This window comes from Lipophrys pholis (assembly GCF_963383615.2).
Source record: "Lipophrys pholis genome assembly, chromosome: 10".
In the NCBI taxonomy this organism is placed as follows: Eukaryota; Metazoa; Chordata; class Actinopteri; order Blenniiformes; family Blenniidae; genus Lipophrys; species Lipophrys pholis.
In genome coordinates this window covers 10,893,703-10,964,960 of record NC_137640.1, presented here as the reverse complement: position 1 = coordinate 10,964,960, position 71,258 = coordinate 10,893,703, and the positions used below count along the sequence as shown (strand labels likewise).

The window sequence follows — 71,258 nt, the reverse complement described above, 5'->3', positions numbered from 1 at the left end:
GTCTAGTCTTTATAGCCACCGTGAAATGTGTCAGCTCAATAAGAGCAGGACACGGATAGGTTAACTGGGGGTTGACTGTTGGGAGACCAGGCACAAAGATGAACCTCAAGTCTGTCCTCGACTCTCTTTTCACAAAATCCTAGGCCCTCACCTGTAAAGAGGATCACATAAACCCAGATGGCAGACCCTTGGGGTAATTCTGTTTTCTTGTCCCATACAACATCCCTCCCCGGAGAATTGGCTCTTGTGCCCTCACATGCCATTGCATGTGAGCAGGCAATCTGCTGACAGGTAAAGAGGCAGGGCCCGATGTGTCTCACAGCTGCATTTTTGGCTCAGGATGTCGCCCACAAAAGCCTAAAAACAAGCCTACAAGCAAACCTGGTGTATCAGGCAGACACTGATTCAGTGTAGTGCGGAAAACACATGACACTGTTGGATGCTAACAAGCAAACACGAGGAAGTGGTTGTGCTCTTCAACACGTGCATTTTTGGCTATTTTGTTTAGGAGTTAACAGTGTATGTGTAAGTTTTTTGCTTTTTTTTTGAATGCCCCCCACCTAGTCATAGTTCTCTGCTTTTCCTTGAATCACAGATTTGGAAAGTAACATGTCTGTGTCCTAGGACCAATGAAAGGGAGAATTGTGGGAGGGTTTGCATAACGTTTCTGTCAGTTATGTGTCTTGTTACTCCCTGGGAAAGCTCAAATTCACCACTAATGCCCATTTTAATTTGTTGCCTCATTGCTCTGGAATCCAGGATAAATTGCTGCTGTTGTTCATCCTCCTCACACAATGGGTATTATTGCTTTATTTGGTGAGAATTTACCATGTTTATTCCAGTTTGTCGTTCTGGCTTACATAAGGAATTCTGTCTATGCTGACAAAAAAAAAAAAGAGGACGCCAAATTAAACTTTCAGTGTAATTGCATTTACTATATACTTTGTGTGTATTGTGCACATCATCTGGAAGAATTTCTCTTTCTAGCAAGATTTCTATAAACTTTTTACTGTTTTCATCGTAAAATGTGAAAAGTCAGTGAAATTCCGTATATGTGGGTTTTTACCATTGATCAAGACAGAAATTGTGGGAAATAAAGACATGTCACCAGCGAAGACAGTCGTAACCCAGAAATCAAGTCGGTTCCAGACAGTAAAACTGTAAAGTTGTGGGTTTTCCCTCCTCGGGGTGTGTGTCTAGCGTTACAGCTGAAAGATGGACTGCAGCATTGGAGTTTCCTCACAGGAATCTGTGTGGGTGTGAGAATGACTGCACGTGAACATACACCCTTGTACACTTTTCTGTTAAGAGAGGTGATTTATTTTTCTCCCATTCCTTTATCAAGTCTGTAAATGTACGTGTGAGTGTCTTTGTACAAAGTCAGCAGCCATTAATGAAGTTTATGTCTGCTGTATGCGTATGTTACTCATGTTTATGCTGTTGTGTCATAAGCAAATTATTTCTGTCTTACTTTTTTGGGTGGGCTATGAGTGACAAGCAGACTTTGTGCCAGCATGTATTTAAACCAGATGTGGGAGAAATATTCAAAATGATGGCCGTCTGTAAAGTGTTTGTGTTCCACGTTTATAATTTGTCTTTACAGCAGATTATGCTTATGCAGGGAGTACAGTATTTGTGTGACTGCTCATGTACGCCTCTGTCCATGTGTGCATGTATACCTCATATGCACAATCATGTTCCTTTATCGAATAATTGAATTCCAGTATGTGAGTGCACGCTGCTGCCTTGCACTTACATGTGGTTCTATCTGCCTGTCTTCCTTTGTCAATTATGTTGGCATGCACTTCACAGACTCACAGTTTGGCGGCATGTGTGTGTGACAGACTCCGTTCAGGGAATGTGCATTAGTGAAGGCTTTGTGTTTGTGTATACAGAGCCATAGCAGCTGCTGGACACCACCTGTGGTTGAGCCTTCCCTCAGGCCTGTTGTGGCTCCAAAATAGTCCCTCTGGGCTCACAGGGACTCAGGGCTGTGGATGTCAGAGATGGTGAGGCAAAGGCAGACTAGATGGATCCATGTGTTATGTCTGTCTCATAAACCATTCCTCCGATGTCCTCTAATGCAAAGAGATTCATTACCAGCTTATCAGAGCGGTGTTTATATCTTTTTTTTTTTAATTCACATACTCCCCTGTTTTCATACCATTTTAACGGGTTTGTTCCTTCCTTGGCAGGCTGGCTGACAGATGTCCATCAGCTCCCTCATTTGCTCCACCCATCAAAACAGCTCCAGGCCCCACAGTGAGGCAAGGAACTGGCAATAACTGCCCCTTGAAACAGCTTTATAAAAGAGTACACAATTGTCTGACTTTAAAATGCTTAAATCCCCCTTTTTAAAAACGCACACCTGTTAGGAAAATTACAAGGCTCCTGAATTCTCAACAATCAGAAAATGTTTCTATCACAGTTTGTTTTACATGATTTATGATTGCTTTGCTCTTTCGTACTCTTTGATAAACGCCTCGACCACCCACTGCATCATGTATATTGAAAAGTGATCCCAACGTAATACAATAAATCTAGGAAACAACAGCAGATGTAAAAAAAAAAAAAAGACACACAAAACACACAGATACACAAAATAAAGCATATTAGAATCATACACGTTCTACAAACTGGCCAAAAAGTGCTAAAGTAAATACAGATTACAAAGTGAGAATATTGTGAGTGTTGAAAGAGATCACAGTACTGAATGTGAGCAGAACAACTTTCATTGATAAAAAACTATACATTTCAGGATAAGCGCTGCATATAGTTATTTTGAAATAAATATGAATTCAACTAAGAATGACTCTCAGGGATTTGATTTCCTGCCCCTATTTAAAAAAGCTGCAGCTTAAATTTTGTTCCTTATTTTCCATAGCTTCATTTGAAGATGGTGGCAAGTTGTTGACGCTTGGAGCTTTGCATGCCTTATTATGTCTTTCTGCCGCAATAGCCTTTATAGTGGCTTCTACTGTTTGTATTTTGCAAACAGATGAGAATGAGAGCGCTGTGATAAATAGGTTACTTAGATAATTCACCCATTAATGCCTATCTTCTTATGTGGGACGGAAAGAAATGTCTCATTTCTCCTCTGCTAATCACATAGATTGAACATTTTAACAAAAAAGTGAATAAATAAGCAACAATACATAAGAAATAAACTATAAATTAGGGGTAATAATTAAACGTGCTCTATAAAAAGTCTTTCGTGCAAAACAAGTTTTATTACCCACGTCAGTATTTCTAGCTTGTAACGTATCAGTACACGTTCTCATTTCACATCAGTATTTGTCTTTTTTTTTTCCGATGCTGAAATGGCAGACAGGTTTGAAAGTGTATGTGTTAGTAATTTGGAAACTTAGTTGCGGGGGTTACTGGTGTCATATCCCACAATGCACCAGTGAATTCCTTTAGCATGTGGTGAGTCAGGAAAGGGGTGGTTGACCTCTGCCTTCCCATGAGCCCCTTGGGAACAGCTTTGCGAGGTTGCTCAAGAAATCTAGGATCACTGCACAAACTGCCGAGCTCGTTGTGACTGGAATTGTAATCACCTTATTCTCCTTCCTCAGCTTTGCGCCGCACACTCGTCAGTCCTGCTTCTTCTTTTCTCAGTCCACCATCTTTCAACGCCATTCAATCTCTTGTTTGTGTCTTTTCTTTTCTTTTCTTTTCCGTTCCATGTCTGTTTTAGTCTTTTTCGTGCTCGGCGCAGCACCAGCACCGCACATGCAATCCATTACACCAGGTAGGACAGGGAGAAAGTACAGGAAGCCCAGGGTGAAATGTGCTGCTTTACTTTCCTGTATGAACACATTTTGCCTTTCTGTGGCTTTCCAAATAGTAATTGTACAGTTTTGTGATCCCGTATATTGTTTTTCAAATTCACACCCACATTAAACTTTCAAAAAAAAACATACAGGTCTAACACCAAGCAGTTTCTGGATCATTTAAAGAAAGGATATAAAGTAATGAACTCACTATATAATCATGGGGGCTTTTTTTTTTTTTTTTGTATTTTAAGGAGCCTTAGATGAAAGAACATCTCATTTATTTTATTGTCTGACTTTACATAAAAGAGTACGTTCATCTAATATAATCTTAATATAATAAGGGTTATTTTGATGATACAGATGCTCGTGTGAATTTGCTGACACGTCATCCATTAGTCATCCATTTTGTCAAACTCAAGTGACCCACCCAACTGGGTTAGAAATCCCCCTCAAATTTAACCCCGACCCTCACCTCAGTCATGTCATAGAACATTACTCAAAACAGAATGTATTAAAAAATAATTACAACAAATTGTCTTTGAAATAATAGATCATGAAAATACGAACCCAGCACGGTGTCTAATGTGAGCGATTGGCTCTAATAACTGCAGGCTGGGTGTGATTTGTGATCAAGGTAGAGGGGGATGTATTTGATGAAAGGTGTGATGTATTTTATATCTGTCAACTCAAAATCTACTGCTGTCCAACCAGTGTTGGCAAGTCCTCATGGTTATTTATATTTTCAAGAAAAAAACGCTTTTAAACATGTTAAAAAAGAACAAAAAAGAAAATATTAAAAGTTACAGCACAAAAGCTTTGATTGAACGTTCGTAGAAACAGCAAACATTTATCCACCAGATGGTCCCATATTAGTTGAAAGCATTAAGATGGTTCCTCTTCTCTTCAGATCAAAATATATCACTTGTGGTTTCCAAATATTGGTTTTCTGAGCACAGAAAAAGTTTTTAATTTTGATTCAAGTTCATTCAAATGGACTTTAGCCTTGAGAGGATTGAAACGATTGTCTGAAACACTTAATGCAACTACATTCTCTATATGGCAGGATCTTCAAGTTTTTGCAATATTACATTGCATTCTTTTCTTTCAAGCAATTGATAACAATTGTAAATGACAAATGTGATTTAGCAGCCAGTTTCAACAAAATACCAATATATACTAACATGTCCTTACACATATACACATGCATACTTAGAGAAATTCAATCATGAGTAAGATGTCATTCGAACCATTGTAAAAGCATAAAAATAACGACGTTCTTATGAAGGAGTTAAAACATAGCACTACAACGACAAGTCTCTTTATTTTATTGTTTTGAAGAGTCTGTGCCAGTGACAAAAATTTCCCCCAAGCATCCTCATGGTCAGGCATCACAAACAGCTGGTTATCATCTGTATAGCAATAAAAATGAATTCCACAGTTAATCTTTTTTTTCCCAAACAGGATCAATTAAAGTGAAAATGTTGCATTTTTAAATGACAAACGAAGGACTTAGTGTTATCAACAGTGATGCTAAGGAACTGTTTGTTTGCCAACATGAGCAAGCAGCAGATATAAGCTGGTGTCTATGACATAACCATAGCATACTGGACTGATTGTCTTGGTTGACATCCATGAAATATTGTAATGTTATAGGCCTGAATATTGATGGGTTTTTCTGGTTGGATCCACAAACAACCCCTTTCAAATGTGCTGCAATCTCTGTGCACCCAAATACCACGAGTTAATGGCCTTCAAAATATAATACAACATTATAGTCACAATAGCATTTAGAAAAATGTTGGTTTTTATTAAAAGATCTAAGCTGATTTTGTCAAATGGCATTTATGTTTAGATTACTTTTACTTTTATACTTTTAGTAGATTTGAAGCCAGTAGCCTACTTTTATACTTGAGTAAAAAGTTCAGAGTTAATACTTTAACTTCTATAAAAGTATTCATAAAACCAAGTGTTTATAATTCTACTGGAGCAATGAATGTGAACCCTTTTGACACCTCTGGTAGGATTACCCAAATTTTTAAAACTGATGATAAAAATAGAGTTCATCCTGATAATGTAACTCGGGGTTACACTTTTATGATTTCATAAAAAACTTACTTTAATAACAACAAAGTCCAAATAATATAGTAGGTGTGAAGGCTTAATGATCTCTAATTGGTGGTCAGATTTGTTTGTTGTTTTTAGTCAAATAAAAGGGCTAACAGATTCAACCGTTTGAGAGATGTCACTTAGCCCTTGGGGCAGAAGACGTCTAGAAAAGGAGCTATGGGTCAGGGTCACTGGAGGCATGGGTCCCAATGGCTTTTTTGTATCTGTGAAAGGAGCTGTGTTTCCAGGACGAGCAGGAGGGGGGGGGGCTCAGCTCTCTCCTGATGGTGGTGGTCATGGTGAGTGAATCGTTGGTGGGTGGGGGAATGCAACTGGGGGTAATGAAGATGGGAGAATGGAAAGTAGACAGCTGTGCAAGGGTGAATAGGAGGTCCCTTTGTGACCTGCCAACAAAAATCTGTGACCAATTATCTGTGTCTGTCTCCAAGGGGGAAATCTTGAACACTTTTCGGTGGGTGCATGGAGAAGATGCATGAGGGCCAGTTGTTGGACAGACATAGGATTGAGGTGCTTATTGTTGTTGAGCGCAAAGCCGTGTATTTGATATTTTCAGACCATGCCTGGACCATTTCAGAAGAATTTCAACAAAATTGTTGCCTTCAATAGGTGCCTTAGCACTTTAAATTACGTAAAACTACATGTAGTCAAGCAGAATCCGAGTAAAATGTTATTTTGCATCATCTGTGCGCCTATTTTAAGTACAGGAAAATAACAATTTGTCCTGCAATTGCTGAAATATGGCTGCGTGTGCCTCGCCCCCACCCCACGGAGTGAGCTTCCTTTTTGTGTGGTTAGATTTCCAGCTATGTGAAAAGTGCGTCCGACAGAGTGAAGGGGAAAGTGGTTGAGAGGAAGGGAAGTTGGGCCCATAGATGGCTTGTAAGCCATGTGTTAGACATTAAAGAGCTAATTACAGTTTTAAAAGCCCTGTGTTTACCGCTGAGAAAGGCCTTGTTAGGTATATTTTACTGTCTCCCCTGAAATTATTCATCCTTGACAGGCTCAATTGACATTATCATAATTGCAAATGTGATTGCTGCTTAATCGCTGCAACTGCTGTTTTGCCATTTCAAGTGTGTGCAGCAGAAGTCAGTAATGTTCAACTGCTCCTCTCAGACCATTCATCAGAAAACAGGATGCAGGATACAGGATAGTTGTTGTGATAATTGCATGTAAGTTAACTCTTGTATTGATGCCATTCATCATTTGTTGTTGATAGGGGAGGAAATCAACGCAGGTAGCTGGCTCTCTTGTTGTGTTTGGGGTTACAAGTGAAAAAACTGCAGGAGCATGTTTGAAAGAAGAGGATAAAGGCATGCTGTGAACTCTGCCCCGGCCGGGTGTGTTATTACATAGGGATAGGGTTAGGAATAACTGCTGCTGACCCTACGGCCACAACCCCACACCGGCACAATCCCACGTGGTCGCCAATAACAACACCTCCTGTTGATCTTCACCTGTCAAATCAAAGCCCTGCAGGTTGAAAAGAAGAAAGCAAAACAAGAGAAGGACAAACAAACCAACAAGTGGCTGTGTGTGCAATGCGCACCTATTCCGGATGAGCTAAATTGCCATTTGATTTAAAGTTTAATACCTGTGCTGGTAAACGATCATTTTATGTTCATATTCTGTTTTTAAACAAATGCAGAATTGTGAAATACAGAACATCAAAAACAAGCAATTGATTGTCTCCCACACATGCGCATTTTTTGTTTGCCTCATGATGAAAAGTGACCTTTCAGGGTTAAAGTAGCAGCAGACACAAATACTTGGTTTGCATTTGCAATTTAAGAATCCATCGTGTTTGTGAAAACCTTTTTTGTAGAAAAAGACACGAGCACTAAGAAGTCTAGAATAGTAGTATAGGAGAAAGTAGCATAATACTACACATAGGAGTTATACTGAGAAAAAAACACCATGAGTGGAATACAAAATGTGTTTACGTCCACTACAATCTTTGCCGAATTAACTTGCGCAGAGGTCTGAACTGCTTTCAGTGATTTGAAAGGAAGCGAGATGTGACAAGTCCTAATCAATCAATCAGCAGTCAACAGGGGATTGGCTTTGTTTTGCATTTTTTTTCAGCTTGTTTCTTCCTGGGATTTTTCTTTTCTTGACAGGAGGTGCCCCGAGCATACCAGCAGTTGAAAGAGGAGCCACATTCTTTCAGCAGCGATTCCTCCATCCTTCTTTTGTTCAGAGTTTGTGTTTATTTGAAGAGTTTCCTCACCTTGAACTCTTTCTCATAGAAAAGTAGACTCAAACAAGTTCCGCCTGGGCAACGTGGAAGTTGGCGGTGCATTCGCCTCTGTGGCCAGAAACTATGAGATTTGATTGAAATGATCAGACTCAGCGTTACAGACTTGCAGATGAGTGCAGGATTCACTTGATTCAATTCGTTTACGGCATGTGGTCACATTCTGTTGTCTTAATGTCAGACTAGTATTAGCATGCGGGCTATTTTATTGGCTTTTCACAATTGCCCATGTCATGTGGTTTCAGTCAGAGTGAAAGTACAATGAAAACTTTCTGTGTTTATAGGAGGAGCAATTCTCAGGAACCTTGATTGAAGTTGTCTGACTTGAAGAAGGAAGCCTCCCAGTAAAAAGCCACTAAATCCTCGGTTCTGCTTGACTAACATCAGACCCCCTCAAATGCTTGGAAAGATGGGAGTCAAACATTCCGGGCACCGAATCCTCCGTTGCAATCTTTCAAGAATTAAAACACAAATTTCCCTTTCCCTGGGAGTTCAATATGTCATGTATTAGGGTTAAGAAGATAATCTCGTGTTTTTACCTCACCGTGGGTCAGGGTCAGCAGAGGCAGTGGACTGGGGGCTGGGGCAGGTGGTAGTGCATTTATCCACAGGGAAATAATGTATGCAGTAAAACAAACAAACAAACAAACAAAATTAATTAAATAAATAAATAAATAAATAAATAAATAAATAAATAAATAAATAAATAAATAAATAAATAAATAAATAAATAAATAAATAAATAAATAAATAAACCGTGCAGGAATAGTCTCATAGTCTCATTCGAGCTGGTTAATTGGCCCACAACCCCTCTGTTTTATTTTTACAGTGAGAAATGCGCAGAGTTCCATTTTGTCCACAAAGATGTTGAGGTGAATGTGGATATTGAAGCTGCTTGTTGCATGAAACAGCTCAGGCCTTATGCATGCTGCTGGGCTGCCGCCCCCGGGGAAGCAGAGTGCAGGCTGCTGACGGAGAATTGGCTGTGGAGCCTAAAAGCACATCTGGTACATGTTGTGTAGACTTTTACTCTTTTTTTTTTTTCTTTTTTTTTTTTTTCACTTTAAATTGCAGATGGTCTTGAATTCCTTAAAAAAGTCTCCCCGTTCTAATAAAATAATACTGGAAAAAAATAAATAAATAGAACCTGGGGTAATTTTGACCTTTCGTCTTGGGAATTTGTATTCCAAGTTAGAGCTCCACATTGTTTCTAGGCACTTTAAACCTGCAAGGAAGTGAGCTCAGACATAGCTCCTGAACTCCCACAGTAGAATAAAAACTCACAGAAGTAACAGAATCACTTTGTCCAGTTGTGTTTAAAGAGGTTATGTAACAAGAACCAAACAGGTGATGTATGAGTGGGCAGGAGCTGAGAGCTGTGGCCTGGCTTTTGTTGACATTGGCCATGTTCTTGTGGGACCAGTCTGTAGGAACTTCGCTGAGTTGAGTTCTTCTCTGTTTGTGCTCTACCTCGTACGCTTCCTACTCACATTCCTAATATGACAGAACTACTGTATACCTCTAATGACACATGACAAACTAGCAACAGCTCTAAATGTAATATTTGAACCCAGAAATGAGAAGAAGCAGACCAGGCAGTCTTTAACAGATTTTCTTGATTCTCTATTAACTCCACATCACATGGACATTTTTCTAGCAGTGGCTAGTGTCTGTTGACTCACTGAAATGCACATTGCCAGCTATTCATACCTTCCTCCCACTCTCTTTTTATTTCAATTGCAAATCTGACTGCTTGCCAACGAAACAGTCCATCACCCAGTAGACTTACCAGATGAGAAGTTCAAGATTTAAACAGAGTTTACCGCCCATCCCAAAATTATAGGCTCCCTAGGACTTCTTAATTAAAAACATTGTAAATTGAAGTGATTTATTTTTTCTTCAAATAAACAAATAATGAATAAAGTTGGCTGTTGGTTGAACGTTCCTATTGACCAGACATATAATATAGGAAACTATGAGGCCCCTTAGCTGTCCTTGATGGCCTCAACTTTACAGCGTCATTGTTTTGTTGTATATTTCAATGTACATTGTTAATGATAGTGGGCTCATTTTCTGTGTATCGTAAAATGCTTAAGTAACATAATGCTTTGGACATTATTATTCAGAAGACTTGAGTAGAACCTATCCAAGTGACCTCCTCAGGATAATTAATTGCCCACCCCTTCTATAGACTGTGGCAATTGGACTGTTGAAGCTGATATTGACTGAGGCTATTCAGATCAGTTCAAGAAGTACCTGTAGTTAGAAAAGCTTTCTATATTAAAGCCACAGAGCAAATCCAGTATTATGACTCATTAGGATGAGTTGATAACTTATTGGGGACGAGATGTCCTCCAATGTAGATTAACACTTCTTGAGACGTATATATTTGTGAAGGGGTTTCAGTGAAATGAGACTCAACCAAACAACAGATAAAATAGTAACACGAGGACAGTAGCATCATTTATAAAGGTTATTTACAATGTGTTTGATGCTGTGTGGTTTCATGATTACGTGGTTATAATGCTACAAAGCATGCACAAACCTTAAAGATGCTACAGTATGGGAAGATGCTTAGAAGTTTATACATGTTAACTTGAGACACACTTGGGACAGACGTGCTTATGCTGGTTTAGGCCCTATTTACCAGTAACCAGTAAGGTCACCCCTAACAAATCAACACACAAGAACTTTTGGAAAACGTGTTGACTGAATTTGATCAGAACTAGAATTTGAAATATCTGATGGCAGCATTAATTAGCACAAGATAATTAAGTGGTAGCTAAATCAGGGGCTTACTCTGTAAATCAGTAATAGAAGGCATATTACTAATTTAGCATATATACGCAACACAAACCTATATAATAAATGGGTAAAATAGTGGTCTTTGGGTCACAGGCAGGTTATTTACCCATGTGGCCTCCATGGCTTATTTCTAAAGATCACTATTTGATTCAGTGGTCAATTAAATCATATTTCGGCTTGATACTGGGGCGTCAGTAGTTTGTACACTTGCCTCACAGCAGGAAGCTCCCTATCTGTGTGGAATATGTCCTGCCTTTGTCAATAGTCAGCTGGGATCAGGATCTTGACACCCCAGAGTGACTTAAGCTATATTGGAGACGGATGGAAGTAGATATTAATTGCAGCCATTCTGTAATTATTGGTTTAATGTTTGCATCGTAAGGTGAAAATTATATGTGGAATAGCAGGAAACATTGTTGGATCCAATATGTGAGGACTTTGCCCGACTCTCCACATTAAAGTGCATCATCTCTTTCTGCACCATTGCATGTATTCCAGCTTCCAACTCTCACTTCCACCAAAGCGGATCATGTGATTGACATGTTTGATTCGGCACAGGTTTTACGTCAGTTGCCCTTGCTGACGCAACCTGAGCTGTTAAAGGTTAAGGGGCCTTGCTCAAGGGCGTACTGTGGTGACCTGTCAGTAGTGGGATGCAAATCGGCAAATTTGCAGCAACGGGCTGACTTTGCCAACCTTTAGGCCATTGCTGCTCCCTCTTAAAGTCCACCTAATAGTGCATCGGTTAACTCTTGACCTTTGATGTGGGGGACCCGGGTTAGAATCCAGTGTGAAAAGCCAGACAGGTTTGAAGTACAAGGTGATGGCTTGATTTGGCGACCCTTTAAAAACACACAAAATTTAAAACCTCTTCATTTCTCCTCTTTAAAAAGAACAACTGAATTTCAAACTTGTAGTCATATAAATAAGCTCCAACCTCTAATCTTAATAGAAAGTATTTGACTTTGGCCAAACACTGATCCCATTGAACAAACTATCTAAGTTTGCTCGGCTCCAGCGGGAAAGGTCATGATGAAGACGATGATAATGATAGTCATGCAGACGAGAGGTTTGTAAATTCATTCCCTTGGAGAACCACCGAAGAGCAGAGATGGGCTCTACCTCGCCGCTCTGGGCCAAGACTGAAGGCCCTGTCTGGAATGCAATCTGCCCACCATCTGCAGGCCTCCGTGGCTCTGTTTGATATTCAAACAAACACCTGTCAAAAGTCCATGTCTCATCTCACACAGCTCTTGGAAATTGGCAAAAGGCTCAACATCTTCCTCGCACCAAAAAGAGGGGGGAAGAGGGGCAAATATGGGTTTTTATTCCAACCATCTGTGCAGGAGTTAAATATAGATTTTTATGAAGGGCTCAAAGGGCCAGTTCTACTTTCCACCAAAATGTCAAAGAATAATAAGCCATTCAAGGTGCTGCATTCAGGGAGGTGTTTGCCCAATAAATTATTTCAAATTCAATTTGTTTTTTTTTCTCCTAAACATCAACTTGGCCTGTTGATTGAACTGTGGGTGTGCAGTCATTGTGTAATGATGCCGGGAACTTTGTCGGATGTTCTCCGATGGTGAAATTGCCTTTGTATAAAATCCATCCATGTCTCCCTTCTACTCCTCCTACTCCCCGCTGTTTTCCACATCACTCCTTCTTTCCCTCTCTGGTTCTCCCTCACTCATATTGAGATGAAGGGTCTGCTGTAGGATGACGGGTGCTGCTTGGCAGCGATCCAGGCCACACATCTGCCTGACTGCTGTTCCTCTTTCTCTCTCTCTCTCCCAACAGCCCCCCACAGTATTGGTTCAGTTGTCAGCCCATTTCAGGGTCTGTCTCAAGGTCTGCAGATGTGTTTCTCAGAGCAGCAATGATGGACTCTTGCAGAGATCTCTAGTGTGAGTGACTAATGGCGCGGAGACATTTCTGAAGGCATTGAAGAATGGTTTTATCCAGTGTCGTTTATCACACTGCCTGTCAGTGCCAATATAAATGCCTGATAGAAAGCACACATTCACCTTTGCGTGGAATCGACTCACTTGCTCCACAAGAACTTGCGGGCAAATTCATGCCGAATTACGAGATAAAGTGTGTACACTAAACAATCAAAGATTACCATTATTTTCTTATGTTGGAACATTCTGGGACCAGCAGACTAAATGTAGGTTACTGATGAAGTTTTGGGGAAAAATACAAAGTTCAAGATGAGTATGTCGAGTGTGTATTTTGGAGAAACAGTGTCAACAAATATGGAAACACAGTTTGAGAGCCACCTGGTTTTCTCATGTCAGTGGCTCCGGCCTTCTGTGGAGGCCGCGTAGCTCCATGTATAGGCTTTTTGCACCTGGCCTCAGTGTGGTTTGGAAATCACCACTCTCCACCGAAGATAGCCCCAAAGCAGTTACTGGCACTGTTTAGATTGTCACACAAATAATGTGCCAGCACACATCATCTGTTATTCAGCCACACAGAATAAAGGAAAACAAAGAGGGTTTCACCTGTGTGTTTTTGTTTCCTGTGTTCTGTCAGTGAGTTGACAAATGTGACCATGACTTGGCAGAACGGTGCTGCATGTCCTTCACTCTCCATAGCAGAAGACTGGGATCAGAGTTAATGTACATATGAGTCTTCAAGTGGTAAATTTAAGTCCTCACACAAGAGAGAATATTTCTTTTTTTTTTATTTCTCTGGGAGATGATTAATATAACGTTATGAGACTAATCCGAATAATACTGATGTAGAAAGAAGCGCAGCAGAGTGCAATTTTGGAACAACACAACCAAGTGCCAAGTTTTATATAAAGATATTTTAACTGGTAAGAGGGAGAGAGACAGGCAGAGGGGGGAGAGGAAGGTGAAGAGGAACAAGGAACTGACAATTAGGGACAACTAATCACCAAGTGTGTAGCCAAGCGCATCCCCCCACGCTGGTGCCAGCGCTTGCACTGTGCTTGAACCTGTGCTGAATGCCAACGGCAGATAATTATAAACCCGCAGGGCAGGCCTCCTCTGTGCAGAGGGAGGAATGGAGCCTCAGCCAAGCCTGAACTCCTGACCTTCTTCACACACCAAGCGTCTGTTGTGGGCCTCGGGAGGTGCAAGATGGGTCACAGCAAGCCGTGAGGCAACTGGGAGAGAATAAGAGAGGGAGGCAGAGAGGTGGATGAGGGTTAGGGGGGGAGTGAGCGAGGGACACAGAGCAGGGTAGTAAGGTGGGGGGATGGAGGGATTTGAGGTGCTCAGTGGAGGGTCAGTTTTTGTTGGCATTCTTTGGAGAGAGCCTCTGACCAATCGCAGAGGAGAAGGAGCCACTTGACAAATCAGAGTGAAACCTGCAGTAAGGAAAATCCCTTTTGTTATGCCTGTTTGGTTATCTTCTCTCTCTTTATCAGCTGTCATTAGGTGGGGGAAATGAAGTCTATTCATCTCATTTGTATACAAAGAAAAGCCTTTGTTTGAGCTCGATCATCAAATAAATGCTTTACTAACGTATCACAAGATTGTGACCCTCCATCAGCAGTTAATTATTTAAATGACAGTGTCTTAATATATTTAAAGCCCAAATCTTGCTAAAGAGTCTACTCAACAAAGAATAACATCCTCTAATTGTTTACAGTACATTCAAACTGTTGGAGGAAAAATAAATCTACATGGAGAATTTGATCATTTAGTCGTAATTTATTACGTTGTGGCGCAGTGGTTAGTGCTTCTGCCTCCCAGGGAAAATGTCTAGGTTCAAAAATTGGCCGGGGCCTTTTGATATGGAGTTTGTATGTTCTCCTCGTGTGCATGTGGGTGTCGTCCAGGTACCCCGGTTTCTTCCCATAGTCTAAAAACATGCATATTAGGTTAATTGGCAACCCTAAATTAACCCTCGGTGTGAAAACCAGTGTGTGGTTTCCTGTCTCTGTGTTTGCCCCGTTATGGCCTGGCAACCTGTCCAGGGTGCATCCTGCCCTCACCCAGAGTAAATTGGAATTATCTTCGGTGCCCCAATGAAGCATTTAGTGAGAAAATGGGACAAACCAAGTTTGGTCGTGTCTGTAGGAGAGATGTTGGCTAAGTAGGGACATGGATGCTGAGATTAGAGCTGCCAGGCAAAGAGAGAGAAGGGGAGGTTCGTGGACTTAGTAAGGGAGGACATGCTGGTGTGATTTTCACATACAATCAATGTATAAAAAGTCAGATAGTGCCGAATCAAACTACCACATAAATAAATGATTTGACCTTTGTAGTTGCCACTAATCAAGCAGACTGTTAATGTAGAAAACATCATGTTTTAAAAGAGAGAGGAGAAGAGAAGAGAAGAGAAGAGAAGAGAAGAGAAGAGAAGAGAAGAGAAGAGAAGAGAAGAGAAGAGAAGAGAAGAAAATGAAAGAAATAGAAAAAAGAGAGAGAAAAAAACAGAAAACATCAAGTCTAATCGGCCTCATGTTCATAATCTGCAATGTAAGTTCGAACATGTAATTTTCTCACACTGGTTCAGAAGATTGCTTTTAATCATAATGTTTTTATTGGGGTATCTATTGTCACTTTAAAATGGTCTAATTTTGAAAATCACCAGATGGGTCTTTACTTGGAGTGTCACAGAAAAGTAACATAAGATGTCCAGAAAAGTAGGTGGCACATGCATCTACCAACTGGTCCCAAAAAAAACAAAAACAGCTGGGGAGACTTGCACAGAGCAGGAAACAGTGTCGCATTACGGAAGTACAATTGGGCGAAGTGATGTAACTAGCCAAAATCAGATTGATGACAGAAAACATCAAAATGTGATTATGTTACATTTTTTTCAGTGCATGTACTTTTTGTGTCACTTGTATTTACCTTTGTGGTTACCTATTTTAGTCTTTTTCACAAGAGCATCTCATTTTAACCATCCTCATTCTCCTACTTCAATCTATCTTCTATACCACGTTATCATGTTCAGAGTCGCACAGTATCCAAGTCAATCCCAGCTAAATGTGGCTGAAGACATGGTACACCGTAGACATAGAGCCAGTCCATCACAGGCCAAAGACAGAGAGGCAGTCACACATACTTACTGTATATTGACAGATTCAGCAACTATTGTCATGGGCAGGCTTTTGGACTATGGAAGGAAGCTGTAGTGCCAAGAGAGCGTGTCACTTGGGCACAGTAAGGCCTGGCCCAGGTTTGAACCCACACACTTAGAGCCCACCACTAAACCACCGTTTAGCAACATGTCCTACTTTCATACCCTGAGTCTTTCTGGATGAAAGTAACAGGCAGTGTCTCATTGACCCCCAAACACTTCTTCTTAAAACTAAAGAATAAACATTCAAACAAAATAAATGAGGTCCCAATGTAGATTTTGTTTGTTGACTGTGGCAAGTCAAGCGGTCTGCAGACCACCTTGGCTCATCTGGCCTCCTGCTCTCATCATGAGGATTTCTCTCGCTTTGCACTTTGCCAATTTCCCATGATTGAATGTAATTGGGACCAGATACCCTCCTCCACCTCCACTCCCCTCCACCCACCCCTCACCCCCATTCCCACTCTCTCCACAGTGGTCTTTGATCACTTCTGACCTGGCTCCAGCTCAACTGTGACACACTGGCAGCCATTTCTTGGGTGGTTTGTGATTGTGGACAGACAAACAGCCAGGCATTCAAAGTATTGACGTTCTCGCTTCAGTGGATATTACGGCTTCATTTTTTGGGATTGTTGAAGTTTGGGCAACAAGCTAACTTCGCGACAACACATACAAAAGAGGACTGCGGAGTTGTATACACACGTGTATGTGAATTTTGTGAGTGAATGAACAGAACAAGATGTGCGCAAAGATTCCCAAATTTGATTCAGGAGATTTGTAAATCCTGTGCAAATTACTGTTGGCTCTTTCTTTTCTCCACGCCGTACTCCTCTTTGAAACTCGTCCTCTGAGGCAATCACTCCCAGATGGAGAATATTAGATGTAATCACTTCCATTTGCTGGCTCTTTTACTCTCACTGCGAGGTGACGCGCTGTCTCCCTCTGACATCGCCTCACAATGGACAATTACTGAGCACTCATCAATCACTTTCAGCAAAGAACTTCGACACCCCAAATCTGGGAGAAATCATCTCATTTGATAACCTGGAGAAATCGCTCCTACATACAAATGATGGGCTCATGCACCCCCAATTGTGTGCGAGAAGCTCTATCAGTGCTGCTCTGTGCGGCATTTCAAAAGTGCCAAGTGCACTCAATATAAATTCCCTAAGCCCTTTCCTCACAGTGAGGAGCATATATATATATATATATATATATATATATATATATATATATATATATATATATATATATATATGCTGGAAAAAAGATTGCTTTTGATCTGCTGTTCAATACAAATACAGTGTCAAGGGTATTGGCTTAGCTTTAAAGATAGCCATGTGCCTTACAGTTATTCTGCTGCCGAGAAGTTGTCTTTCACGCTAACATATGGAAAAGATGAAAGCCACAGATGAGGGAGAGTGACGTGTGGCGTTAGAGACGTCTACCTCTCTACCTGAAAACTTAAAAAAAATCTTTTTCCTTCTGTCCCCCTGTTTCTAAAACCCCAATCTCTATCCCGATCTCTAATTTGTTTCTCTTAATCTCCCATCTCTTCTTTCACTCTTGCCCAACTGCCAGCTTCTCTCATTTCCCATCTACCCTTGGCTCCTACCATCTCTCTCACTCTTCTCTCTATCCCTCACTCTGTGTGACAGACAATAAAGCAAGCTTTTCCATGGCTGACCTGCAATTCACCCCTACCTCTGCACCATCCCAACCCACAGACAGAGGGGTTGAGTTATAACCCCGGGGATCCAGTGTGGTGCAGAACAGTTGTGTATCCTGGCCAAGGATTTGGGTCCCACAGGACTTTTTGAGTAGTCTACACTGGTCTGCTTAGTTCCGATGGGAGTCACACAGTCGTTACACATGCACACAGCACTGTGCATTGCCAGCAGAAGGAAATTTGTCTGAGTTTAGGAGGAAGATAGCAAGTGAGTATGGAGGGCAGCTTATCAATGAAGAAGAATGTTAACATGAAGAAGTTCCGCTTTGTTCAGGCATAGCGCTCATGTGTATCTGTTTCTGTAATGGGTGCAAACATCCATCTATTTCTAGGAACATGTTCCTTTGTGCTCTCTCACGACCCTTATTTGACACAGCCACATCACTGACCTTTGTGTCTGTCAGTTGGCAAGCAGAAATGCTAGTTCATGTGAATCAGATGTTACATCGAAAAGGCTGAGTGCTCCTTTGTTGTCTAGCAGCTCAGCCAGAGGACGCGCACCTGTTTCGAAATAAATCTTCAGATAAAAATGATATACTGCAGCTCGATCATAAGTCTGGAAATTGGGAAATCTGATTCCTTGTGCATGAATACTGTATTTTCACTCCCACATGAATTCTTTGTCTATCGCCTCAAGTTATATGTTCCTGTTTTGCACTCGTTTTATCTAAAGTAAATCCTAGAATGCTGGAATGAAATCAGTGACTGGAGTCACATGTTTCTCCAGCTGCCTTCATCCCGAGGCTGCAAAGCATTTTGACCCCTGGGTCCCAGGGTTGAGGTGGAGGCCCACCGAAGCCCTCAGTGGTGGAACCATGGACCGTGTCAGGTCATGTCAGTTTTGTGCTCAGCTCCCCTTACTTGAATGTAAATAAAGCCAGTCTGGCTTGGTTCCACATCAGTAGTACTACTCACCCTTTTTGTCTGGGCTAACAGACAGCATTGTAACAGGAAGATCTTTGATTTGAACTTTTTCTTCCTCTTCCTAAAAAAGCAATTGATGTTGATACTATAATACCACTCTTGATACATAAGTACATTCACTTTAGATGGTTTAGGGTAATGTACCTTTTGAGAAATATAATAAGTTTTCTTTTAGAGGGAAGCAGGCAAGCAAATGGGCACCACGCTCATGTCTATACTGTGCAGAATTAGGTCTGTCAATTGGCTTTGCAAAATGACTTCTAAGCCCATTGAGAATGCCTCTTAGTGCCTTTGAAGTTTGATAACAAACAATGGAGATGCCTGCAGTGTTTGTTTAAGCTTAGCTAATGGCCTTGTAGATTAGCATTCAACTTCTCATCTCATTCACAACTAGACAGTAATCAAGAAAACATATCGAAATGTTCAACTGTCCCTTAAAATGCAGACAATACATTTGTTTTGTTCAATGTTACAACCAGAGGAAAGCCCAAGAGGCCTGTTTTGTTGTTTTTCTTTGAGTTTTTTTTGACCAAAGCAGAATCCAATTCGAGCTTTGTTCTTTTCCTAAGAATAACTCATTTCAAGTGGGGGACCTCATCCCAAAGTAAAGAAAGAGGAGCATATAGACTTGGTCCCAGGAGGTCATAAATTGTGAGGCAGGCCCAGTTTAGTCAGGGAATCGAGTGCAAGCAGAAGCTCCCTTAAAGAGTGCAGTGGTCTCTGTTTCTCCCAGAGTTTAACCCTCTCACCTCTCCACACTGGCCGCTCCTTTATTCAGTAGGCTGATTTATTGGAGTTCACAAGGGAGAAAAACAAGCACAGCATTGCCATCAGCCTTGCCTGTGATAAATGACCCACACTGCTATCTTCATCTCAACAGGGACCTTACCGGTTGATAAAGAGAGGTAGTGTGTGTTGAAACTAGTATCAACTCTTTGTATTGAGAAACTGTATTTTTTTATTATTGTTTTGCATACAATGTGTTCATGATACAGGAGGATGGCAAACCAGAGCTCAGAGGGAGACCTCATAATAAACCTTTTTTTTAGTTTTTTTTACGAAGGAACATCCATGAATGACAATTTGATGTTTATCAGTGAAACAAAGGCTTGATACAAAAATTCCAATGCATCTCTTTTTCATGACTGATTTATAGCTTTCTCCCTTGGCCTCCTCTATGAGAAGTGTGCCCCATACTCCTGGTCCTGCCCTTGGCTGTCCCGATGCACCACAGCCCCTCTTCTCCCCAAAATTTAATTCTTTGGAAAGTCATTTTATATCATCCTTTGACTGTGCATTGAACTGTAAAACCACCCCATTGGAAACAAAATAAAAGGATAGGAGAGGGAGAGAAGGGGGGATGGGGCAAGGAGGAGAATTATAATTCTTTGCAGGCCTTTGGTATTAACCCAAACACCAGAGCTGTCAGCAGTTCAGAGAGGGAGGTGCGAGGGGCAAACATTCAGTGTTAATTGGCACTTTGTAAGCTCTGAGCCTTCCTTTTGTGAGGGAAGTGGAAAAGAGAGTGAGTGAGCAAGGGGGGAGGAGGTATGTGGGGGGGAGTGGTCATCAGAGGGGGGAGAGAGAGAGAGAGAGAGAGAGAGAGAGAGAGAGAGAGAGAGAGAGAGAGAGAGAGAGAGAGCACTTGTTCTTGTAGGTTTATTGGGCCTTGTTGAGGGTGTTTACGGTTCACTTCTTATCCTTTGTTAATTGGGCATTCTCTCCCCAAATGAAAAACGAAGAATTCATGTAACCCCCAGCCTGCCACCCATGCTCCCCGAGACTCTCCCCACTGGCCTGACCAGCAAGAGGGGGATAAATGACCAGAAAATAACTGAGGGGTTGCCCCACAAATGTCATTACACTTAGATAGATAGATAGATAGATAGATAGATAGATAGATAGATAGATAGATAGATAGATAGATAGATAGATAGATAGGGCAGAAATGATGGAACAATGTCAGACCATTAGGTACAGGATGTAAAAACACCATGGCTGATCTCTTTGTTTGATGATCCTCATCTTCCGCTTCCGTCTGAAATAATTACAGAAGAACAGATTGTCGGACACACACACACACACACACACACACACACACACACACACACACACACACACACACACACACACACACACACACACACACACACACACACACACACACACACACACACACACACACACACACACACACACACACACACACACAGAGTCATGCAAGAGGAGATAGGAAGGCACCTGTCTAAAAGAATGAGGGGCCGAGGGAAGGGAGGGAGGGTGCAGTCGTTGGCATGAAGCTGGTACACTCTGCTTCACAGCACCTCTGGCCTCTTTCTGTCTTTTCCTCACTCTCCCACTGACTGGTGTAAATAATAATAGGAGCAGTACTGAAAGGACACAGGTGTCAACCATTGTCCTGCTCTGAATGGACCTGGGGAAAGGAGGTCAGGGGTCACAGGGCAACCTCAACCACCTCTCACACCCACAGTTTTTATTCACACTGACGCTCCCTTTCATAGGTTTTCATCTCGACCCCCCCTCTTCCTCTGTCTCTCTCGCTCACTCTCTTCTTTTGTTATCATAGCTCAATGTTTTGTGAAAACTTTTCAGAGGTCATGCACAAGCTTGGTATTCAGGAAGATTAACATTCTTTTCCAAATTAATCGGCTCAGTCTACTGCACAGATCAATGCGGCTTTCTATTTCAATAGACAATAATTAGGTGAAAACTGACACTTCCATCACATAATATTGAATATTCATGTTTTTTTTTTGTCATATCACTTGAGTCATACAGTATAATTGTTTTATTCACCAAAACTATATTGTATTACTACAACAATAATACAGCTGAAAAATACAAATTTAATCAACTGGATTTGCATGAGATCATTTGCCAGGGAAAAACAAAGACTTTTGGAAAATACTTTAGTTACTTTCTTGATTAGAGTTTGAAGGAAGGAGTGCTTTTCTTAAAGAATAGTATTGCAGTTGCCATTAATGTAGTGTAGCTGAAACCTTGTATGCTTTTGGATTTTTTCCACCAGAATTATTTTACATGAGCATGCACCTGTTGCAGCACTGTCGAATGTATTACATTTTCAACTTTGAGATCATTTAATTAATTGATTATTCAAAATGTCAAAAGGCTGGAACTGGCTGTGTATTGTGGCTGAAAAGATTGACCAAACAATGCAAATGCACCTTGAACTAATCCTACAGCTGGCTTTGTACGGTCTTTTTTTGCTTAACATGTTTGAAATCTAACAACTAAAACCTGTGACTCTGGGAATTTTCTGAGTTTCATGAAAATATTTGGCCTGAAACCAGACTGTTCTCTGTCCCCCAGTAACAAGGTCACTGAGTGCTCTGCCCTTTGGCCAATATACCATCCATGTTTACAATGCATACTTCTCTTTGGCTTCACAAGGGAGAGGCAGAACCAACAACTGTGGATAATAAAGCAGCATGTACAAAAGAGTAAGAAAAGGTTAATTCTTTCATATGGGTAAATAGACATAGAAAGAATATTGCCCCAGAAACTTTGATCTATCTTCTGTTGTGTATGCCATTTTACTTATTCAAGATTGTATCGCCGCCAATAAAGATATATATTTAAAAAAAATCTTCAATATCTAAACCAATAGGCGATCAATATGTTCAGAAAAATATCTTAGATACATTTAATGAAAAGAGTTAGATTATGTTTAAAACTCCATAAAATTGTTTATTTGTGTGTTTGTGCATGTGCTTGTTCTTTTCTGTTTTTGTTTGTTTGTTTGTTTGACTTTGCTTTTTAACAATTACCATCATCATTTTGGCCACAGAATACAATATCCCTGTTTCGCAATGTAAGCAAAACAGACACATCACTGTGTTACCAAATGGTTTGCATCTTGTCTAATCTAGCTTATCACACAAAGCTCCTGATCACATTTTTATTTTTTTGACGATGTGGTCACCCATTCTCGACGAACAGAGACAGGCCTTGATTAATAGCACATATACTGAGAAACCCTGTGAACAGCTAAAAGCCCATTCTATGTGTGTGCACCAAGGCCGTCCTTTCTGCCGAGCTCAAGGTAAATGATGGATGAAGTTGAACAGAGATTTGTGAAGCAGTGTCCTCTGTGCTCAAAGGAACAGAAAGAATCATAAACCGGAGCTGGTGGTTGATGGTTGAGGCGCACCAGACTATTTCCATGGATAGGTGAGTGTTTATGGTCTGAGACATGATATGTCTGCTGCATCAGCAGACTTTGTGTGCAGATGTAAAACTGAGTGCGTACTATATGCTGTGTGGAAAAAGATCATGGACTTATTTTACATTTCATTGATTTTAGTACTGCCGCACACATGGGGTCTTTTGTTTTTATCTGTGGACATAGAGATAAAAAAAAATCATATATTGTATCATGGAAGGAAAAGGAAAAAACAATCTTCATTCAGATTTCCAGCAAGTAGATGTCTGATTGGCTCATCAGCCTGACACTTTTCAAGTTTTATATGTAGTTATTAAAGAGGTCCGCCCCAGCCTTGGTCTTGGCCATGGCTATTTGTAATCACTTTGAAAAAGGTTGATCTTGATATAGAGTCCAGGCTAAACCCTGGAGAAAACCTCCATGGTCCAGAAGAAATATGATAAATTTGTATAAGAGGAATGAGGTTCAATTTGTAGCAAGTACGTGAAACACACCCTCACATGAACCAAGATCTATACCAAAATATTCTGCGTTAATTTTTATGTGGAGTGTGTGGATGCTTCTCAATGCATAGTGAAGCTGAAGATGCTGGAGAAGGGTGAGAGGATTTATTACCCAGCATTATGAGCACTAATCTGTTGCAGGTGTTTCTGCCTGTTCTCCCAGGCCATGCCCACTCTCCTCTCTAGGAGGCCCCACCATTGTGTGAACATGTGTGACAAAAGAAGAGACAGAAAAAAGGAGAGCAACGGAAAGATGTTTTTTTGTCCCTTTCCATGAGACACGCAGTGCAACCGTACCATCGAAACAACCTACTGATCACACACCTCATAATGACAACAACAGAAATGTATTTCTAATAGCGTCTCATCATGAGTCATATCAAAGGGCAACCCCACAGGAAACAGCAGATCTGCGGATAGATCCGCGTCTGTGTCAAAATCTGCGTCTCAAAATTTTTTATTTCTCTATCATGTCTATTGTGGATTATATTGATGACAAGGACAGCTTACTCACTGAAAAATGTGCGAACAGTGGGTTACAGTCACTGGGAGTGTGTTACAACAGAGAAAGACCACCGAGATGGATTGGGCCAACAGCTTCACAGGAAGCCTGCAGTGCCTTTGGGGATAATGAACAAAAGGTTCAAAAGAACCCACTGAGAAACTCCTGCTCTGTAGGAAGTCTGCAGCCTCTTCTTGGTCGGCTCTGAGAAGAAGAAGCTCAATGATAAAGAGAAGAAAAGAGACTGAGGAGAAACCGGGGGTGGAGAACAGAAGTGGGCTGGAGAGAATTCATATTGATGGGGATTGGGAAAAAAAAATCATGAAAGTTAAAACATTTAGAATATTCCTCAATAATTGCATGAATCTGTCACATCTATTTTTTTTTTTTTTTTTTTTTTTTTTTGAACAGCACATGGTGGGCTTTAGTGATTGCTGTAGCCGGGACAGGGTATTGCTCCTTCAGTACTTGGGCACTACTGCCCTCATGTGGGCATTTACGGTTTGAATCCATTGACACGAAACTTGCACAGAAAGAAGACTTTGAATTCTTAATGTGTGTATGACTCCGATTTAACGGTGCGTTTATGTTACTACGAAGAAGAAACTCGAGGGAGCTGCTGCGTTGGATATGAGCATGGCTGTGATTTGGTCGTGGGCACAAGGCCACAGCTGACACCCAAAGTCAGCTCTGCTAATCAGAACAACACAACATCGAGTGTGATATTGTTTTTATAACGCCATTCAGACTAACTAAAATAACATATGATTCATTTCTTTAATCATTTGGTTTGTTCCTGCGAAAACGAATATGTGTGCAACACAGCAGTTGTTGAAATGTGTACGCACACTAATTTGTGCATTTCATTTGATGTGTAACCTGAGAGAAGAAATAAACCAAGCCTGCAGCTGCCCTTATTATCTCCTGTGTGGCAAATACTAATACCTACTGTAAAGTAGGTATAGTCCGTAGGTCTCGCATCACAGTGAGAAGGTCCAGGTTCAAGTAGTGGCCTGCAGCCTTTGTGTGGAGTTTGCATGTTCTCCCCATGTGTGATGGACTGGTGGGATTGGCTCCAGCGCCTCAAAATCTTTCATTAAACTGTATAGAAAATGGATGGATGGATGGATGGATGGATGGATGGATGGATGGATGGATGGATGGATGGATGGATGGATGGATGGATGGATGGATGGATGAGTCTTTTGTCAGAATCCACTGGTTATTGTAGGAAGAGGCAAAATACTGAAAAACCTTTCAATAGCAGCTTTTGTGGAGGATCAGCTAATTTAAAGGGGGTAAAATAAATGACTTGGGATAGGAGAAAATCCCAGCTGATACTCACATTCACACCTACGGACACCTAGGGTCAATTATTCACCGATTTTAGACAGTGGGTGGAAAATGTTGATAGAGAACCTTGGAAAACCCATAAGGAGAGCATGCAAACCCTAGACAAGAAAGGCCCAACACCAGTTTAAACCCAGGACTTTCTTCCCATAAGGCAAGGATGCTATTATTTTCACATTTACACCGTGTAAGCCAATTACTTTTTCATTCCTTAAAAATAGTTCAAAGACCATTTTTCTTTACATTTTCCATTTTGTTTTAGTGAGTTGTGTTTTTTGGGTGATTCCTGAAACAGTTTCATTTGTGAGAAAATGTTGTCATTCCCATATTGAGGTGGTCAAAAAAGGGGACAAACAAATCTTCTTAACAAACAAACAAACAAACAGAAACAAAGTAAAGTAAAGAATCTGCTTAAACAAACATATGAGTGGGGCCACACTTGAGAGTTTTTTTTTAAACCACTGAAGGTTATCTAAGGTAGAAGACATACTCGGATAGTGTGCTGCCTTATGTGTTGTCTTTCATGTGATAAATAACACACTTGTCTTTCATTTTATTCTTTATTTGGTCTCATTTGTGTAATTCCTAGAACACAACAGTGCCCGTTTCCTGCAGACATGAGTTAATCTCTTTGAGGTATTCTAAGTAAAACAAACCCAAGCCATGAGCTTTTCTCTCCTTATACACACTATATAGCTATATGTTGAACTGGGGAAAATATGAATGCCATACCAGAGAGGAAGAACAAGTGCAAAATACCAAGTATAGACAAGACCACCAACAGGATAATTGTGCTCAAAGAGTGTGCACAATATATCATTGTGTTTAAATTAGCCATCAAAACTCTGAACCTGTAACATGTGAATATTTAACATTTAGCACAAACAGTAGATTACAATGTTATAGACAACTGTCTCTCATTGATCATAGCTGTAGGAGTTTTGGATGACATAATTTGTGATAGAGGGAAACCAATCTTTTGTAAGTGCCACAACCTGTGTGAACCAAGGGTAGAATAGCTCCTGTTGTCTCGTAGCTCCTGTCATGATGATGTTCAGCGCTGCATCTGAGGCGGGGTAAGCTGGTACGTTAGTAACTCCCCTGGAAAAAAATAACAACGCCCCCATGTCAAAAATATGGATGTCTGAATCATGCCAGTAATTTCTGTGCTCTTTTTGGTGAGTGTAATATACTAACTTGACTTTCTCCATTGCCGCTTCAGTATCAATGAGACCCAGTGTGCATATCGAGATGGACACATTGCTCCTCTTCATAGCCAGTTCATGGTTGAGGGCCCCAAAAAATCCATTCAAGGCAAATTTTGTTGAGGTATAGGGAGCCACAAAGGGACTTGACAATTTACCTGCGAAGGATAATTGCTGTCAGTGCAAACAAGATGTAAAACTTCAATTTTTATAAAATGTGTATCCCTTTGTGCTAGTTGCTATCGTTCTGATGACCCTCAATAGGAATGAACAAGAAGCAAATGCTGTGCAATTTATTTGCATGTACTGTTTGTATTCATTAGTTTGCCATTGTAACTTGTCCATACAAATGTGGCAAACATACCTAAAAGTGATGACACCACCACCAGTGACCCTTTACTATCCTCAAGAGATGCCAAAGCCGTCCAAGCCATCTGAACGTAGCTGAAGAAATTGACCTTTAAAAGAGCATACAAACACGTACAGGGATCAGAGTATTGTTTTATTTTATATGTGGGGTACAATAACGTTCATGGAGGGTCCCTGTCCGACAGGTTTTAACTCTCTCCCTGCTGCAACAAACCTGATTACAATGGTGGGCTTCTTATTGGGCTTTCTTGGTAATCCATAGTCAATTAATTCAGGTGTGTTGAAGCAGACAGACATAAACAAAAACATGCAGGAGCAAGGATCTCGAGAACCATGGTTAAACACCACTGTGATAGACTATCAAATTACTACATTACCTTCATCAGCCACCTGGTGTGGTCCACGTCTCCTTGCCACATGCTGAAGGGGCTTGGGCCAATGTGGTTGAGAACCAAATAATCCAATCCTCCGAGCTTCTCCACGGCAAAATCTACCACTTTCTCAGGGTCGGACTCACTGGCCATATCTGCTGCTACATAAAGTGCTTTCTGGGCACCCAACCTCAGGCACTCTTCTGCCACCTTCGAATCAAGAACAGCATGAATGGATAACTGTCCAACACAGCTGCAGAAAACATCCCTGACCTCATAGTGCTGTTTTAATCAAACAAGGAATGTTTCCTATTAACTTGTTCTTACTTTCCTTCTGTCTCGATTTCTATTCAAATATTGTTTGGAATATGATGGATACAAAAGTCAATAACCAAATGACAAGATGAAAAATGTCTGCATGCTGCATTGATTGTACAGTGTGTCCACCAGTCTGAGCTTTGACGCCATTTAAAAGCTGCGAGGTTCGCTGACCTGCTGTAACACTTTCTCCCTCCTTGCTGTGACAACAATCTGGGCTCCAAAGCGGGCATAATGATATGCCATTTGTTCACCAATGCCTGTGCTGGCTCCGGTCACCAATACCCTTGCACCCCTCAGTGTTTCTGCAACAAAATCATACCATTATGAATCAGTACTTGAAGCACATTGACGGTGAAGATGTGTACAGAAAATGCGTGACGATTAAAAAACAAAACCTTGAACTTGAAGGCATCAAAGTGAAGAGCAGAACCACGAGAAAACATGATTTGCTCGTTAACTGATTTCACACAAAACATGCGCACAACAGATTTTTCTTGCTGAACAATAATCTACTATTTTTTTTTTCCTTCCACTTCCAACACCATAAAAAGATAAGAAACCAACTCAAATTGTTTTATAACTTTTATCAGGGCAAAGGGCAAATAGACTTTCCACAGCAATGACGAGCTTCTCATAAATATCAGTGTATAGAAAATATAAGATCTTAAAAGGTGGTAGTGGCTTTCTGGGATGTGGGATAATTTTCCACTTATTGAAATCAGTAAATAGGAAGTCTCGAACCACATCATTTCATTACTTGCAGAAACTTGTCTGTTAAAGTGGGTCCACGGTATAAAAGGCTCTTTCACTCTCTGGTTAAATCTCAGTCACAAGCGGAAAGCAGATTATTGCCAATTACTCGCTAAGTATAAACCCTCCTAAATTTCTCTAGGGATACGTTTAACTTTAATCGTGATTATACAGAGATTATTTTGTTCAGAGTCATAACCACGTATGTACATTTTACCATCAGTCATGGGATGAATTTACACAGTCTTCACACAAATGTGCCTCGTGCAGTTTAAGGTTCATATTCATGATTACACAGTTCATGCTTGCACAGTGGACCGTAAACTATGATGAAATAAGTGGAGTAAAGGTGGAGAAAATGCTGAAATAAATCACCACACATTTTTTTATACTGTTTTTTTTAGGTCACGTTTATGTCCAGAAATGAAAGGGTTACATCAACTAGTACTCAGTAGTAAACGACACAATGACCTAATTATACATTTTTTCACCTCCATGACTGTCATCCAGAGCTATGTTGACAGACCAGACAGACTTCAATTTTCAACTCTTGAAGCTTCGGAATTTGTGTTCGAAACATGACTGTGAGACAAAACTTGAGGTTGTACTTTAGCATCATTCTCATTTAACAAAACACAACTTGCAGATGTGCATTTTGATATTCAGATACTTTTTTTCTCTTTCTCCCAGATTTAATATTCACACCCTGGAATGATATTTAAAACCCTGACACATTCTTAAATAATCAGAATTTCCATTATTATTATTATTATTATTATTATTATTATTATTATTATTATTATTATTATTATTATTATTATTATTATTATTATTATTATCCTGTATCCTGTGGGCATTGTTAACTTATCAGTGTATCTGGAAAAAATTCCAAGAGGAAATGTGAAACAATAATAAAAAATGAATTATCTTGGTATGATTTGTTCCACCTTATCTTGTTATTACTAAGAACAAGAAGAAGAACAAGAACAAGAACAAGAAGAAGAATAAGAATATTCTTTTTTCCTGACTGTAATAAGTACACTGTCTATGAACAAAACTATTGTACACTATTTGTACGATCATTCTAAAATGCATTTAGTAAAAACTTACAGTTTTGTCCACTATATTTTATGTTTAGAATGTTATCTTATTTATACACAAACGTATAAGACCTGCAGGCCTTCCATCACCTGCCATTGCATCTTTTACTAAAAGACATCATGAAACATAAAATAACAATTAAGACTCAATAAGCACTAAAAGCCACAATGAAATTAACCCTTACTTACCTGCTTCAAACCTGGGCCCACTCCATAAGAAAGCGAGGACAGCAAAACATATACTCAGCAATACAATTTTTGTTAAAGCTCTCATTTTAGAAACGTGTTTCCAGTCGCTCAGAAGCGTCAGATTATACCAAGTGTGCTTTGACTGCTATAATTCAACATGCTGAGGGAACAAGTGCCATTTATGCAATGATCTCCTCCCCTTTCTCGTTCTGTCATGCAGGGGGTGTGTGTTGCTCTGACAGAAGGTTTATTGGACTCAGACCTGAAGCAGCTCCTTCTGCATTTACATAAGTCAAATCCAGCCTTTTGACGTGTGCATACTTTTCACATACATAAACACACATGGAATTTCTAATCTAATCGGGGAAAAAACAAATATTAATATGAAAAGAATTTGCCCCTGGGATTAATAAAGTTGATCTATTCTATTCTATTCTATTCTATTCTATTCTATTCTATTCTATTCTATTTATGCTTGGATAGCAACTTTGTAGAACATAAATCATCTTTAAAATATCAAAGTTTTTTTGTTTATTTAATTGAATGATTTGGGTGAAAATGATCGTTATTTTGTTTTTAATAAAACAAAACGAATCTGCGGCTCTGATCCACCTCACCGCGAGCATTCAAAACCACAACTTTATTGACAGTCATTGGCGCACAGCTTGTCCTTCAGTGTGGCTAACAGACAGTTTCACTGCGGCGGAGTGGTTTATCTTTTATAACAACACGTGAACGGACAGTAGAAACCTGTGGACCATGGCGGCAAAGATATTGCCCGTGGTGAAGTGAGTATATTCAATAAAACGCGCAGTTCTCTTTAGAATGTGTCATTATGTTTGAAACGCCCCGTTAGCCTGATAGCTGTCAGCACAGGAGGTTTCTACTACAGAAGACGCACAGAATACTGTGTTTGCTTCTCAAGGTGCACATACAAAACAGCTAGTTTTCTTTTACTAGTTGCAATATTTTACGTAAATATATGTTTAGCTTGGACGTTGGTTATGGGAAACTCGACTCCTTTCTTTATGAATCGCTCACTGAAGGGATGCGAGTGTCATTTGAGTCAGTTACTACGCATGCGTATTTCTTCTCTGACGCAAAAGTCAGTCATTTGCGCATGCGTACTATTTCCACGGGCTCGCTCATCATGCAATCCACAGATTTGAGGGTGAATTCTCAGTACACTGGTTGGTTTTTCTACAATGTAACTCGAAATCTATCTGAGTCAATGGGGGGCATAGCCAATTCAAAACAAAGAATAAACACTACCGCGTTTTAAAAATGAACTAAACATATTTGTATGAATTCTTGAAAAAAAGCATTGCCATTGGGAAGTGAACCCCCTGCCTCACACATGACAAAGTGAGAATTGTACCACTGGGCCACCAAGAATTGTACCTGCAAGGACTTTTACATGAAGGCACGATACACCCCAGACAGGTGGTCAGGTCTATGCTATAAACTGTATATATTGTCTGAGGTTAAGGAAGCACTGCTCCCTCAATGATTCCTCTGTACTGAATGAATTTCGTACTGAACGTACCAGTCGAGGTGAATAATTCCTCCGTATTGATCAAATGTTGTACTATTGACCGATTCTGACGAAGTGAACGATTGTCTTTAATGCCTCATGAGTCGTGTGAGCGGACTGGAGCATGCGCACTGACGACCTCATGAGCTGACTCAAACAAGTGAACTTGTCAATAGACGAGATAAGCCATCATGTTGTCATATTTCATCCTGGAAAGTATTTTAAGTGCGTCTAATCTCTGATTCCCAGACTCGCCACTAAGGTGACCATTGCAGGAGGAGCTCTCTACATCGCTTGTGACTCTGGTCTGCTGGGAAGCAGTGTGCAGGGCTCAGAGGCCCTACAGAAGGCTAAAGCAGCGATACCACCTGCTGTAGAGGAGTGGATGAAGTACTTCGGACTGGAGGTACAAATACTAATGTATACTTCTTCGATGTCCCAAACGAAACCTGACAGGCTTGGGATTTCGAATGCTGAAGTATTTTTTGTCTTGACACAAACTACCCCAGATTTAACATGACTGAACCTGGAAAAGTCTGTAAAGATTTCTCTGTCTTTAGGTTATGTGAGATGTAGAAATGTCTGGCAGGGTTCTGGACATGCTGAAAGATGTTTTCACACACGGAATACATTCCAGTTCCTCTTCTGATATATCTGGTTAACTCGTATAAACTCATATATTCCACATCACGACACAGTGTTTTCCTTTGGATTAGTTAAATAAAATAAAAAAGAGAGAGAGAGAAATCACCCACTGGCCAAGTTGTGCTTCTAACGTCAAAGCATAAAATCAGTTCACATGAGAACAGACCGGCATGTTTACATGTTTCCTTTTTTTTGTTTTACCTTGGATGGATGAAAGAAAGTCCAGTTAATTGTATTTTTAAAAGACAATCTGTAGGCAAATGTTATTACTTTGCAAGTAATTCAATAATGTCCTGAAGTCTAGTGAACTCTGAAAAAATCCCATTTATTATTGAAGCACAAAATCCTCATCCCCACAATCATTGTTGGCCAGTTATTTAGTGTCACTGTGAGAGCAGTCATGTCTTAAGTATCCTGAAACACTGAACCATTTCTATAAAGCAGTGCACTACGCTGTAAACAGACACTAACAGATCCTGTTGCTTCCCTGCAGGCTCAGCTTCCAGCCATGCCAAATATTGAATTCTCCCCTCTTCAGTCATGGAACTCTGGTAAGAACTGAATGAGATGTTTGTTTCTCTTCAAAACAGAAAAGAAGACCCACATCTACTAATGTCATGTGTTTCTGTGTGCCGATAACTAAATTCTGAATACATCACATGCAGTGATATTTTATTTTATTTTGTTGATACAGTAATCGATTTGTCAGTCACTGATCACTCTGTGATATTTTGCTGATTAAGATCTTGTGCAACATATTCCAAAGCCTCAAAACCAAACTGCTTGATTTTTCTTTAATTGCAGGAGTGCGGTGGACAATTTCAAGTCTTTCAGAGGCGCCAACAAGAGCAACTGACTCCACAAACCAAGGCTTGCAATACCTGAAGGACCTCACCAAGTGAACAGGAACTCCCAGGAGGACTCCACATCTTCAGTCCGTTTGACTTTTGCACTGGGAATGACATCACTTCTTCAAAGGTTGCAGTCCCCCCCCCCCCCCGCCCCCCCCCCCCGCACAGAAGAGAAGATACCAAACCCAAACAAAGACTTCTAACAAAAGAAATTAAGTCATACAGTGCAACTGTGATTGGTCCTCTGCTGAATGGAAACTGTTGTCCTGGTTTGATAGTGGGATTAACTTGTTATTGTACATGATAGCAAAAAGAATAATGCATTGTTGAAGATGTTCATGTTGTTTATGCCAGTCATTATCCCGCACTGAAAGAATGAATTATTGTCAAAAGTGACCAGGATAGAATAGAATAGTTTTATTTGTCATTATATGTCTCTCATAGTGATTTTTGTTTTGTTCTCCCTGATTTAACATTCAGACCATGTGATATTTAAAACCCTGAAGCATTCTACAATCCTCAGAAATTGCAGCCTTAGTATTTCCTGTGTCCTATGAGTGTCATTATTTTACCAATGTATTTCTTTCTGTCGGAGGGTGCGTGTGTTGCTCTTATAAAAGGTATAATGGACTTCCATCCAGCCTGAAACTGTGTCTCTCAGTATTCACATAAATCAAATCCAGACAATTTGAAACTGTCACTTTTTTTAGTATGCATACGTTTTACACATGTAGGCGTCTAATATGAATCTAATCTGAGAAAAACACAAACAGAATTGATCTGTAGTTCCTGATGTTAACATTACCACAAACATATTAAATAACTATATTATAGAAGATAAAGTATCTTTAAAATATCAATGATTTTTCTTTTTAATTTGAGTCGTGTTTTGAATGAAATTCATTTTATTTTTATTACCGAGAAAACAAAACGAATCTGCGGCTCTGAATCCACCTCACCGCGAGCGTTCAAAACCACAACTTTATTGACAGTCATTGGCGCACAGCTTGTCCTTCAGTGTGGCTAACGGACAGTTTCACTGCGGCGGAGTGGTTTATCTTTTATAACAGCACGTGAACGGACAGTGGAAACCTGTGGACCATGGCGGCAAAGATATTGCCCGTGGTGAAGTGAGTATATTCAATAAAACGCGCAGTTCCCTTTAGAATGTGTCATTATGTTTGAAACGCCCCGTTAGCCTGATAGCTGTCAGCACAGGAGGTTTCTACTACAGAAGACACACAGAATACTGTGTTTGCTTCTCAAGGTGCACATACAAAACAGCTAGTTTTCTTTTACTAGTAGTTATGTAACATAAATATATGTTTAGTTTGAACGTCACAAACTCATTGCTAACGTGAACGGAAGCCGGAGAGCGCCTAACAAATGTTTGATGATCTCTTATCAAACTCGGAACTATAAACCATCACGTTGTCATATTTCATCCTGGAAAGTATTTTAAGTGCGTCTAATCTCTGATTCCCAGACTCGCCACTAAGGTGACCATTGCAGGAGGAGCTCTCTACATCGCTTGTGACTCTGGTCTGCTGGGAAGCAGTGTGCAGGGCTCAGAGGCCCTACAGAAGGCTAAAGCAGCGATACCACCTGCTGTAGAGGAGTGGATGAAGTACTTTGGACTGGAGGTACAAATACTAATGTATACTTCTTCGATGTCCCAAACGAAACCTGACAGGCTTGGGATTTCGAATGCTGAAGTATTTTTTTTGTCTTGACACAAACTACCCCAGATAAAACACGACTGAACCTGGAAAAGTCTGTAAAGATTTCTCTGTCTTTAGGTTATGTGAGATGTAGAAATGTCTGGCAGGGTTCTGGACATGCTGAAAGATGTTTTCACACACGGAATACATTCCAGTTCCTCTTCTGATATGTCTGGTTAGCACAGTTTACATTAAGCAACATCTCAAAAGCCAAATATCAATCGTAATTAAAAAAAATTCAAATTTTTTGCAAATAGTTTTCATTCAATCTTATGTTTCTCCTGCTAAAAATATATGTTTTGTTTAGCTAATCCACATAGAGAAGATTTTCATAAACCTTTGTCACTGTGGTCTCTGTGTGTAATAGTTATATTAAATGTGCATTTTGTTTGGGGGGGGGGGGGGGGGGCATATTGACATATGTAGGTTTCTTCACATTAAAACAGTTGTTTAGAAAGAAGGTATTGAGACCCAGGCAATCAGCCTGAGTACAGTATTATCTTAATTGCTTTTTTCCTTGGTAGTCATCATCAGGCAATATAATCAAAGCAAAGATATCAATAGGGTTATCAATGTTAAAAAAAAAAAAAAATCTTTATAGTGCAGTTTAGAAAGTAAAAACAAAAACAGGCCTGCGTGTCATATTGCAGGCAGCCCTTACAATGTTTTTGATGATGCATTCAATTAATGTTTAGGTGGCCCATTGAACACCTGAATACATATGATATATATAATTGATAGAATATATGCAACTATTTCAATAATGTCCTGAAGTCTAGTGAACTCTGAAAAAATCCCATTTATTATTGAAGCACAAAATCCTCATCCCCACAATCATTGTTGGCCAGTTATTTAGTGTCACTGTGAGAGCAGTCATGTCTTAAGTATCCTGAAACACTGAACCATTTCTATAAAGCAGTGCACTACGCTGTAAACAGACACTAACAGATCCTGTTGCTTCCCTGCAGGCTCAGCTTCCAGCCATGCCAAATATTGAATTCTCCCCTCTTCAGTCATGGAACTCTGGTAAGAACTGAATGAGATGTTTGTTTCTCTTCAAAACAGAAAAGAAGACCCACATCTACTAATGTCATGTGTTTCTGTGTGCCGATAACTAAATTCTGAATACATCACATGCAGTGATATTTTATTTTATTTTGTTGATACAGTAATCGATTTGTCAGTCACTGATCACTCTGTGATATTTTGCTGATTAAGATCTTGTGCAACATATTCCAAAGCCTCAAACCCAAACTGCTTGATTTTTCTTTAATTGCAGGAGTGAGGTGGACAATTTCAAGTCTTTCAGAGGCGCCAACAAGAGCAACTGACTCCACAAACCAAGGCTTGCAATACCTGAAGGACCTCACCAAGTGAACAGGAACTCCCAGGAGGACTCCACATCTTCAGTCCGTTTGACTTTTGCACTGGGAATGACATCACTTCTTCAAAGGTTGCAGTTCCCCCCCCCCCCGCACAGAAGAGAAGATACCAAACCCAAACAAAGACTTCTAACAAAAGAAATTAAGTCATACAGTCCAGCTGTGATTGGTCCTCTGCTGAATGGAAACTGTTGTCCTGGTTTGATAGTGGGATTAACTTGTTATTGTACATGATGGCAAAAAGAATAATGCATTGTTGAAGATGTTCATGTTGTTTATGCCAGTCATTATCCCGCACTGAAAGAAGAAACGTGACCAGGATAGAATAGAAGAATTGTAATGAATTTCTCCTTTTTTTTTCCCCCCAGATGTAATATTCACACCCTGGGATGATATTTAAAACGCTGACGCATTCTAGAATCCTCACAAATTGCAGCAATGTTATGATCTCCTGTATCCTTGTGAGTGTCATTAACTTATCAATGTATCTGGAAAAATAACAAATGTAATAAAATACAATCACTTGCCTGAAAACATTTTATTCAACAGTCGATATTTAAATAACCCTCGTGGTGGGATTTGCTCCATTTCTCCTGTCACTGACTGTATAGTTTTCCTGGTTGTCTTATCTACAGTCTGACAAAACAAGCAAGTTAGACAAACTCGACAATAAATGTCACTATATTCATTTGTCAATTTAATTATATAATTAGACACAAAGCTATTCACATTGGAAAATGTGAATAGCTTTGTTTGTCATGTCACATATAATGAAATTACATGTGCTGCTCCTTTTGTGCATAAAAAAAAAAAAAGGAGACAAAAGCACTATAAATAGTACACATAGGATAAAAGTAGACAATGTTAATATATAATGTAAAAAAAAAAAATATTAAGCAGTTGAACAAGCAGATAGACCAGGTGAGCAGTTATTTCAAGGATAACAAACTTCAAAAGTCTGGACGTGTGGGCCGTCGTCGACCTGCAGCGCTTGGCAGAAGGCCTCAGTTCAAACGGCTCATGAGCTTGGTGGAAGGCTCTGAGGATGGCGAGCTCCTCCGGGGAGGGAAGAGGGAAGCCAATCATGAACCGAGTAGAATACTACTTTGTCAACTGTCCTAAATTGCATTCTGAAGAGATCCTTTGTGTGTATTCGAAGTTTCAGCATTAAGGGTTAGAAGCAGACTCAAGTTACCATCTTGCCTTAAAAGTTGTGGTTATTTACAGAAAGTCCAAGTGCTTTCCCGGTGTTTAATGTCAGACGCATACAAAAGAGGAAAAGAACACGTTTGTCAGTCTGTATCTTGATCTGACTCGGGTTTACATCTGTGTCAGAATGTTTTGCATCAAGTTCTGCATATCTCTTGAGTATCTGTTTGCCAATTCTACTCCATGATGAAATTTTAGAGAAATAATGGGGAAACTGATGGTACAGCGACGTCGTTTGGCCCAGAACACAACTGGCGGTTTTTTTGACACGACAACACATACATACATACAAACATATATATATATATACATAAATACACGTGAACAAAAACGCAACCTTTACTCTCTTTAACTCTTTAACTATTGAAACAACAGTTTATTTTTTTTAGAGAAATAATGAGATACACAGACGGTCTCACTGAGTGCAGTCATCACAAGTCCCTTTGTTCATTTGATTTGATTTGACTTGATTTGATGAACGTAATAAATAAAATAACTAAATCATGCGTACAATGAATGCACTGAAGTGAAACTTAACATGTTCAAAAAGGAGTAGGAAGAAGCAAACGCTTATAAAAATCCTGTCCACTCTCCAGTCGGCCTACTTGCATTAAGTTTGTTTTTTTTCTAACCAATCACATACTCATAAACATCATAAACTTAAATAACCACAAAACAATGCAAAGAAAGCAACCAACCAGCAAGCTAAATAAACAGATAAATAAACAGCATGTAAAAATAAAAATACTTCTTCTCTGTACTTTGTACACCATTTGCTTGTACTGCTGTTTTGAAATACTTCACAAGTTAGTCTGACTGTCTGATACACAGAGTACTGTCAGCATAACTCTAGAGTTAAACGATGTGGTTGTACGCAAGACTTTATGTATTTTAGCATTAAGGGTTATCGTTGAAACTCAGTCATGTAAGATAATCCTTCGTTTTTGACAATGGGAAAGTCAGATTTGCCTCTCTCAAGCTTCTTTGTAGATTGACTGTACGGTTAGTTGTTACAATTTGCTAAGGAGGAACTGATGCTCCAGAAAAATGCTGAAATGACAAGAACAGAATTGTTTGATAATGTGTCTTTTCAGACTCGGCTCGACTCCCCTTAAAACTTCAAGCTGTCACATACTAATGCCGACGCGCAACTTGATTGAACTCTAAATGCTGAAATGCTTCTCTGAGTGTAACATTTATTTCAGGCGTCCTCGAACATGTGGAATGCGCACGTCAGAACATAATACTGTGTTTCACATTGTATGAGACGGGCTTGTGGTGGGCCCACATTTCCATGGTGGGTCCACATTTCCATGGTGGACTCACATGCTGTCTGTGCAAGAAAAAAAACAAGGGAAACTTTGCAATGTGGAAAAATGATTTGTACAGATATTACACATATGGTGGATATTCTTCAACGCTTCACTCGAGCCCGAGGACATGATTACCCCCTTGACGTAATGATTAAATAATGAACCATCAGTCTGACTTTCATATTTGTAGTTACATGCTTCAGGCAGAATTCATGAGAGGACCAGGCGCATCCATTCATTCCTGTCACAGTTTTCATTTACAGATGAGTCTTTCCCACTGTGTTCTCTGCTCCTGGGGGGGGGGGGGGGGTTTCTCCATGCTGCTGTTCACTTGGGAGATATGATCGCAAACAATGCGTATATGAATAAAACAAAGTACCAGAAAACCCACTTCATCGTCAAAGAAAGCCGAACTCACCAGTCTGCAGTGGCAAGACCTTAACGTTGACCGCTCTTGCATCACGGAACAGTTTAATGGCGTGAATGACGTCAAATCCATCATTTTCTTTAGAAGAAATGGCCTGTTTATAATGCCTGCAGTGCACGTTCTATGTTCTCGCTCCTGTACTCCAGGGGATCCAACACTTTGTCATGTGTCATGGAAGATGATTTGCCCCTTATCAAAGCGGTTTCATCATTCATGCTGTTCACTAGACTATAGAGTGGCTCGTGAATGCGCGGGGACACTCCATAATCTTTGGCTGCAATTAAAAAAAAAAAAAAAAAAAACTGGATTATTTTCCCAAAGCACTGAAAGAGTTAATGAAAGGTTGTTCTTGCAGAATATTTATATCCTTTTTTATTCCCTAATTGGTGATGCATAAGCATTTCCATGGTGGACTCACATGTTATACACGTAAAAAAAAAGCGAAAAAAAAAAAGTTGTATGTTCACTGTAAAAAAAAGCACTAATTTGGAGAATGAAAGGGGAAAATTCAATTATACAGGGATTATGTTGCAATAGTTTGCGAAGGAGCCTGTACCCTCCTCTAACCAGCACCTCAGACACCTTCCCATTTACTGAGACTGCAATCATCGTGTTTCAAGTTTCGTTTTTTGTTCTGTTTTTTAAACACTAGCAACATGGTACCGTGATTCTGTTCAGAAGTTACACATCCTTTCAAACGTGTGGTTGGTGTTGTATAAAACATATCAGTTATGCATGTTACCTTTTTCTGATCAATTCAGTAGAGTCAAAAAAAAAAATGATTTCAAACATTACTGAGGCCCACCTTAATATTGCAACCACCAACTACCAACCCTGAAACCAATTTTGGCTCAAGCGGTGGAAAAGCGCTATGAGTGAAACCCATTCCATTTAGATGCTACACATATGGTGGGCGTGGTACAACTTATCTCCATAACCAGAGGACAACATTTTATTACAGTCAGTTGGACTTGGGAGCAAACAAGAATTACATTACAGCTATTGCACACGAAGTGACTATAGGGTAAATGAGGTCAGTAAGTAGCTTCTGGCACAAGTTATGTAAGAGAGCCCAGCCATGAGAAAGTCTGTTCTACAATCACTTTAACATTGTGGCGTCAGCATTTATGCAAATGACGACAACTTCAATCCCAAATTTTAGAAAAGTGACTCACTGTTGGTCATAGGTTTGCATGTTCTCCCTGCATGTGCGTTGGCCTTCTTCCCACAGTCCTGAAACATTCTGTGAGGTTAATTGTCGACCCTATATTGCTCCTGAATTCCAGAATTCCCCACCAGTATTAATTCATCTGTGTGTTTGTATGTAATTGTATTCTTTTCTATGGAAGAGCTTATGTACATTGCTGTGCAGGAATATCAGGTGTTGCAAAACAAGAATGCTGTCAAGAATGGACTTGTTTATAGTTTATTACTTCATCAGTGTCAAATGTGAATGTCAAATAAATATACAAGGAAGTCGGTAATTGACTCCTCTTTGCTCTCCAAACAGCATTACCCCTCCAGCTTTTGAATCTCTGCACCTTGGGATGTCTGCAGTTGTTTTGGAAAGTGTTTCAGCCCTTCTCTAACTATTTTAAAGTGGCAATGTCTCATATGCATATTGGGTCAGTTTTTTGGGGGGAATGTGAAACCATAGTGGCCGACTTGGTACAGTGTCTTTTCTATGAATTCCTGCTTTTTTGTATCTGATTATCAGGTGGGTTTTTCTGGTTTCGATTTGCTTATGTTTTACTTTAAAGTAACATTTGTTGGTTGATTAAGGATTAAGGAAACACTTAAGGGGAATTTGAACCTGGGGTTCTATGGGGGAGTTAATCATGATAACATCAGTGGTTCTCACATTTTTCAGTGTGCACCACCTAAACAACATTGAGCTCTCCACCATTATGTGTGACCCGAACATACAGTAGCGGAGGCTTAACCTATTGGTTATGGGACTATTACTTATCTACTTAGTTTAAACATACATTTCATATGTTTTACATTTTTAAGTTTTTGATCATTTAATCCATTTAAAAAAAAAAAAAAAAATGTGTTAAGGAATATTTATGCCACATACCACTGGTGGTGCCAAACTGTTTAGGAATTTGGAAGTTTGACATTGGCTCTCAAAATTCTGTGTACCACCTGAAGAATCACAGATCTAGATAATCATATTTTATGACATATTTATGTTGTAAAAACTTGGTTGTCCTGATATGTTACATAACTAGTGTTCTCGCGGCTGTTCTTTGGCCAACCAACTTTCTGCATAACAGATATTGACACAACTTGATGCAGAAGCAGTTGGATATAAGTGGTAAAAAAATCATGAATGGCAGAGAACTGGAGGGGGTCTGTGCTGACCTGCAACACCCGTGTACAGAGCACTAGGTGGTTTACACAATTTGAGTGGTGTGTGAGCAGGTACTCTGTAAATTCCGGGGCCTTGAGAATTCTCCTTCGATCTTGTGTATTAGATTTGTATCTATGTTTAGATCAGGCTCAAAGATGGTTTATGTTGCCGTTTAGGAAATCACAATAAACTACTGCTTTTGTACCCGACTGTGTTTAACACCAGTGGGTTATGTAGCATCGGGCGAAGTATCTTTACAAAGAGCAGTGTTTCATATTCTGAAATTCATTGATCAGAATGAAGACATTTCCAAACCACAAAAAAATCCACATGCGCTTGTTATGAGGTATTTGGTTCTTTTTTTATTCTTTGGAATCAAAAACATTTAACACATCATTTCCATTGTTAATATCTGGAAGCACCAAACAAAGGCAGCATGGCTAAAGTTGTTTGACTCATATTTGTATATGAATTATTATTCGATCGTGTGTGGCAGCTGGTGATGTAGCTCTTTAGGTTGACATCACAAGATAATGATCTGCTTACACTCGAAGATTTAGGACTGATATATGAAGTTCCACAGCATGTTAGTTTTAGGTGCAACATCTGTATACATACAGTGGACCTTTAGAATGATATGAACGTCAAAAAAATCTGTTAAACATTTTTTACCAAGTCTGTTATAATTAAAGAATCTGGACATTCATATAGAGCTTTCTGCAGCACTCCAATCAGGTCAAGCAAGCTGAGCAATATTACGGAATGTTAGTGGCCTAATTGGAGTTTATTGTATTTCGAATCCAGTCTGCAAAAGATGATACACGTGTGTAGACATCTGGGGTACTGGGGTCTCCACATCTGCGTCCGGAGAAGGAGACCACACCTGCTGCAGCTCCATCACACAACAACGGACCGCCTGAATCCCCCTTTAAGATGGAAGGTAGGAGACGCCAAACAGTTATTAAGCACACTGCCACTTTGATTGCTGCTTGTGTTGTCCGGTCGGTCCGGCCACTTTTCTTACCGAACAGAAGCCTTGTAACAGGCGGCCCCCCACGCCACAGACCATAGATCTGGCGATGGGAACACGTCCTCGACCCCATCTCCTTCGACATGCCCGATCCGATAGGGTGGTGACGTTGACTTCTTGGAGCGTGTTAGGCAGGGTGTTGTTATCGCCTATATCCCCCCATCCCGCTGTGAGGCACTGACTCGCTGTGCTCAGCCGGCCAGTTTTCAGAGCGATCAGCTGCACTGCTCCGGTCAGTTGGGCCCTGCGGTTCAGCTGAGGTAAAACATTAATGGTATTAGATGTATAGTGTTAGTTCCTTTTTTTTATTGCATATATTTTTTTTTTTTGCAAAGTAGTTGTAATAATGAGTCTTTTTTTTTTTTTTTGTATTTGGAGCTTTAAATTTCCATAAACAATATTCAAAGCTATCTTCACCTGTAGGAGCATGATATCGTTCTGATGTCCATCATAGTTTGGGTGAGGAATTGATCTGATGGCTCGAAACTCCTGCTTTGTCGACTCGTTCGCTGTCAGAGAGTCTACTCCGAGCACAACAGTGTATGGTCTGCAAACCACAGAAATAGTACATAAAATAAACTCCAACACAATCACTGATCATCTTCTCTCTTCACCTGTGCACTCAGATTGGTATTTAAAAAAAGTGTCAAGCTTTAGGCCACTTGTATCCCTTCTTTTTGTTCCTCTATGATCCTCGATATGCAGAGTTATGCTTATCGTACAGTCGCTCAACGTAAATTCTTTTCTGTGCTATTTTCCATTCGTGCATTGTTTCGTAAACAAATATATCATCTCTGGGTCTAAGAACAATCTTTTTGGTAACAATTGATAGAACATTTCTTTTCATTTAATCCGAATTCACAAGAAAAATAATACAACCAGATATTATGCTATTATGTAGTTTGTGTGTTTAAACACATTTTCTCGCAAAATCTCTAAATTCCGGTAAGTGTTTTCAACATATAGAAGCAAATAGCGCAAAAACGTTGATTATGGCTGTGAAATGATTTTGCAAATTCTTACATAGGTATCTCGCAGTGTGCAGCTGTGAGTACGAAGTCCTCTCGAATTAAAGCTCCTCCACAGATGTGGCGGCCTCGGGCTTGAAGGGAGGCCATGTAAGGGCGAGAGTGGCTGGCAGCATCTCTCCCTCCAACAATATGTGTACCATCAGCTCCTAGAACAATGGGGGGGAAAAGCATTGTTATTTAATGGGGCACTTCAAATAAACAAGACAAAATAGTAAAATGAACACTTATTTGTCTACTTTTTGTTTATCGTCATATTGCTGCATCGCTTACCCCAGAGGAGGAAGAGGGGCAGAAGTAGAAGGCTGACTGTCATTTTCTCTAATGAAAGCAACACTTCCCTATCCTTGATATATATGGGTTGTTGTTTTCTTTCTGGAAATGTATTGCTTATTTTGTGGTATTTATTGCTGCAGTGTATTTGCCAACATTCTCTTTTGTGAAGCCCTGGGCAAAGTTGCGGAAAACACAGTGCAACGTTTTCATGGCTGTTGCAAGAGAACGGCCACATTTAGAAGGTGTAATGACTTAGAAAGAGGCACAAAGTGTCCGTGAAGCTAAGTATGTAATATAAGTTTCCTCTAAATTGTGTCTTTTCATCCAGTTAAAGAAATACATTTGTAATATATACATTTGAGTTGCCAAGAAAAACCTGGTGGCAGTTGGAGAAAGAACCTGTCGTCTGTTTGTGCAGGATATCTATACATTTTCATGAGTTCTCACTTTTCTTCGGGATTTAGTCACAACTTTACTTCTTAAATACAGTTAGAGCAAAGCATTATGTAAGAGTGTTTTATTGAGCGGGTTTTCTCCCTGAGAACTTTGGCAGTCCGTTGAACATGTCCACATACTGTACATACTGGTTACATCTCGGTGTCACAAAAATGTTTCTTCAAAAAAACAACACCAACAGTCACACTGAATTGTAAATTTTACTTTTGCTCAGACACATATCTGAGGTGCATTGCAGTTCAAACCCAAACTCGATGAAAATCCATCGCCGGGTGATTCGACAGTGACCGAAAGGAGATATAATTCAGTGTGTTTGTGTGGATAGTCTGTCCGTGTAAATGGAATGGCAGAAAAGGATGGAACTTGCACACTGTTTTAAGACATTTTCCTCTTTTCTGGTTGATTGCATCAGTATTCTGTTATTGAAAAACCTGTGAAGCAAGAACGTGGCTTTGCCTAATGTAACGTATCACAACTTCAAGGGCAACTGATTTAGTTTGAAGCGTGTTACCAGTGGTTTGTTTTCAGAGGAAACACAATGCAAATACATATTGCTTGTTGTTATAGCTAATAGGCCAAATCTTATGTGTCTTATCCGTCCAGATGTCAAAGCTGAGGAGGCGTTTTAAACTGTCTCTACTCTGGAAGCTGTTTATAGAGGAAAACCCTGTTTTCGGGTTCTAAAAAGTGAACCAACATTCCACAGGCCACAATCAACAACTCAATCAACAATTTGCGTTAGGCAAATGGTGGTCACATCTGGGGGGGGGGGGGGTTCAGAGGGGCCTTTTATTGTGGCCACCCTAAAACACACCTGTGCAATATTCATTCTGTCTAATCAGCACCTTGATATGCCACACCTCTGAGGTGGGATGGATTATCTCGGCAAAGGAGAGGTGCTCACTGACACAGATTGAGACAAATCTGTCAGCAATATTTGAGAGAAATAGGCCTTTTGCATACATAGAAAAAGTCTTAGATCTTTGAGTTCAGCTCATCAAAAATAGGAGCAAAAACAAAAGTGTTGCGTTTATATTTTTTTGTTCTGCATATTTGGATGTCCAACTGATTAACCCAAGGTGCACCAACAGATGAAGAAGCAAAAAACATTTCCAAACTGTGCGTGAATCCAGTCAAACAGTCAGCTTGTCTTCTGTGTGCGCTTTTCTTTGTTAGCAGGTATAATCTGCATCTGTATCCTCGTGATCTAAAGTCACATCAATGTTCGATTAGCTATTTCTGTGTTTTACACATTACACATTATGCCATTCGAAATATACTTTTGGTTTAAACCTTTGTACACAACACTTTCCAAGCTTTAATTTGGTTCTTTTTGGACCTTTACTCTTCCGTCATTCAGAAATCAAGCGACGCTTCTGGATTTATTACTGAAGAACAGTTCAATTTGATGAACAGATGAGTTATTGATAAAAGTGCACCGTAGAAACTTTAGCTTGACAAATGGATTTTGTGGTTGCATTTTTTTATTTTTTGGGTCGAACAGCCAACTCCTTTCAAATTCAGTGACAAACCACATGAAGCAATGGCATACACCATTTTTAAACCATGCACAGTTATGAAACTGGACAGTACTATTTGATTGGCTGGCACTTGATACTGAGTGTCTATTCATTGCTTAAAGCAGAGATGCCCAGTACATCAATCGCGATTGACCAGGTCCAGTAATTCCCGATCAGGGGGACCTGGCCGCCGCAGGAGATGCCAAAGATTCATAGGGGGTTGTAAAGCCCTCTCTATGTTAAGCGGTATAACATTTTTTACTATGTTGTGAGAATAGGCAAGTTAGCATTGAATTCATTGACGTCACAAAACTACTAAGCATTACATTATTGTTACAGGTGTATTATTTATCTTTTAAATATCTAACAATACATTTCTATGCTGGAGCAGCGGTTGGTGCTCTTATAGTGAGATGGTCATGAGTTTTAAAACCAACCAGGACATTCTGTGTGAAGTTCACATGTTCTATGTGTGGGCTGTTTTCCTCCCACAGTCCAAAAATATGCATGTGCTTTTAACTGGTGATCCAAATTTACCTCGAGATGTGAATGTGGGTGTGTTTGTGTGGTTGTGTGTATTTGCCCTTTGATGGACTGTAAAGCATCCAGGGTGTATTATGCTTTCACCCATAGTTAGCTGGGATTGGATCCAGTGCCCTACAACCCTGCACAGGATGAATCAATATAGTAAATGAAAATGTTTGCATGGGATGGATAAATTAGGTCTTTAAAGTTTTCAATTTCGAAAGGATATGGACGTGTCCAACGTTCATATCTGATCTGCAGTAAACACACAGGGACGCTAACGAGGCAAGCAGCAAAAGAATAAATGGCAGAGCGTGAAGACTCTAGGAGAAAGGTGGGAAAAAGAGTGTACCAAGAGAGTTACATAGAATATGGCTTAATAAAAAAACTTTTTTTTGCGGTAAAAAACTAGCAAACCAAAGTTTTCAAACGACAAACTGAAGTGGCACCAGACCACCAAACACCCTGAGACGTTGAGTAAACCCAAAGTTTATTCTCAGAAAAAGGAAGTCATCGTTAAACAATATAATAAGGAAACTGTATTTAACATGTAGTGTAGCATAAGGTTCCTTAATTTAATTTTTATTTTAATTATTTGTACATAGAATGGTGAGTGGTGGCGTTGCCTAAGTTTACAATCGTAAAAATTTGAGTCTCACGGGAAACACAGGTTAATAAAAAACACTCTGTCCATGACTGGAACCACGAACGTTACTGCTGTGATACAAGAGTTCAAACTCTGCACACTCTGCATGCTCACCAGAGTGTGGTGGTTGCATGCACATTATGTGTGTCAACAGAAGTGCAGCAGTTGTGTTTTCTGTATTTGAAATGATTGCTTCAAATTCAGACAAAAACAACCAGACATGAAACGCCACCCAATGAGCAATTGAAAAATAGCTGTAATGGTAAGTGGGATAATAAGTTATCGTCGTGTTCCTTTTGAATTCGCCACATACACCATGATTCAGTGAGCCATAGTGATAACACTGCTTACTGAGTTTTCAATAGCTAAGCCAATCCTGACGTTATCCAAGTGTGACAGTAGATATGAGATAGAACATGACAGAGATAAAGGATATCTTTGCTATCACCAATTGCCAATTTATTTTACAGTCTTTAGCAACTGCACATACTTCAGACAGATGATAATTTGACGGTAAAAACACAATAAATCTATTATGAATTTCACCTTTGTTATCTGAAAAGTCACTGGCAGTCATGGAATGAGTTCCGAAGTCTGTTTTTCTTGAATGTAGAGTCGTTCGGTGATCATTAATGATGAAACAATCCTCAACTCTTTGTGGATAAGATCAGGCAGTAATCAAAGTCCTGACCATGTACAATTGACTCATGTCAGTCAAGGTTGTGCTCGTCAATGTGCTTGAAACTTCAGCAGTAACTAACAGCCTGTTTCTGTTTTTGTTGAATACATATTAGGAAACATTTACAAAAGGAGTATAATAAAACTATATGCTCAGAGATGTGGGTTATTTGCATTGCCGTACAAACTCAACATTCTTTCAACAATATCTTTTGAACTTTATGATCTGCTAGTTATTTTTTTTATAATTAAATTAGCCTCTAAATTAGAATAGATTAGAATAAAGATAATAATGATAATAGAAAATAGAAAAGAAGAGCAAAGAAGAAGAATAAAGAATAAAAATACCAGAAAGACATAACAACCAATATTTACAAGGAGGAATTATAGAGTCTGACTGCTCACAGGAATGAAGGATCTCCTGTGACTCTCTGTGCTGCACTTTGGTGGTTTGGGTCTGTTGGAAGGTTCTCCTGCTCCTGACCAACACATCATGGAGGGGTCAGGGACATCGTTCAGGATGGAGTTCAGTTTGCACCAGATCTTCCTCTCTGAGATCATCTGCACAGAGTTCATCCCCACCCCCACCACGGCACTGGCCTTTCTGATGAGTTTGTTGAGCCAGTTAATGTCGGCCCCAGCATGCAACAACACGGAGGACAGCTCTCGCCACCACAGACTCATAGAACAACCCAACCCTAACCCTAACCCTAACCCGAACCCGAACCCGAACCCGAACCCGAACCCGAACCCGAACCCGAACCCGAACCCGAACCCGAACCCGAACCCGAACCCGAACCCTAACCCTAACCCTAACCCTAACTCTCGATGTGAGAGTGTGGTTTTCTGACTTTGTGACGGACTGATGACTTGCCCAGGGTGTATCCTTCCCGCGCCCATCGTAAACTGGGTTTGGCTCCAGTAGACCGCAACCCTGCACAGCATAAAGCGGTATGGAGGCTGGATGGATGAATTAATAAGATATTTTCTCTCGATGGGGAAAGAATGCTGATATGAGATCTGGAACATAATCCTTTAACTGCTGCCGATCAACGGTAATCAATCTACTTTGCTGGAGGCAGATATTTGTAAATTTGATTCTAATGGAATCAGTACCTGGTGTCCATGGCAGGTTACATAAAGTAGGTGTATTCCCTTCTTTCCTGAGTCTGTTTCATCATGTAAAATAAAACACGATTAGTATAGATTAAAAATTATAAATTTTTAATCTTTATTAATTGTGTTTTATTTTTGTAGTTAATTAATCCACAACAACCCTGTGACACCCCTGTGATTATTCTGATTAAACATTTTAATCTTTGAGCAGCACAGGGTTCCTGGTGATTTCTGAGTCATGATGTTGAAAATGAAGCTCAAGCTGAGATACGGTCCATTGTTTAATGTCTGCTATACTTTGCATCACTATGCTCCATCTGAAAAAAAAATCGTTACTGCTCAGGTTCACACTTAACCACAACAGTTGTATCTGTTGAAATAGTTGAACAAGTTTAACAACTCAATTTATGACTGAATGTCAGTGGACACACAGCTTCCTCTGATATGGCTAAACAGCGGAGTCATGAAAAATTGTAAACTCTTGCTCTCCCTGCTGGATATCAGGCAGTACTGACTAGGCAGTGACACACACACACACACACACACACACACACACACACACACACACACACACACACACACACACACACACACACACACACACACACACACACACACACACACACACACACACACACACACACACACACACACACACACACACACAGTGATTTCAAAATGAATGTCCATTCTTGCAATGTGTATTTCAGTTTTTCAGCAAACTGAAGGTCAGGTGGGCTTGCTTCCGTGTTCGTGCACACTGCTGAAATCATGCTTAACTGAATTGTGACGCCACCAGTGGTAGCAGAGGTGAAACCAGACAATGGGGTTTTGCTCACTCCTCCAGTTTTCACAGGTTTTGTTGATCTTAAAGACTGACGGGGGAGGAGGTGGACTTGATGTCACCGGAAACCAAAGAATAACTGCGCAGTGCTCTTGTCACCTCTCACCCCCGAATATGGAAACGTTCAGTTTAGTCTTTCCTATAAGCATCATGCAAGCCCTGCACAAGTTTCTGCTGTTACAGGTTCTGACTTCTCTCGGACTGCAAAGTAAACACGATCTGCTACTTCACAGTGCTGCATGCATATGAGAAGTTTACCTTCTTCTCTTTGGTTGTTTTCAGCTCTTGGGAGTGAAATCATACAAAGGAAAAATTAAACAACAAACAAAAACCCAATGCTGTGTGTGTGTGTGTGTGTGTGTGTGTGTGTGTGTGTGTGTGTGTGTGTGTGTGTGTGTGTGTGTGTGTGTGTGTGTGTGTGTGTGTGTGTGTGTGTGTGTGTGTGTGTGTGTGTGTGTGTGTGTGAGAGATCATACAGTCAAGTGACATCATATACAAAGAAGACTAAATAGATCAATGATCATTTGTTTACTAATCTCCACCACTCAACCTGATTTAATAATATAATTGACAGAAATAATAAAAAAAAATTTAATTTTAGATTTCTAAAGCATTGCAGTACAGTAAAGTAACAACAAAGTCTGAACAAGGCACAGCGTGGCTCTGTAGGAATTGCTTGTTAAAAAAGTGTGGCTGTCAAATCACGATGTAAAAATAAATCTTTTGTGGCATGTATTGCTTCTTGGTCAATTCATTTTATTGTTCAGCCACAAACGTATCCCTTTTCTGTTGAATTATGCATACAAGCCATGTGAGGTACATTTGCAATGGCTAAGTAATCAAAGCCCATTAAATTACATAAATTAGATATTACTAGTGTGAAAGTCTTTGTATAAATGCTTAATCATACTGATGTGCTATTCCCATTGTGTCATTGTGATGGAATTAAGTCAGACATACTGTGCATAAACATCCTCTTTGTGCTGTTCTTATTAAGATGTCTCAATTTTCGACTTCATTTTAATTGATGTTTCTTTTGTTTGTATTTTGTTTGTATTACGTCTGCCTGTTATCCTGTATGTAGACACACAGAGCTAACAAAAGAAACAGCAACAAAACAGACTGTGGTTCCAGACATATCTGATAGAACCCACACATTTCTTTACAGACAAGAGCGTTGATGTTCCTACGCTGCAGGTATGACACTTGACACCGTTTTTTGTTGTTGTTTTTATTTGAATTTTTCATTGGACAACTGTTAAAATGAGCATATTTACAGTGTTTTGTTTTTATAGCCCACAAAACATGCAGAAAGAACCATTTCATTCCTTTATTAACTGATCTTTAATCTTAAAACTCGTAAAAAGAATAAAATCAAAAAAATCAAAATAACATTCAAAAAAAGATTAACATTTTCCTTTTTTTAAATTTTTTTTTTTAGGGTAAATATATTCCAATGAACAAACATTTCTTTGGCTCAGCAGAACAGATGAAGCAAAGCGATACGTTCACAACATTTCAGTCCACTCAGCATTTCTTTTTTCGGAGAATCTCTCTGATCCAGGGAAGGAATTTGGACACATCTGTGTAGATGTTAGGTACATCTGGGTAGTCACAGATGTTGTTGTTGTTGAAAGAAACCACACCCACTGCTACATTCTTGCCACACACCAGTGGGCCACCAGAATCACCCTGTAAAGCAGGAAACAAAAATCATTGATAACCCGATTGACCAAGTGTTTGTACCATATTTTCAGTAAAACGGCAGTAAAAGAAAAGAAAAGAAAAGAAAATACCTGACAGAATCCTTTTATGGTGCCATATCCACCTGCACAGGTAACGTTAGGTGGGAGTTTGTTCTTCCACAACTTCTGACATGTTTTCATGTCAATGACAGGAACATCGGTCACTTGCAGCTTGTCTGTGGCCTTCTCACGTGTTTCTGTCCTCCCCCATCCTGCCACGCTGCACTTTTTAAATGCTTCTGCGTTCATTTCAGGATTTGGAAGTTGAATGGGCTTAATGGGCTTCTTGCCAACAGAAGCTTTCCGAGACAGCTAGAAACAAAGGAAGAAAACACCTTTGCAATTATGCTGCGTTTTACTTTTTACGAAAAAATAAACATCTATTAACTTGGAAATGATGACATAACAATAGAATAATCAGGAAATAAACTGTATACAGCATTAAGACACAAATCTATAATCGTGACAGGCACACATGGACTCAAAAAATAATCAGAAATGTGCCCCTTTTTGTTAGTTCCGTACATTTATTTTGGCTTATATGTGGTCATCAGTAAACTTGAGAAAAGTATGCAGGTTGGATTCAACATTCACCATGTGCACAAAAGCTACAACCAAAAGGATATACTGTTTGCTTTTGATCTACTCAATCATTTTTTAGCAGCGTTTACATTTACCCTTTAATATTTTTACCTTGACTTGATGATGGCTGTCAGCCTAAATAATATGCAACTAGGTGTTTTACGTTGCAGTATAAGGCATACTGGATGGTTGTGGCCCTACTCTGTTCTGGATATTTAATGATTTGACACTTAACAGCCTTGTAAATAAGACTTGGTTTATTTTGTCCCACCTCACAGAGTGCAACATGAGTTTTAGTGATTATGGAATTGTTTCTTACATTGTACTCTGTGTAAAGGTGAGGTCCTTTGGCATGACTAAACCGTTTTCGTTTTGTAAGTATTCCTAAATTATTATCTAGATGCCAAAAAAAAAAGTGTTAAAATTACCGTATGTCCATTCAGGATTGAAATGAACTGAAATAAAGGTCAGACACTCCTACGGTTGGAAAATGGGGCAAATGAAGTATTTGGTTTGTGTTTTTTATATTCGGTTGAATTACAATTGATGAATAAAATATTCTCTAAAAATAGTGTGACCATTAAAAAGCCTGCATTTACCTTGAAATCTGAGAGTTAATTGTGACCAAACTTACTTTGAGGAGCATGATGTCGTTCCCAGATTCAATGTTCTTATATGAACGGGGCTTGCACTTCTGTATGCTGTATCTCATTGTGGCATTATTGATCTTCTTGAGATTGTGGGTACCCAGAACAACACTCAAAGGCTTTCTTCATGAAAACAAAGAATTTGACAGAATTAGTCGGGTTATATTAAGGGAAAAGAAAGGTTGCTAGAAGAGTAGTCACTCACAAGGTATCACAATGTGCAGCGGTCATTACAAAGTCTTCACTGATGAGGAATCCTCCACATATATGACCCGTGTTGTTTTGCACTGATGCCATATACAGCATCGAGTTTTTCTTGGCATTTTTCCCTTTGATGATTTCACTCCCGAGAGCTGAAAACAAAAAAAAAACAACAAAAGAGGAGAAGGTAAACTTATCATATGCATGCAGCACTGTGAAATAACAGATCACATTTACCTTGCAGTCCGAGAGAAGTCAGAACCTGTAACAGCAGAAACTTGTGCAGGGCTTGCATGATGCTTATAGGACTGACTGATTTTAACGTTTCCTTGTTGAGGGGTGAGGCGACCACCTTTCCGAGCACTCTGCAGTTGTTCTTTGGTTTCTGTTGATTTCAAGAGCACTTCCTCCCCCGTCAGTCTTTAAGATCAACAAAACCTGTGAAAACTGGAGGAGTGAGCAAAACCTCATTGTCTGGTGTCACCTCTGCTACCACTGGTGGCGTCACAATTCAGTTAAGCATGATTTCAGCAGTGTGCACGAACACGGAAGCAAGCCCACCTGACCTTCAGTTTGCTGAAAAACTGAAATACTCAATGCAAGAATGGACATTCATTTTGAAATCACTGTGTGTGTGTGTGTGTGTGTGTGTGTGTGTGTGTGTGTGTGTGTGTGTGTGTGTGTGTGTGTGTGTGTGTGTGTGTGTGTGTGTGTGTGTGTGTGTGTGTGTGTGTGTGTGTGTGTGTGCGTATGTGTGTGTCACTGCTTAGTCAGTACAGCCTGATATCCAGCAGGGAGCGCAAGACTTTACAGTTAAAGTTTTAAAATGACTCCGCAGTTTAGCCATCAGAGGGCGCTGTGTCTCCATTGACGTTCTGTCACAAATTGAGTTGTTAAATGAAATCCTTCAAATTGCGTCTGACTGACTGTCAAAAACGAAATATATCCATGACCTACTTCAACAAACACAACTGTCGTGGTTAAGTGTGAACATGAGCAGTAAGGATATATTTGTTGTGCTGGAGCATAGTGATGAAAAGTACAACAGATATTATATAATGGACTCTATATCAGTTTGAGGTTCTCTGCATATAAATATTCCTCTGATTACTTTTGCATCAACACATCATCAGTAGAGTCAAACTAACTCATACCCAATGTGTAAATGTGCACTTCAAAAGTCTTTGATCTTCATTTTGTGGAAAATAATAACCTTTTTTTTAAATTATTGATATCAGCAGAAGAAAAAACTGATGGCGGTTCTTTTTATCAGAATGGATACCATTGAGGTTTATCTCTTTGTTTTGTCCATGTTTTTAATATGCAAGTCCACCTTGATGGCCAATATCATCATAAACAACAATTTAATGTTGTTCATTAAAGAATAACCATGTCCAGAATGTAAAGACAGAATGTAAAGTGTAGGTCAGGGGTGTTCAAACTGGCTCCTGGGGGGCCCTGGTCCTGCATTAATTAGGTTACTCCCCGCTGAAACACCCCTGATTTCAGTCAGGGTTTCATAATGGGTTTTCTATGGGGCTTGGTGATGATGTAATCAGGTGTGTTGAAGCAGGGACACATCTAAAACATCAAGACAGGGGCCCTCATCCACTGAGGTTGGAGACCGGTGGTGTAGTTGTGAGTGTTCACACGTCATGAATCTTGAGGCCATTTAAGGACCTTTCTTTGTGGAGCCTCTCCAACACGTTTGCATGTGGTTTTCTCCATGTACTCCAGTGAGGTGACTGTTGCATGTAGGTGTGAATTTGACTATGTCCTTCTGTGTTCTGTGCTGGATTGGTCACTTATCCAGGGTGTTCTCTGCCTTTGGCCATAGGCAACTGGAATAGCTTCCAGCACTTGCATCTTTAAGCCGGACAAATCACTATTTTAGATTTCAGGATGGTTTTCGACTTGATGTTCGGGACATCGTGAGGTGGGTCTGTCTGCTCTTAGGTAGACAGAACTTGCACTTTTTGAAGGTTCCTCCTTCAGTAGGTTTATGAGACTCGGTGTGCTCTTGTACTTTTTTCCTGTACAGTGTTATGTTTTGTCAAATCAGAGGATAGAGAGGGGTTCTACAAGCTTTTCTTAGGAGTAATCTGGACAAATAAAACAAATTGTTGTTAACCACAGAGTCATGTTCTCTCAAAATGATAAAAACTATTTTACAATGTTATAATCAGTATATTAACATAGGACGTCATTTTCTAAAGGTGTGCTAGAACTGTTTATTAATGTTCAAACAAACAGGATTTGCAGTTTAGTTATGACTTTGGCATACATTTGAATCTCTCCGCTGGTCCAGACTGTGCTGCGTCACTTGATTGCTCCTCGTGTACATTTCAGTGTTGCTGTTCCACATCGATAGAGCAGAACAAAAATAAACATAACGTACAGTTTGTTATTCTCGTTCCATAGTCTCAGCAAGGAATTGTTGAAGACTATGTTTCTGCACACTTGGTTGGATAAAGTGTCAGGTTTTTCAGCCAATGTAAATTTTTCCTATTCTTCCACATGATGACCGACCTTTAAAAAAAGAAACTGACATATATACAAATCAGGATTATTGTCCAATAATACAACCTGCTGAGTTTAATCCAAGGAAAACCTTCTCACCTGGCTTATATCAAAACCACTCCCTGTAAAACGAAAGAAGAAAAGAAAAAGGCAGATCTTGACATTGAGCATGAACGACTGTCCACGACCCACCTATTAATATGTGAAGGGAAGAAACTGCAGCGTTAAATAAATATCATCACGCATGCAGTGACAAAACACAGAGTTTTTCTGGTTTCCCTGGCATTAAAAATCCAATTTCAAACACAAGCAAGGCTTGAGGGGCAGGGTGGATAGACTTTGGCACTGCTCAGACTTTACATGAAGTGGCTCTGACTTTGGTCTTTTCCAGTCACTAAAAGCCAAAGACAACTTCGTGATGTTGACCGGGACTTTTGCCAACATGTGGCCTGCCTCAGATGACCAGACTCCACAGAGGGAGATCCTTAAGATTGCCACAGTTTTTTCAGTAATGCTTTTTGTACATTACTTATTCTCTACATTCTTAGATTTTTTTTAATTGTTGTGCATATCCCTATATTGTTACAGGCTGCCTATTACAGCTATTCTGTATGGGAAACCTTACCTGGTGCTACTAATTGTATTATGACCGGCTTTTCTAACCACAATTTTACCTTTATCGCCACAGGTCTGAGTCTGACTTCTCTCAATCTAAGAATAGAAACAATCTTATCTATGTGGGATCATTGTGTCACTGTTCCAGCTACATGCAGTCATACTGGACTCATGAATGAACGCTTGTATCTCCCTCGGCAGCGGCACCACTGCACGCACAGCAAACTGATGGTAAACTGAGAAAAGTTGTTCCAGTTTGGAATGCACAGCTGCATTCTGAAACACATTTATGATCTTGTACAACCTAATACAGTCTATTGCTTAAACATGTTGATATTGTAATAATTCAGCTACTTATGCCTAAAATCTACACCGAGTCAAGAACAAATGAGTACAAAATTACAAATGGCCCCTGTTGGGATTTTGTTTACAAAACATTGGTTATATATGTTATATAGCAAACCTCAGGAACTGGTCGATTCTTTCTCTTTGTACAATGTGAGGGCTTTAATCGGCGGGACTTCTCCTTTCCTTCACATTTAAACCCACTGTTGTTGAAAAGGCAAATGTTTGAGATCAACGGAGGAGATGCATTGGCTCACTGAAGGGCTTCTGTGTATAAAGGTGTTGATTTTGTCTCAGGTCTCGACAGTATTTATCTTTTCTTACATTTCTGAACAGGGTTTCTCTGCAAAAGGTCTCTCTGAAATGGGCTACAATTGAAAGTGAATTCAAAGTGTTTCTAAGAAGCACCTCTACGTTGTTTTTCTTTTATGGGGACTGTCATTTAAATGGTAGCATAGGCTGATAATATCATCAATCTGTTTATTTATTTTGGGTTTTTTTCAAATGTTTTTTTGGGCAGATCTCAATTTTGTCTTCCCGCTGCATTACGGCCATACAGACAAGAGACGACGACCACCAAGTTATCTCATATCTACAAATTTCATAATCCAATTCTTTCATATTAAATCAGTTGGACCAAGTTTCTTCTTATACAATCATCCCTCCACCCATCTCTTCACCTCGTCCCCTGGTGTCTGGCAGGGCTGCAAGCATCCAGGGAATGCCCGATGAGGGGGACTGGGCCAGTTGGTATCACATACCTGAGGCGTTACATGGCAGGGCTTAAGGGAAAATGTGGCGCAGGTGCCACTCACCATCCTAGTCTAAAGTACATGAAGTGGCTTCAGACATGAACACAAATCCAGTCAGTGATGCGAAGGCCTCAAGTCTGATAGCCATGCTGCAGGCTGCCAAGACTGTCTGAGCACACTCAGGTTCAGAGGGAGAGCACAATAGAGACAAACTGCAGGCTTCAAAGGGAAACGGTGTACCTTCAATGAAATTTTATTTGCTTCGCGGAGACTTGTGTGTGATGAATCAATTTGTTCATGGTTTTTCTTCTCTCTTATGAAATGTTGATTTCCAAAAGGTAACTCAGGACAGGGAACTTTGTCTTTTTCTGTGTGGTTTTGTGTGTATGTGGCTTCGCATACAAAAAGATCTGTATAAAATACAGAGCAAATTGAAAGACATTGTGTGACTAACATCGTTTTGGATCAGTCACATTTACATATTTGGCAGGACAAAGTTATTGTATGTCTTTGAAATGGCAAATTTTTCAACATTGCATTCTCACTATATATTCCAGTCATAATGGCAAATACAACAGAGCTGTCAGTTTGTTGGCTGAATAGATATCATGTACATTTTCCCAAGCGTGTCACGTTTGGTATCTCTGGAAAAATAAGCTTTCAAGCATTTTAATAATAAAAAAATGTACTGATGCTATCTAGATAGAAATGGCACAGGCAGCCACATGCAGGAGTATGCCTGTGAGCATGTTTGTGTTGAACTCAGCTACTGACTGACCTCCAAACTCACCAGAACTTTCTGTTTTTCTGTTTCATTTCCCTCTTGTCTCTCTTCTTCTTCCACTTGTCTGTGTGTGTTATTGAGGTGAAGTCATGAAATTCTTGGATGATCCAAAGATGAGAGATTTTTCAGTCACTGTTTTCGTTGAATTTCCTCCATCTTGGGCAACTGTGACCCTTTTGTAGTCTTTTCCTCTTTCTATTGACCTCTTATGCATCAAGACCCCGGGGAAATGCACTGTCAGAGCACAATTTAATGTTACATCCATGCATCTGCCAAGATAAAACTAGATTGTCACAATGAGCTAAAAATGTCACACCAAATAAATATATTCCGAATGCAACACTTACTAAAGGTCAGATTTTTAGACCTGAGTTGCCTCATATTAATTGCAGACCATCAACCACACTGAATGAGTTTTGTATTCTGGTGAATTTGATCATAACCATAGCGTATACTTATTAACCACATACACACATGCACACATGTTCAAAAACTCACATGCACACTCATCTGTCGTCCACCCTTCAGTCCATCTATTCAGCATTATAACTTGGGCTGTTTTTGTAACAAAACAAGCCTTAATCCTAAATTCAGGGAGTTGTGAATGTGCCTCAACAAATGGCAGACAAATGAGAAGGATTAGCGAAGGCCTGTGAAAGAGTGAAAGGTTTGCCATTGATCTATGGTGGTCCTGTTCTCTTTCAGGGCCACTCGGTTTGAAAACCCCACTGAGTAAGAGCATACAGGGCCACTCCAGAGCCCCCTAGGCCACCGAGAGACACACAACAGCCACAATTAGTCTCAGGAGCTGTAATGGCAATTCAATAAGCGCTTTAAAATTGTGCCTTAGTCCGTCTGCCACCCCCCAACCCCTCCCATCCCTCCCATTTTCGTCTACATACATAAGATTGGTATTATGAGTGGTGAGGGGCTCTTTTTTTTCTTTCCCACCCACCACAGTTCTTTTCAGTCACTGTGAGAGAAAATGACCACACAGGGTTTCAAAGGTTCCGGAGGCTGTGGTTTGTTTTCGCTGAAGCAGCATGACTTGTGCCCCTGTAGATTTTGGCGGAGGCCCTTAAAATGGGTTTCTATTATTAGTTGTTTTTTTTCAATCAGCTCCAAATTAATTTTGTAGCAATCAAGGTAACGTTCTCCACAAACAGTTCTTTTATTCAATTCATGCAGAGTTGTCTATTCGGACGATTCAACAATGTAGACATTTCTATCACAATCGGATTCCAAACTAATGAGAGGCCTTTGCGGACCCACGAAGATGCAACCCACCGCAGCTTCCCAGGTGTTCTCCCATTTGTTTGCTTACATCAGTTAGATCAAATGCAGCCCAAAACATCTGTGCTGACATCAAAATGTCACGGCAGAGGAAGAGTTAAGGATGCCTTCTGGATGGCTGTCATTTGCATTCTCCGGAGCTCTCTCTCTCTCTCTCTCTCTCTCTTTTTCGTTGGGACATTCCTCATCGATTTTGCGCACTGTTTAGGTTTTTCCTTTTGCTTCATGATCAAAGGCCAAAGCTTTTGATCAAGACTTCCAAAGGATCCCTCTTGTTTTGCTGGCGAGCACGCTGACAGGACAGTGGTGGAGCAATGATAATTACAGCTCTCATTTGCTGTCCCTGGAACTGGCACCGACAACCACTCTAACCCTCAGGCCAAGGGGAAGGGAGGGAGTCTTGGACGGTTAAAAGAGGAGGGATAGAGGACAGAAGATGGAGGACACTGACAAAGAGGCGAGTCAATCAAGAAAACAGGCAGAAAATGGGATTACTTTGTGTTGTGCATGTTTGAAGGTGTCTGTTCCAGCTGAGGGTCAGATGATGAACATATGTTCAGAAACACCTGTAAATGCTCCGTATTACAGCGTCATGTGATCGTTTTACAAGTAGAACACTGAAATGGCACAAAACACACCCTTCATTCTCTTGTTTCAACACTGTACATCACACTCATGATAAAAGTTGACCTAGAAGGAGCATCCCATCCTTTTTCGCCAAATTTAGCCTGAGATGAGCTACATAGCTCATTTTTTTTTCTTTTAAATGATGACTACATTTAGAGGAGAACAATTACACTTAGCCTTTACTTTCCAAATAGAACAGCACTGCAGAGGTACAAAGCTGCAGACAAAGACATTTGCATGGCAAACAGTACTGCCAGACCCCCTATACTGTGCTGCACCCAGACCTTTGAAGCTGAACTACTGTGTGACTTCACGCCATTCTGACCAGACATGTACCCCGTCACAGTAATCTCACATTATGACAGGCTGAAAGGTTGGCCTTTATTCACCCCAAACAGACGCTATTCATCCTAGATGCTCCTTTCTGTTCATTCAAAAGACCGAGCGGCCTCCTGTGCCACTGGACGGCTCATCTGTGTGTAAACGATCTTGATGCCTGGCTGCATAGTTCATAACCGCAGACCATTCATGAGACATGGGGAGGTCCTCCCCATCAACGCCTCTCCTGCTGCGAGTTTTGTCATGATTATGATGAGGAGGGGGATTATGTCGAAGGGCTCTGATGGAGACGTTACAAACATTTAACAATCAGTGCCAAGCACGAGATTAGATTAACATACTACATTGCATTGAGGGGAGAGGAAGAAAAAAAAAAAAAAACAGAAAGTCATGACTCACCATTTATTCACATTTTTTTTTTATTGAAGTTTTCCAAACTCAGTATGGACCAAGGCACTCAAATGACATTACTCAGCTGAAAATAATCTACGAACTGCTTGTTTGGAGAAGTTTACTTTATATACAACTGGCTATAACTGGCCTTTAACTGAAAGCTCTTCATGATGAGCGGATCACAAATGTATTAATATCCAGGAATAATACTATGGAAACTGAGCTGAACATGGACTTGGATACTATTATGTTTCCCTTCTTTTTTAACAGTAGGACTACGATCCAACAGAAAAGTCATCAACACCAATAAACATCAACTTCAAACAGTTAAAGAGTACAAAATGTTTTAAATATATTAAATGTTCTATTAGCAACAGCCTTGCTGTTGAGGAAATGTTAGCAAGATTTGACAGAGAAGCAGTACGTTCTACTACTGTGTACAAAATAATGAAGCCGCTGCTACGTGACATCTGGTTCGCCTACAACTGCTACAATGTGTTAGATGATGGATATCAGTTATTTCCTTACTGAACTCAAACCTAACAATCAGAGATGAGATGAGACACATTGCGTATTTTGTATTTATGCTGTTAAATGTGACAAGCAGATGGACAGACGCAAACGTACACAGTTCATATCAGGAAATCAAACACCTGTTCCCAGTTGGTTGACTAGTTTCTTTTGGGGTCTGGTCATATATTGACATATAGTTGGGCGGCTGTGGCTTTGTTGGTAGAGCAGGTCCTCTCTAAATTGGAAGGTTGCAGGTTTGATTTCCTATCTGTTCACATATCTAAGTGTCCTTGAGCAACACACCGAACCCCAAACTGCTCTCAATGGATGGATTTGACTGCCTGGCGTGGCAGCCGACTCCATTGGTGTGTGGATGTGTGTGTTTGTGTGTGTGAATTGGTGAATGTGATTAACAATGTAAAGCGCTTTGGGGATCGCTCAAGCAGTGGAAAAGAACTACGTAAGTGAAATCCATGAACCATATTTAGACATAACATTTAAATCATTGTCTTCCCGTCAATAGAGATTTCTATCTCATCTGTACAGTTGAAAAGAGAGTCGGTAGCTCTTATCCAGTTTTCTCAGTTTATCCCAAGCAATAACAGTGGGGTTAAATGTGTAGTAGGGGCCTGAGTAAATTTAAACCTTATGTATATTCTGGTAATATGCTCACTTTGAGCCTACACCAGAGAGATTGGTGAAAAACCATCGCGTGGAGTAAAAAGAAAAAAGAATTAAAATTTTTTTTTTTAAATCTGAAACGTACATGACATATATTACTTTTACATGTATAATATTCCCTAAACTTATTTGGAAAGAGCAAGTTCAGAGATTAAATGTACAGATGGTCCAAAAATGACCTCATTTGGGAATTATATTAAACTGTCACATTGCCTTTGCCAAGTACCACCCAAAAAAACAAAGCATAATCTTCTTAACTGGTTTTGAATGGCAGATCCTCAATGACAATGTGAAATGTTTGTAATACTATAATAAATTCACGTCTGCAAATTTGTAAGGCTAAATATACAACACTGAGTATAAAAACAAGGCAGGCATCAGTGTGTGATCTTTCCCATAGGTTCATCATGAACCATGGGTTGTGAACGTCCCTCAAAAATCTGCCCAAAAAAATACTGAAGACAACATCTAAATCTATTCCACAGTCACTTTGCCTTTGATCAGCAGTTATACCAACCAGGAATGTTATTTTACCAAAACCGATGCGCTACTTGTTGTTTACAAGCTTGTTTCTTTTCTTTGTCTACTTGGAACAGCAACCAAATAACACTTCTTCATATGCAGTTGTCACACACACACACACACACACAAACACACACACGCACACGAACACACACGCACACACAGGTGTGTCTTCAAATTGTAGTAAAGTTCTATCTTTGAATGCCATTAGAAACTGCAAAAAATAACTTAAAAATAAGTATACTAATTCTACAAATGTTACAAGCCTCAGCAACTGTACATGTGACAGAAGGATGGAATGATAAACATGGAAATAGTCATCACAGCAGGGCCGATGCTACTGTGAGGAATCAGCAGAGCCGTCTTAGTTTCCAGGCAGAGTTCATGCTCAGGGAGCTAAGAGGGGAGCATGGGCAGGAAATGAGTTGATGGGTGTCTTCGTCGAGCCTTGTGTCCTCGCCGTGGTTTCCCACGTCCATTCAACGAAACAAACATCTGCCTGCCTCCATGTTTCCATCGAAGTGATGCGTACGTGTTGTAGCCATTTTCTTCAATGCGCTCTTTAAATTTGCAGCTTGGGTTGTACTTCACCTGCAGTCAAAGGAAGGAAGACAAGACCTTGAAGAAGGTTATAACAGAGAAGTCAGTAGCTGACATCTGCTTGTGGTTCCTGTTGTGCTAAACCAGACGGTCTCTGCTGTTGTCATTGTGCAGTTAGTGCACAAAAGTGTATATCTGGTGTTGCAGTAAAAGATTTCAGAGGTGGGTTTTTTTCACCATTTTTCCATTGAGGTTTTTGAAAGTCCAATTCAAAAAGTTGGTTGATTTAATTTAAGTTTGACCCTCTCAAAAAACCTTTTTTTCTCTCTATAAAATGCAATGATATTGCTGTTGCTATATGTTCCATGCAAAAAAACTTCAGATAATTGAGATGAATAAGACAGCCATGTTTTTATCTTAAAACTTTTTTAAACTTATCCTAGGTTTGTGGGATATCCTTAGAAATAATGACCTTGTGGAAGACATTTCTATTTGATTAATAGAGCTGGCAGAGATGACCTTGCGAGGGAAAGATGACTTACAAAGTGTGTGATATTGTTTAATTTGGGTAAATGGCGCGTAAATGTTCTCAAAACCGTCAGAATAAAACAATATTTGAAAATAAAGCACAGACTTGCAGAGCACAATGCCATTTTTCCACAGTTGGATGCTGCTTCATATCAGTCCTGAAAGATTTGGTCTTGACAAGAAGTTCTACTGCTTTATTCAACAGATTGTTATCATAGTGCTATTACGAACACTGTGATAGGATCAGAATACTGTTTAACTGTTGTGATTGACCTGCCCTCCTTTTGAAACTAAGTTTTAGAGTTTTGCAGACACTTGGGTATTTCTTTGTCTGAATGTCTGTGTTGTCCAAGGCACTTGTCTTATCCGTGTCTGCTAAATGTTTACTTGTCCCTGACTTCTCTTCGTTTGAGACGTTAGTACACGAGCTAGACACTACACACCTCCGGCCTGATGAGTGTCTGTCTTAACAAAGAGAGGTGATTACATGTGAAAGCTTGCTGTGTGAAACAACAATTGGCAGATGGCACGCAAAGACTTAAATGAGCACAGCTGGCTCTTTGTCATTGCTGGTTGGGTTTCTTGTCTGTGTTATCTATTTTGACAGTGGAACAAGCCAGCTCAGGCTGCAGGTATCGTCAGCCATGGCCCAGGTGTAGAACCATGATTGATAGCAATTCTTTGCCCTCTCTCTGGACTTTCAAGCAGAAGATTCCAGAGGTTTCCGTTCACTCCAACTAAATCAAACATGTTTGGTTTTGCACTCGTAAGGGACTCCTATACTTATATACCTCCCCAAGGCCTCAGTAACCTCTTCCCTCCCCTTTCCAGCTCCCAAGGTCTTGACCTGTAGGAACAATGTTGCCAAGTTGTATACTCACTGATCCAAAGAGCGTGCCTTTCTTGGACATAGCTAAGTACAGCCCGGTGCTGACAGATTTGATGGCAACAACTCCCACACTGACAGATCGGATTTCCATCAGGCCTGGAAAACAGAATAGGTAACAAGAGTCTGGGTTAGAAACATTCAGCTTTGTATGTTTTCCCATCAAATGCCACTTTATCATTAGCAATTAGGGCACCAGACAGCCATATGCCCTGAAAAGAGAGAGCTCAAATCAAGTGATAGAAATGCAATGGACACAGGATATGTAAATTGACCTGAAAGAGTTTTCTTTGTGAGAAGTGCAACTCTGAGTATTTCTAACAGATAAGTGATCAAAAAGAAAATGAGCATAATGAATATTATTTTGTCATTTTGCATTATTAAAAACTAAACTATTCTCCCCTTGTGTCAGATCATGCTCTTAAGTACATACATTTACAGTGTAATCCTTGCCACATGCATCCATAAAAGCCTCCGGCCTCCCTGCATCCTGATGATACTCACAGTGATGTTTACTGAGCGACACAAAACCTGTCTGCGAGCCACTTAAGCAGCCTCTCCAGCTCACTTCACCTCATGAAAACTCTGGCAAGCTTGTGGGATAATTGTTTCCTCTGGGCGCTGATTACAAACAAGTCCCATGTGGCTCTGTCCTGACCTGTTATTTGTCCACACACAAAAATAAAGGCATATATCCACATTGGTAGCTATGAGAGCAGGATGTTTTGGAGATGCCCTGAAGGTTTACCACAGGGTCCTGAATAGGAGCTAATTGTTGGAGATGAAGCTCTCTTTTGGATCCATTTCTTGTTTTGTGCCCGGATTTACCCACTTAAGCCTTTGAAAGCACCTTGATGTGGCTGCCTATCTGATCAGGTCGTGAAAACCAGTTATAACCTCAACGTCAGGTCTATGCAGAGAAAACGTACACACTTGTTAAAAGGCCTAACCACTGCTGTATATCTGCAAAGGAGGACCGATAACCTTGGACACATGCCGTAAACACAACACCAGATCAAGGTGGTGAAGGACAAGGTGACTGACCCAAAGCTGGAAGGAAATGAGTGATGATGAGGAGTCATAAATGCAGCAGTGGGGCATCAGCCTTCTGACTGACCAGCCCCCAACTGCTTTGGTACAGCTACAAATCTTGTACAGGGCAGTGACTGAACTGAATTCCTAAAGAATTTGGCAGGTTAAACTCATCCAGCAATGAAAAATAAATACTCAAGCCAGGGATTTTGCAGGTGCTACTCCCCCTCTTCCAGTGGAGTATGTTTTTATTGCCTGTTTATTTGTGCAAGTCCAGATTATGTTTGGAAAGAACAGTAAAGCTGAATTTGGTACAAATGCCAAACCTAATATGTTTTTTGATTTAATATAGAGTCTTTATTGCTGCTTTTCTAAACAGGTTCACATTTATTCAAGTGCATCTTGAGACTTTCAAGTCTTCCAAATTATTCTCAAAAAAGTTTGCATTTTTAGATCTGGATCCCCATTTAGCAGATTTTTTATTATAATTTTTTTTTGTTCACTTCAGAATTGTTGAGAAGAATTGCGTGGGCTTCGGTGCAAAAGAAATCTGGTAAACCCTCATTAACTGTAACAGCAAACAACTGTGAGACAATCACAATTTGTCAATTAAAGTGGGGAAAACCAATGTTTCTTGTAAGATGTTTTGTTGACCAATCCATTTTCAGCTTTTTGTAAAGACGCCTTACGTGCTAATAAATACAGACTGTTGTGTGTCACCTTGAATTAATGTCGCTAATATTGTTTTCCTTCCTCATACTTAGATGTGTGTCTTGAAAAAGTTTTGGTCTGTTATAAATTTTGTGCTAAGACAATATTTGTTAGGGAAATGGATTTGCAGAAGGAGACAAAGAACCAAAAAGAATAAATAAGGTGGAGCTGGCACTTGATTTATTGATAGGAATAATGATAATAACAATAATAATAATAATAATAATAATAATAATAATGATGATGATGATGATGATGCAATTTATTTGTATTGCACTTTAAATGAGCAAATGTCAAAGTGCTAAAAACAAAATATAGGCATAACACCTACTGCTCTTTTATTCATCAACATCATTTTATTTTGGCTAAACTTCACATTATGTCAAAAGCTTTGTATTTGATTCTTTATGTGTTACATTTGTATAATACTAATAAAATCTGGACAAGGCCAAGATGCGCATAAAAGTTATTCTACTTAGGGTTAATTAAGTATCCAATACCAGCCATTTGTATCTATCTATCTATCTATCTATCTATCTATCTATCTATCTATCTATCTATCTATCTATCTATCTATCTATCTGTCTGTCTGTCTGTCTGTCTGTCTGTCTGTCTGTCTGTCTGTCTGTCTGTCGGTCGGTCGGTCGGTCGGTCGGTCGGTCGGTCGGTCGGTCGGTCGGTCGGTCGGTCGGTCGGTCGGTCTGTCTGTCTGTCTGTCTGTCTGTCTGTCTGTCTGTCTGTCTATCTAATTTCATGTAGATTTTGCTGCTTCTCTCCACACAACGCCTGCTAATTATATTAGACTGCCCGTACATGTTTCAAAGAAAACATCTGATGGTCCCTTCAAACTTGAAAAGCCAATACACATCTGCTTCCCCAATCACTAAGCACACAAGTCAAAATCTTTTATTTCCAGCCCTGAGCATCACTAGTCGTGCTTACCAAGTGAGGTCATTTACTTCAGGCAATGACATAAAGAAGTGCAAAGAGCAGAAAGAAGGACAGGAAAGAAGGGTTAAGGTAAACAAACACAAACTCCTGTTGAGTGTCTTTCTTCTCTGATAGGAACGTGTAAATGAAGCCCCTCTCTGTGCTCGCACACAGCTGCAGGGGCCGAGGGAATTCCTCAGTCGGGTCTGTCCAGGTATCAACCCAGCTGCACCCTCATCATTCCTGTGTCGCCTCTGATCCTCCAAGGAAACATTAACACTTTGATGGCAGCCTCCTCTTTATGAGCTGTGTTTACAAACACCGGGTGTGCTATATGGTGGCACCTAGAGCGTGCAAGGGACTCATAAGCAATTAGCCGAGGCTCGGCTGGTGATTGGGGCACTGCAAGGGTTTATGGGGGATTAGTCCAGGCCAATGAAAACCGTTGGTGCCTGAAAGTGGTGCCAGCAGTAATTGCCTTTAGTTGGTGGTTTGAGTTCCAGGCACAGTAGGTGTGATGGAAGCATGTTTGGGTGTGAATAGTCACATTTGCTTTATTTGAACTTCACCAATGGTTCAAAAAAACATATTATCATCATATTATCATAGACATGATCAAAAGGTTTAGTATGGTAATGTGGTTTAACTAGGAATGCTGATTTATTTTTATATTACTTTGACATTACTGTTGCGGCAGGCTTCTACTTTTCATTTTGTAAGGCATTATTTTTTCTCACACAGTAAAAGCTGTCCTATCTAGATGCAGGTTTTCCGTGCTCAAGCTTTCATTCATACCTGTTGATGTCACAGTCAGCAGACACAAAAGATCTGAGGACATGAAAATGGGGATTTCACATTGTCTAAGAGAATCACTTTGGCTGTGGACGCTTGACCACACATCTATAAAGACCAGTTAGATCCATATAACTCACAGTCGCCCCTTTGAAAAGTCACTCCATTGTGCTCAAAGCCTGAGAAATCAGAGTGAGGTATTCCAAGCTATTAGAGGGTTTTTCTAGCTGTTGAAATCCAAAGGTCACTTTACTGGGGGGCTCAACATTCACAGAAAGAGACTGTAACGCTGATATACTTTTACACAACCCTGCACAACACACATTTGCTCCTGGCGTTGATCAATTATTTATTCTTCAAATGTGTTTAAAAGCTGAACTTATTATATAGTTAAACTTAATTTAGAGAATTCGGTGCCATTTCTTTGATGAATTTGTACAATTTGAAACTATCCAAATCTGGATAATCAAGAAACCAACTTAAAGGCTTGGGTCATCAAAATACCCCACTTTTACATAGTGTGTGCTACTTTTTCTTCTCTTTATTGAGCCATATGTTAAAACACATCCAATGTACAAGACATCCACGTTGTCTGCACAAACATCCAAGATGATTTCTCTGAATAAATCATTGTAATATGAACACATTATTTGAGAAGACAAGAAAGAAAGAAAATACCTTCAAAATTTCTCCTAATTTCATTCAAGAAATGTTTCAGATGTTGTGAATAATATCACAGTTAGAGAGGACACACAGGGAAACAATAAAGACAAATTAGCTCTTTGTTACTGGGCTGCACTGGGAACTGAAGGTCACTTCTTTACCTCGTTCTGCTGAGCAAGTATCAACCGATGGCCCCATTGAGCTCATGAAAAAGGCACTTTTGGCTTCCCACTTGCAATTGGCAAGATCTCTTAACCTTTGACATGTTTTGGCTGGGACTGTCAATAAGCTCAAGCTGCCATTACAAGCAAATCCTGCACTATACATGTCTAGTCAACTGTGGACTTGCCATTTATTTCTTCTCTATGGGATTTTTAAAAGCATAGAAAAAGTCTTTTACCCCGTCTCTTTTTTACTCTTTCCTTTCTTCCCGTCCCCCATTTTTTGGACGTTAGCCCATCGTCAGATCATTCAAGCCTTTTCTGACCTTGGAAAGAAAAAGACAGAAAGGAAAGAGAGAGACACTCTCACAGGGTTCCCTTTTGTCCAACTCATGGTATGGGAGAGTAGAAAGAAGGGAGGGAGGGAGTACAGGCGGAAGGTGCTGGTTATAAGATGGTGGCTTCAGTGGTGGGGGTGGGAGAGCACCCACCCTCCCCACCCAACAAGCCTTTGTTACTCACCTGAGAGGTGAAGAACTAGACAAGATCTTATTAATGACTGAAGGTTTTGAATAGGGCGCAGCAAACTGTGGCAAAATAGTTCCTTCCATCACAAATTTCAAGCAAAAAAAGGAGTTGAAAGACGGCGCAATAAGAATGAGAAAAAGAGACTTTGCTGCTCCTTTCCTCCTGTCTTCTTTTTGTTCCTTTTCCCAGGTCTTTAATTTCTTGGGTTGCCCCCTTGAGCAGCCCTCCATGGCTCAGTGCTCGACCAGAGCAGAGCCTGGGAATCTTGGAGTTCCCGCTGTGCTCCTGCTCTTGATTGACATACCTTTTCAATTATTTCACAGTTTGCTTGCTTTTTAAATGAAGAGGGCCCTGTTGTTTTTTTTCCTTCTGCCCTCCTTTTCAAAACACAAGCTTTTCATGTCGGGTTTGGGCTGCCAGGCCTAATGGCTGTGACCAGCACCTTTGATCTGCCATGACCCCCTCGAAGGGTCTGGTACTGGGTGAAGCAGCCGCCTGTGTGTATCGGCGCAGACAAAGGCTGCATCACTCACTACTTCTTTAAACACCTTGAGAGATTACCATGAGAACAGGCTCCCAAGTGGAGGCCTTCACAGGTGCTGTGATACGGAAACATGCATGTTAAATCTTGAATGTACAGTAAAATACTGCAGTGATGGAGATTCAAAAGATCGGGCTAGTTTTAGTTTTTGTGTCAGAGGTGAATGTATTTCGCCTACACATTCCTTTTGGCCACCAAATCAGAGTTCTAATCATTATAGCAGAGGTATCTATGTGGTGTGATCACATTTTATTTGTGTTCTAACGACACCAGAACTGCACTTCAGTTTTCCGGAACCAAATTAATAAATTAAGTGTTAGTTGATTGTGCAGTACCCACGATTCATTTTAGAAGAGATATAGCAGATGAATATTATGTGTATTACAAGCATTTATCAGCGTGTTTTTGGTAACTTAGAGCAGGTGGGACTGCTACAGCCCTCACGAGGCCTTCTTGCTCAGTCTCACATAAAAGTTTCAATCATTTTTCAACTGATCTATTGAGCGTAACACAATAAATGCCAATGGATGGTTGAAAAGTATATGCAGTCATCTCTATTAGAGCTAAATACCATGCTCTTATTAAGATAAGATGCCACAGAAACTGAATTATTAAATAAACATTTGCATGGTAGTTTGACGCATATGAGCTTGAGCTAGGAATTTATGGTGTGTTGTAAATAAGAGGTGCCGCCTTTGTTGCTTAACAACTGCTTTATTATCTTTAGGGAGGCTTTTGTTTTTGGTTTTAGGTTTTTGCTTTCTCTTATCTCTTGATAGCTAAATACATGAAAAACTCTTTCTGTTGTTTTTTTCTTCTTCCTTTTTTTTAAAATGTTACTCAAAAAAATGCAATCTGTACAGGTAGTCTAGGAAACACAAACAATGACACACTGTCATTTATTGAACTATAAAACATAATCATGTGATCAATTTGAAGAAAAGGTCAACGTCCATTTCCTGACAATATTCTGAAATATAAATCCCAGCATGTGCTGACTGATCAAGTCCACTGAAACAACTGTGTCAGCACAATAATCTACAAAGTGACTGGGGCCACAAGATAATCAGTACCTCACCTGAAAGAGAAGTTCCAAAACATTCTCCTGTCAAATGCGGCTGATTTTATGTTCAACCTAAAGGCCCAAAATATTTTGCACGCCGTAATTATGTTACACTGAAACCCTTTGCCTGTCTTACTGTACATATTCAGTGGAATCAATATCAAGGAAGCAAGCAATCCCTTTCCAAATACTTCTTATCGATTAGTAGCTGACGTATTGAGGAATGCCTCACCCCGAGGCTCGTATATACAGCGAGTCTGATATTGCTACTGTGTGGTGCATAATTCTGCTGCAGTCATGATCTCATTGCAATATGAGTGGCTGGAATGAAAACTGATATTTAGTATGACCTGCGGATTACGACAGTGCTGCTGAGATGGAAAAATATATTTTGCAGTGCACAAAGTATGCGTGACTCATATAGGTTGCACTTTTTCTGTAATTGTTTATTCAATTTCCTGGAAAATGATATTTGAAATCATTTTAAGGTTTCTTTACAACATGCTGTAAAGTCATTGTGACAGCTTAATGCGATCCTCTCCAACAACATAAACCTGTAACTAAGACAGCTTCCTGTGTTAGCAAAACTTTGTTAAGCAATTTGTCCTGCAGCTCAAATGTTTACTCTTTGTATCCTGATGAGAGTCCACACAATATAAATTGAGTCATAATGTCTGTATCAGGATGTAACTCTAAATTTATGATCCCACAGACTGTAGGGCTACTTTACCTCATTTCCTATCTTACATTGGGCGTGAACACAAGACAGACCAGACAGACAATATCAGCTAGTCCTTAAACCATGACATAAACCATGACATTAGAAGATAATATAGAAAACTTGCTTGTTTGACTATAATCTATAAGGCCAACTTTAATGTCTGGGTTAAATCTACAAGGGGTATCATCATCATCGTCGTCATCCCTGTACGCCTGTGTGGATGATGATTGGACGGACCCTGGTTTCTGTCTCCTGCCGTCATACACAGCTATTTCGTCTGACCTTTGCAAAGATGGCTGGCAGATGAGACATTGCAAAACTAAAGTAATTACAGTCACCCGTGCGCTTCTTAACGCACATCTCAAAATGTCAAAGGTGGATCAAATTAACTGATCCACGACAAACCAAGTCAGAATTCAATCTACTGGTATCTGTTATAATCATAAGTAAATACAGGCTTTATATTGATGATAATATTCAAACTTCAACCAACCAACATCACG

The 71,258-nt window shown here is 40.0% G+C and overlaps 6 protein-coding genes across 6 annotated transcripts in view; 2 read left to right on the top strand and 4 right to left on the bottom strand.

Moving 5' to 3' along the window:
- Positions 1–25,804: 25,804 nt before the first annotated feature.
- Positions 25,805–29,698, bottom strand: hsd11b1la (hydroxysteroid (11-beta) dehydrogenase 1-like a). Its single transcript, XM_080474184.1, has 6 exons — positions 29,544–29,698; positions 27,676–27,806; positions 27,190–27,393; positions 26,808–26,901; positions 26,436–26,601; positions 25,805–26,339 (listed from the first exon to the last, which is right to left on the bottom strand). Exons 1-6 carry the CDS (start codon positions 29,626–29,628, stop codon positions 26,156–26,158), a joined length of 864 nt encoding a protein of 287 aa, XP_080330310.1. The 5' UTR covers positions 29,629–29,698; the 3' UTR covers positions 25,805–26,155.
- Positions 29,699–30,163: 465 nt separating this feature from the next.
- micos13 (mitochondrial contact site and cristae organizing system subunit 13) lies at positions 30,164–33,703 on the top strand. The gene is made up of 4 exons (XM_080473561.1): positions 30,164–30,331; positions 31,327–31,483; positions 32,216–32,273; positions 32,527–33,703. The coding sequence occupies exons 1-4, from the start codon at positions 30,303–30,305 to the stop codon at positions 32,622–32,624; spliced, it is 342 nt and encodes a 113-aa protein (XP_080329687.1). The 5' UTR covers positions 30,164–30,302; the 3' UTR covers positions 32,625–33,703.
- LOC308115795 (MICOS complex subunit MIC13-like) lies at positions 33,563–35,818 on the top strand. The gene is made up of 4 exons (XM_080473560.1): positions 33,563–33,703; positions 34,060–34,216; positions 35,263–35,320; positions 35,574–35,818. The coding sequence occupies exons 1-4, from the start codon at positions 33,675–33,677 to the stop codon at positions 35,669–35,671; spliced, it is 342 nt and encodes a 113-aa protein (XP_080329686.1). The 5' UTR covers positions 33,563–33,674; the 3' UTR covers positions 35,672–35,818.
- A 5,504-nt stretch (positions 35,819–41,322) lies between these two features.
- On the bottom strand, positions 41,323–43,360 carry LOC308115809 (serine protease 57-like). Its single transcript, XM_080473588.1, has 5 exons — positions 43,313–43,360; positions 43,035–43,188; positions 42,429–42,558; positions 42,006–42,266; positions 41,323–41,907 (listed from the first exon to the last, which is right to left on the bottom strand). Exons 1-5 carry the CDS (start codon positions 43,353–43,355, stop codon positions 41,755–41,757), a joined length of 741 nt encoding a protein of 246 aa, XP_080329714.1. The 5' UTR covers positions 43,356–43,360; the 3' UTR covers positions 41,323–41,754.
- Positions 43,361–50,337: 6,977 nt separating this feature from the next.
- LOC308116090 (duodenase-1-like) lies at positions 50,338–53,003 on the bottom strand. Its single transcript, XM_080474079.1, has 5 exons — positions 52,513–53,003; positions 52,280–52,427; positions 52,062–52,197; positions 50,897–51,157; positions 50,338–50,792 (listed from the first exon to the last, which is right to left on the bottom strand). Exons 1-5 carry the CDS (start codon positions 52,568–52,570, stop codon positions 50,628–50,630), a joined length of 768 nt encoding a protein of 255 aa, XP_080330205.1. The 5' UTR covers positions 52,571–53,003; the 3' UTR covers positions 50,338–50,627.
- Positions 53,004–62,055: 9,052 nt separating this feature from the next.
- Positions 62,056–71,258, bottom strand: part of fgf22 (fibroblast growth factor 22) — a gene marked incomplete at both ends in the record, with an annotated part of 25,378 nt that continues 16,175 nt past the window's right edge. Inside the window, 2 exons of the mRNA XM_080474228.1 lie at positions 62,056–62,250; positions 63,609–63,712. Of these exons, the coding sequence (XP_080330354.1) occupies positions 62,056–62,250; positions 63,609–63,712 (299 nt within the window). The remainder of the gene's footprint in view (positions 62,251–63,608; positions 63,713–71,258) is intronic.

Excerpts from the sequence above, each read along its gene's own strand:
- hsd11b1la (XM_080474184.1), bottom strand. The coding sequence starts at position 29,628 with ATGAGAGCTTTAACAAAAATTGTATTGCTGAGTATATGTTTTGCTGTC. Across the intron at positions 27,807-29,543 it reads TGGGCCCAGGTTTGAAGCAG|AAACACTGAGGGGTGCAAGG; the intron begins GTAAGTAAGGGT and ends ATTTTGTTGCAG. Across the intron at positions 27,394-27,675 it reads GGGAGAAAGTGTTACAGCAG|GTGGCAGAAGAGTGCCTGAG; the intron begins GTCAGCGAACCT and ends CTTGATTCGAAG.
- micos13 (XM_080473561.1), top strand. The coding sequence starts at position 30,303 with ATGGCGGCAAAGATATTGCCCGTGGTGAA. Across the intron at positions 31,484-32,215 it reads TGAAGTACTTCGGACTGGAG|GCTCAGCTTCCAGCCATGCC; the intron begins GTACAAATACTA and ends GCTTCCCTGCAG. Across the intron at positions 32,274-32,526 it reads TCTTCAGTCATGGAACTCTG|GAGTGCGGTGGACAATTTCA; the intron begins GTAAGAACTGAA and ends CTTTAATTGCAG.
- LOC308115795 (XM_080473560.1), top strand. The coding sequence starts at position 33,675 with ATGGCGGCAAAGATATTGCCCGTGGTGAA. Across the intron at positions 33,704-34,059 it reads AAGATATTGCCCGTGGTGAA|ACTCGCCACTAAGGTGACCA; the intron begins GTGAGTATATTC and ends TCTGATTCCCAG. Across the intron at positions 34,217-35,262 it reads TGAAGTACTTTGGACTGGAG|GCTCAGCTTCCAGCCATGCC; the intron begins GTACAAATACTA and ends GCTTCCCTGCAG.
- LOC308115809 (XM_080473588.1), bottom strand. The coding sequence starts at position 43,355 with ATGACAGTCAGCCTTCTACTTCTGCCCCTCTTCCTCCTCTGGG. Across the intron at positions 42,559-43,034 it reads GCACACTGCGAGATACCTAT|ACCATACACTGTTGTGCTCG; the intron begins GTAAGAATTTGC and ends TGTGGTTTGCAG. Across the intron at positions 42,267-42,428 it reads ACGATATCATGCTCCTACAG|CTGAACCGCAGGGCCCAACT; the intron begins GTGAAGATAGCT and ends GTTTTACCTCAG.
- LOC308116090 (XM_080474079.1), bottom strand. The coding sequence starts at position 52,570 with ATGCAAGCCCTGCACAAGTTTCTGCTGTTACAGGTTCTGACTTCTCTC. Across the intron at positions 52,198-52,279 it reads GCTGCACATTGTGATACCTT|AAAGCCTTTGAGTGTTGTTC; the intron begins GTGAGTGACTAC and ends GTTTTCATGAAG. Across the intron at positions 51,158-52,061 it reads ACGACATCATGCTCCTCAAA|CTGTCTCGGAAAGCTTCTGT; the intron begins GTAAGTTTGGTC and ends CTTTGTTTCTAG.